Here is a 72,089-nt window from a genome sequence, read left to right as displayed (position 1 = left end):
GAAAACCTTACCTATGAGGGAAGATTGAAAAAATTGGGTTTGTTTAGTCTGGAAAAGAGAAGACTAAGGGGGACATGATAACAGTTGTCAACTATGTAAAAGGCTGTTACAAGGAGGAGGGAGAAAAATTGTTTTTCTTAACTGAGGATAGGACAAGAAGCAATGGGCTTAAATTGCAGCAAGGGAGGTTTAGGCTGGACATTAGGAAAAACTTCCTAACTGTCAGGGTAGTTAAGCACTGGAATAAATTGCCTGGGGAGGTTGTGGAATCTCCATCATTAGAGATTTTTAAGAGCAGGTTAGATAAGCACCTGTCAGGAATGGTCTAGATAATACTTAGTCCTTCCATGAGTGCAGGGGACTGGACTAGATGACCTCTCAAGGTCCCTTCCAGTCCTATGATTCTATAATTAGGACTGCTGACATCATCACAATGCCAATTTCTCCCCCCCCACCCCGTTTCTGCTTATTAGACAGAAACGCCATTATACCGTTTGGGCGGATATAGAGAGGCTTAGAGATGGTTTAGTGATTAGCATTACCTCTTCTAACATGGCAGCTGAAGTAGCAGTACATTTAGCATCAATGGGCATGTCTCATTTCCACACTGATAACAGTTTATTAGTGAACAGTGAATCAGTGAATAATCATTTATCAGTGGTTTATTAATTTTCAATGGCAAAAAATGTAATATATGATAGGTCTGGTCTACACTACAGAGTTAGGTCAACACAAGGCAGCTTACATCAACCTAACTATGAATGTATGTGTCTATACTAAAATTTTGCTCCCGCCGACATAACTCACCCCCTATGCCAACTTAATAACTCCACCTCTATGAGAGGTGTAGCATTCAGGTCACTGTAGGTAGGTTGATGCATTGTCAGTGTAGATACTGCTTTACTTACATGGACTGTTAGTGGCCTCCAGAAGATGTCCCACAATGCCTCACTTTGACCGCTCTGGTCACCATTCTAAACTCTGCTGCCATTGGCCAGGTACACAGAAGCTGCTCCCCTTTAAAGCCCTGTGAATTTTTGAAATTGTATTTCCTGTTTTCCCGGCTCGGAGAGCTCACATAACAACTCTTGAGCACACCAACAACTGCCCAGCTGACCACGCTGGCTCCATGCTGCAGTTGCCCTCCTGCCTGGAGTACGTGGGAGGTGTTGGACCTCCTGTGTCTGTGGGGAGAAGAGGCTGTGCAGGCACATTACTGTCCTCCAGCAGCTCTCCCACAATGCCACACACTGACCACTCTGGTCACCATTGTGAACTGTGCTACCCATGAATCACAGGGACCAGAAGTCCCCCCTCTCCTCTAAAGTCCTGTAATTGTTGGAAATTCCTTTTCCTGATTGCCTGACATGGTGAGCACACCTAGCAGGTCTCCAGTGTAGCTTTAAATGTATTTGGTTTTGAATTGCCTGTTCTATTTTTTGTCACAGAATTCTGTTATTTGGAACATAATTCATCTTTATTAGTTCACAACATACGCACGTGGTGCTCAGCAGTTCTGAAAGTGATGAATTACCTGTTACTGCAGAGTATCACACAACTCATAAGATCATTCCCAAACAAAATTAATAGGTCTGTGTTCCTAAAGATGTAAGAGTCATGCACCTTCCTTCACCAACCCACACTGATGTCAGTGAAGCATTCCTGGTGATCCACCAGTGCTGGCATAAGCATAGAAAAGTAGCCCTTTTTGTTGGTGTGCTCAGGGCAAGGTGGGATATGCATGCTGGCTATTGCTTCACCGCTGTTCAGGAACCCAATAGCTGCAAAGCGATCCACTATGTCCTGCACATTCCTGAGAATCACACTCCTACATAGCAGGAGGTGATTAATGGCCATGCACACTTGCATCAAAATGGCCCCCCATGGTGGATTTCCCGACTGCTGATTGATTCACGACTGACTGGTAGCAATCTAGGGTTCCAAGTTTCCACCATGTGATTGCTATTCACTTCTCCACTGTCAGTGCAGCTCTCATTTTGGTGTCCCTGCACAGGAGGGCCTGATTGAATTCAGCACACAGATCCAGGAATGTGGCTTTACGCATCTGAAAATTCTGCAGCCACTGCTCGTCATCCCAAACCTGCATTACGATGCGATTCATCCAGTCACTGCTTGTTTCTTGGGCCCAGAACCGGCACTCCACCATCTGCAGCTGCTCTGTGAACTCTGCCAACAACCAGGAATTGGTTCTTGCTATGTCCCACAGCAATCTGCCCTCCAAGGAATTGTCATGTTCCCTGTATCTCTTCTTGCAGCTCTGCAAATACTGCAGGATTGTGCACCCTGTGCTTGCAATGCCCATGACAAAAGTGCAGAGCTGTGCAGAGTCCATGCTTCCACCAGAGATGGTGGAGAGTCAGATTTGTCAGTTTGACAGAAAGACACAAAAATTATGGGATACGGATGACATTATGGAATGGAGACTGTTGCAAACTGGGAAGTTGACCCCAAGCTCCCAGTCATCCCTGCATGAATTGTTTTGGCCCCATCAAGCTCTGCCAAAACTTCCCAAAAGACAATGCGCTGAACAGTGGCGAATTGCAAAGTGGGATAGCAACCCATGCTGAATTGCACTCTGCATTGAGACAAGTACCTGTGGTGAGTACGTGTTCCACTGACAGAAGGAGCCAAGTATGCACGTGCAGAGGCAATGTGTTAACTGTGATGGCTGTTTGCTGACGTAACTTGAGTTGACATAAGTTTCTAGTGTAGACATGGCCTGAGATAGACAGACGTTTAAACAGCACATGGCAGAGGTGAAGGGGGCTTAGCTTTCAAATGCTTGGGAAATGCTGCCCTAAAGCCAGGTCTACACTAGAAACTTTTGCCAGCATAGCTATGTTGGTTAGGGGTGTGATGAGGAGTGATCCCTGACTGACCTAGCTGTGCCGGCAATAGTGTGCTTCTGCCAATATAGTTTATTTCGTTCAGCAGGAGGCTGAAATAATCTATACCAGTTTTGCCAATATAAGCTGCGTCTATACTAGGAATCAAGTATCAGAGGGGTAGCCGTGTTAGTCTGGATCTGTAAAAAGCAACAAAGAGTCCTGTGGCACCTTATAGACTAACAGATGTATTGGAGCATAAGCTTTCATGGGTGAATACCCACTTGGTCAGATTCATGTATTCACCCACGAAAGCTTATGCTCCAATACATCTGTTAGTCTATAAGGTGCCACAGGACTCTTTGTTGTTTTATACTAGGAATGCTTTGCTGTTATAGTATACCAATACAGCTATACCGGGAAAGCTCTCTTAGTATAGAGCTGGCCCACATGATCATTTTTGGGAACCATTTGGCTACTTCACCAATGATCCTGTCACACATCCCATACATAGAACTGAGAAGGGAACCCATTGGGCAGGACTTTCTGTCGCCATCAGCACCACTGTCTGAAACATGAGTCTCTTGTAAGTGTCATCACAAAGAACAATGTTAATGTGGAAGAATAATACAACTGGCAATTATGAGCAAAGTAATATTCAATACTCACAGGTACTAACTGTAGGAATTTCATTGTGCATTAAACATTTAACATTTTTGTCTTTACAAATTATAACTTTGGGTGACAGATCAGCTAATCTGACCATGATTCAGATTTGATATAAAGTAGAATTAAGGTTAACAGTTACAGAATTGCATAAACTCAGTGATTTCAGGATGACATCTTCAAACAAGATAATTACCATCCCAAAGCATGATTATTCAGGCCAGCACAAGAGGTAGGCAGCCTTGATGTGGGATATGCGTATGTGTGTGCGCACAACCCCCCTCCCCATTTAGGGTCATACAATGCAAAGGTAGAACAGGAAAACAGGAACTGTAACTGTTGTGCTACAGCACTGACTACAGTCCAGGATGAATTAGGGGACAGACTCATTTTGGGACTGGGAGGTCTGGGATGATGACAAACCGTGCACAACAAAGCAATCTGAAATATATAATAGGCCTGTGAAGTAAAGAGTACGTGTGATTTTAAATAGATTCAGTATTCAACTTTGTGTATACACACTGTTAAATTGATGTAAAATGGGTTATATTGATTTAGTTTGTGCCTGTAATTTAGGCCTAATTTACAGAGTTTTTGTACTCATATAATTATTGTGGTTGGGGGTGTGATTTGTTACCCAAAACCAGTGCAACAGCTGGTATGGACACAGTCATAGTAGTATAAAAGGTGCCTTATAACCACCTTTATACTAGTATAACTGCACCCGCACAAGGGGGCTTTAACTATAATGGTACAGTTAAAGTAGTACTACTTGTGTGTATGGACAAGCATTTACATGCACAAGCTAAACTGATATAGACCAGATTTAAACTGATGTAAGAGTGTTCACACAGCACACAGGATTTTTGCACTAAATCAGTTGTTAAAGAAATTTAAGTTAAGCAGGGTAACTTATACTGTATGTGTAAACAAGACCTGAGAAGGAGGTGTCTCTGACAAGCTCAGTGGCCAACAGTGTCAGTGGGAAGGTGGTAGAGGGTAGAAAGTACTATCTAGACAAGTAAGACAATTATACACCACTACCTCGATATAATGTGACCCGACATAACACAAATTTGGATATAACGTGGTAAAGCAGTGCTCCGAGGGGTGAGGCTGCGCACTCCAGTGGATCAAAGCAAGTTCAATATAACCCGGTTTCACCTATAACGCGGTAAGATTTTTTGGCTCCTGAGGACAGCGTTATATCAAGGTAGAGGTGTATATAACTAATACTGTTCCTACCTACCTTAACTATGACTGTGAACATAAGATTAGTTATGTTAAACAGATGGTGCATCTGATTCTCAAGCCTTTGATTTTTATGAAAAACTGGTGTAACATATTGGAAAATCAGGCCCAGTTTCTTTTATTTTAATCTGATTTCCTCTTTCTATTCATGCATAGTTAGCTAGTGCATCACAATGTGGAATTGGGCCTTAGAGCAAAATAGGTATATTTTGACCATAGCATGGCTAAGGTGGGACAAAATAAACAAAAATTTATTTAAGGATGTTGACACCAAGGATGGGGATTGGTTTCTGTAGGATGGTACAATGGGCAATACCTATAAGTAATGGGATACAACTAAGAAAAGAAATACTTAGGGGGAAAGTTTCAAAAGTGCTCAGTGTTGGCCTAATGCTATTCCATTTCAGTCAATGGGAACAGAGTTAGGCCAATGCTGGTGGATTTCATCCCAAGCTAAGGAACTGATCTTACACTCATTTCTCTTGTTCTTGGTGTTCTCTATCTAGCGATTTCTGGAGTTATTTTTCATAAGAAAGGAAGTTTTATTACTATAATAATTCAAAAAGAAATGTTTATTGACTAGGAATATTTCTGAATAAAAACAGTTTCATTTTTATTAACATCATAACATCACACTTCTGGCATTGGTTCATCTTCAAATAAGATTGATCATGGTATTTATTTTCCATTAAATCTGACTGGTACTTTTTGATTCACATTTTCTTCTTATTTAAATTTTTTTTAGTCAGAAAGATTGGCATTGAAAAGCTCAGACACAGAATTTGCGAGCATTATCCCTGAGGTAACTGCACTTCTCACCCTACTGTGGCCTCCTTGAGGGCACCCTACTTAGATATCTGGCCTCTAGCCATCACCTTTCTTGGGACGGAGTCCCATGCCTCTCTGCCTCTAGGCTGGGAATGTAGACTCCAATTCCTCCTGCAATTTCCACTGTGATCACCATAGCAGGTCTGACGTTAGTTTAGTACCTTCCATCCTGGTCTCTCAGGGGAATGACATGTTTAACCAGTGACCAGCCAGTCTTCATAAAGCAAAGTGTTATTTATTCTGAACAAAAGCATCACAGAGAAACATATCTTAAAAACAATAAACAGCTTATTTGCAGGTCTAGCTTTCCAGGCAGTCATCCATCTTCCACATGGAGATCCTGATAGGATTACAGTACTTCAGGCCTATTCCACAGGGTCTGCCATTCTTGGCCACAGTCTCATGTCAGTTATTTAACTGAATGAGGGTGACCTGCATTCCTATGTCAGGCTTGTCACTTTATACGTTTTCAGTTCTTTGTTTGCTAGGCTTCTTCACCCAGGTCAAACGAGGCTATGCAATTTGCCTCAGCAGGCGAGACTTCTCCAGACTTGCTACTTGCCTAGGGATTTGCATTAATTACTCCCCAGGGGGTTTAGTTTCTGTAAGAAACCTTGTAACTCCCTCATTCAGTCAGGAATATAATCTCTAGCCCATAAAGATGGATACAGCATTTATAAAGTTGATACAACAATAGTCTTTGAATATTCCATATGCCCATAGCATCTGTCACATCTTACTCTTTAAGAAATAAATGGGATTACTTGTGGAATAAGGAACTACTCAATATGAGTACATCTGGTCCTTAATACACAGGGATCTGAAAGTGAATATTCTTTTTTTTAAACTTTTTATTAATGCAAAGTTACAATAAAATGTTGATATACTACATTGTACATTAACTACTCGGGATCAGGTTAATATTCAAAGAACCTGACAAAGGATTCTAGCCTGCTGGTTGGTGGGCCCTCCTTTGAGTACACCAAAAAGGGTTACTAAATTTCTAAATACTATCCTCTATTCGGCACTTCTGTTGTGTACGTACATGTTTTGAAAGCTTTTCTAGTGCAATGACAGTTCATATTTTAGTATACCACAATTCCATAGGAGGAGGGAGTCACATTTTTCCAATAATGTGCAATAGAAAATCTATCTGCTAACAGTTAAAAATTTGTCATTCTGTTTAAAATGTAAATCCTGTACTGGTGCATTAAGTAAGCAGGTCAGGAGAGCTCTAGGAAGCCGGCTTTTCTCTCAAAATTAATTCCTGGACAAAACCACCCCTCCAACAGAGTGCCTCCCTTGTAACAAAAATATGATGGACCTTAACTGGAATCAAATGCCAGCTGTACATTAATTTATATATATTTTTAAATGAGCTACACAATTTGAAGTAGTATATTCGCTTACCCATATAGACATTCACTCATCCAGCAAATTTCTTCGTTTAAAACCCTCTGCCATCTTTTCATCTGGGTTGTTTTAACATATTTTTCAATCAAAATTATATGTATCTTAGAAATTAATCCTTTCAGCTTGCTCCTGGGTCAACTCCTCAAATGTGGTTACAGTTCTAAATAGAGTTGCCTCAATTCCAGATTTCATAATAAAATATTTGACTTGTAAAAACTGAAATTACAGGATCTTTATATTATTTACATTATTACATATCTCTTGGAATGATTTCAATTCAGGACCCAGCAGAAGCTGCCCGAATTGAATAATTTTAGCTTTTACCTACAACAAATAGTCACTTTGATATTTCCTGATTGTTAACAAAAGTAGCTAAGGGAGAGGGCTTTGGCGACAGGAATTTAGAAAATTTGTCCATAGCTGTTAAGGTGGTCTGAATGATTTTTTTTTGATGATCTAAATTTCTTTTTAACCCAACAATTACTATAAATAGCTATATTTGGGTTCCAGTCTTGTTCAAGTTTACCCAGTGTTTGGATGGTCTATTGTTAACCCAACTGATCACAATATTTAAATTGTGATTCATAATAATAAGTCAAATTAAGTAAAGCTAGACCATCCTATTTTGTAGGTTCATACAGGACTTTAGAACTCTCCCTTGGTCTTTTATGTTTCCATATGAATTTTAATAGCACATCCTGCCATATTTTTAATGTCAGGTCAGGGATAGCAACAGGGATGCACTGAAACACAAATAACTTTGGGAGGACAGTCATCTCTACTGAGACTACTCTGCCTAGCAAAGAAATTTCATACTTGTTTCATTCCTCCAAGTCTTTTATTATTTTGTTCCACATTGGAGGGTAATTTGCCTTAAGGAGATTTTTGTTTATTCACAATATTTATTCCTAAATATTTTAAAGACTCCTTTACCCATTTAAACGTGTAATTGACAACAGTTTGTTTTGACCCTTTGGGGAATATTCATTCCTAAAATTTCAGCTTTATCAAATCATTTTGCAGCCTGCCCAAATTCCATTTTAACAAGGTTTCTGGCTCCTGCAAATAGAACAAGACATAGCATACAAAGCTATAGTGTGTTCCAATTCAGATGGCATTTTGATGCCCATTACCAAAGTACTGTTTCTCACATTTGTTGCAAATGGCTCCATTGGCAAAGCAAACAGCATGGGGAATAGGGGACTCCTAGACAAATTAAAGCAGTGCACAGGAAGAACTGCTAGAATTAACATTATAGCTCAAATTCAGAGTTCTTCTGGTACTATCAGATAGATACCTGCTAGTGCTGAACCCAGTTTAGTCAGGGTGAACATGTTTGTGAACGATAACAATCTGTTTGCTAGCACCTTGGTATACATTTCAGCATCTACATTAATTAAAGCAATAGGTCTGTATGATGCAGACTCTGTAAGATCTTTTCCTTGTTTAGGAATGACCACGATTTTTTCCTCTTTCCATGAATCTGAAATCTCATTTCCCTGCAATACACCATTAAACAATTCAATTAAAATATGGACCAATGATTGCTTTAGAGTTTTAGAATACTCCCCAGGACACCCACTGGGACCTGGAGCGTCACTGGATTTTAAATTCTTAATTACTGCTGCCTCTTTAGCAATTCACTTATCAGTAGCTGCCACATCATCCTCTGAACGCTGTGGCAGTTTCACATGTCTCAAATATCTATTTATAAGTTCAGGATTTAGATGTTCTGAAGCGTACAAAGTATGGAAAAAGTTAGGAACAGAGATCTGTTTGATGCCGGTTACTAAGTCTGCCTTTTTATTTCTAATCAGGGGGATGTCTGATTTATCCTTTCTTTTTTAACTTTCCGGCTAAAAATCTATCAGCTTTATTGCCCTTTTCATAATATTGTTTAACATATCTAAGTATTTGCTCAGCCTTATTGTTTTGTAATAAGTTACTCTTCCTTCTTATCTCAATTGTTTTCTTATATACTCTTTTAGATCCAGTAGGTTTAGATCAACATTTCAAAATAGAAATTTCTTTAACCAAACTTTCTTCGTCAGGAGCTCTCATCTTTTTGAGATATGATGTTTTATTTATAAGGCTCTCCCTCATTACCACCTTTCCTGCTCCCCAGAGAACACTTTTATTGATCCTTTCCCTATCATTTTATTCTAATATATTTCTGAAATTTGTTTCCAGCTCTTGAATTCTAAGAGGATCATATAACAAAGCGCTAATCAACCACCAGGCCCCTTTCTCCTCTCTCCCCGACTGAGTTCCAATATTTTAATCTAATATATGCATGGGCAAGATCAGACCAAGTTTTAACTCCCAGAGTAGCTTTTTTGAACAATTTAGCCAAGGTTCTAGAAAAAAATCATATCAATCCTGGAATAAGATCCAGGAGTAGCAGAATAATACGTATAATCCCTGACATCTGGATTCATCTCCCACCAGACATCCATCATCATTTTCTAAGTGATCCAACAAATTTCCCTTTGCTCCCCTCAAATGCCCTTTGTGTACTTTCAATAGATCAAAAGTGGATTTAAGCACTTCTTTAAAATTCCTCCCCAAATAATAGCCCTTTCCCTAAGGCTTCCTAAAGCCCTGAAAAACTGATAAAAAAAAAAAAGAACCTTGCCCTTGATTCGGAGCATATACGTTGGCTAAGGTGAGACATTTACCTTTCAAAGACCCCTTAATTAAAATATACCTGCACTCTCTATTAGTTGTGCTGAAGTAATAAAAGGAAAATGTTTGTCAAAGAGTATTGCTACCCCTCTTCTATTGGATTGCCCTGGAAAGACATACGGTCTAGGAAGTATTCAGGTATTTATCATCATTTTTCTTCAAGTGTGTTTCCTGTAACTAGATTACATTAGGACAATCCCTTTTCAGTGATTACCCTTTTCCTGTTTGTTGAATTGTTCATGCCCTTAACATTTACCGTCATCACACTAATAAACTCCCCCATGTGTACCAAGTCTGCTCCTACCCAGCATATTACCCTTTGCTAAAAGCTGCTAGATGCCCTAGCCACACACCAGGTCTCCATACATCTGCACTTGTTCTTTAAATAAGACATTATAGATGGAGTTCGTATCATACACACAAAAGACGCTTACACACATTTTGCTTTTTCCTTTTTTAAACAGCATATTGTTGTATCCTGATTTACTATAATTTTTTAAACTTCTGAGCCCTAACGTGGTCACCTGGCAGAGTTCTCTTCACCTGCTAAGGGCTGAGGTTGCCAGATCTGGGGAAATTTCTATGGGCTTGTGTGTGTCAAAGCCACAGCACCCACTCTGGCCAGGCCTTGCACCAGAGTTTACTCAGTCTGGCAGAGTGGTCAGTTGGGACCTCTCTCTCTCATCCTGCTGGGGTGTGCAGGTTCCCTTTTTATTCCCAGCAGAGTCAGCTGGTCCTGTGGCCCAGGGGGTCTGGAAACCCCCTCAGTTCTTAAGTCTCTCAGGGGGCCGGTAGGGGAACCTAGGCCTGCCCACTCCACTGGGTTCCAGCTCAGGGCTCCTAAGTAGGATTACCAACCCTCCAGGATTGGCCTGGAGTCTCCAGGAATTAAAGATTAATCTTCAATTAAAGATTATGTCATGTGATAAAATCTCCAGGAATAATCCAACCAAAATTGGCAACTCTAGCCCTAAGTCAGACAGCAGAATCAGAACTCAACAACTGCAGCTGTTTCCTGAGCTCCTTCTGACCTCCCCTGGTTTCTGTAGGCTTTTTGGCCTGCTGGTCTGGTCCTCCCTTCTCAAGGTGCTGTCTTTGAGCAGCTTCTCAGCAGCCTTGTTTGCTCTTCTGGCAGTCACTCTGCCCCTGAGCTTCCCAGCTCTTTTATCCTCCCAGCTGCTGTGAGGCTGCCAACCAGCAGTGGCCGACAGCACCTGTATTATGCCCTGGGTTGCTGGGCCAGCCTGGGGTATATACTTCACATGACAGCTGGTTAAGAATCATCAGTGGTTCAGCTCTCCCCCTCATTGTCCTCAGTATTTTACCCTTATTGTGACAGTAGTGTAGCTGGACAATCACATCTCTCGGTCTGGAGCCTGCTGTGGCCTGGGAAAAAGGAATTCTTTTATCTAGATTCATAATGCTGTCCCACTGCTCATTTAATCCTCCTTCTGCAGCTGGTTTTTTCCCATTAATCTCATTCATTTCATTTTTTTTATATCTTTAAGCCTGGAACTCTTCCCTCATCTCCTTATACATCTTATTGATTTCTAACAGCAGGCCCTTCATGTCAGCCTTAGTGACTGGTGCTTCTCCACCTGCCTCTATAGTTTGTTTGCTAAAGGGGGAGTAACTCTTTTTTCATGGCCATGTCTTTGTTTTGAAGGGGACAGATCTTTATATTTCTTTCCGTTCCCAGACATTTTGATCTTCTTGTCTTTCCTCCTTGCTTGTTGTGGGCAGGGCCGGCTCTGGCTTTTTTGCTGCCCCAGGCAAAAAAGCCTCCGGCCGCCCCCCCCCAGCGTGGCGGAGGGGGGGGGCCGGAGCCCCGGGGGGAGGGCAGCGAGCCCCGGCTGGGGCTCCGCTGTCCCCGGCGGCCAGAGCGCCGGGGGGAGGGCGGCGAGCCCCGGCCGGGGCTCTGCTGTCCCCAGCGACGAGCCCCAGCCGGAGCTCCGCTGTCTCCGGCGGCCAGAGCGCCGGGGGGAGGGCGGCGAGCCCCGGCCGGGGCTCTGCTGTCCCCGGCGGCCAGAGCGCCGGGGGGAGGGCGGCAAGCCCACCCGGGGCTCTGCTCTCCCCAGCGGCCAGAGCGCGGCGGGGAGGGCGGCGAGCCCCGGCCGTGGCCCCGCTCTCCCCAGCGGCCGGAGCCAGAGCACCGCGCTGCCCCCCTCCAGGTGCCACCCCAAGCACAAGCTTGGTGGGCTGGTGCCTGGAGCCGGCCCTGGTTGTGGGCCTCTCTCATGGTGGCTGCTGCCACACTTACATAAGAACGGCCATATTAGGTCAGACCAAAGATCCAGCTAGCCCAGTATCCTGTTTTCCAACATTGGCCAATGCCAGGTGCCCCAGAGGGAATGAACAGAACAGGTAATCTTCAAGTGATCCGTCCCCTGTTGCCCATTTCCAGCTTCTGTTTGTCGACCTTTCCAAAATGGCTGCTGCCGCACTTCATCCCCCAGCCACAATAGTACAATTTTAAACAATCTTGTTGCACTTACCCACTGTCTCTCTACAGGATAATGACATCTCCAAGCTTGCAGAGTAATCTTCTCCCTAGAGGCTGCTCTCTGGAAGAGGGATGTCAGCTCTTTTCTGGCTTCCTTTTTTTCTTTTCAAAGCTGGCTCCATGGGTGCTTACTCATATTTAGGAGACAGATCTGTGGGTTCAGGCTGGGTTGGTTCTTTTTATCTTCTATTGCTTTCATTTATTCCCCCTTTATTGCAGAAAGCTATATTAAGCCACCATCTTATTTGTTGGGTTAGCCCAGGTCCCCGAATATTATTTTTATAATGCACTGTTCAATGTGGGGACACTGTTTTCCTCTTCAAGCCACGTAATTACAGACTTTTCTGTATTAGCATTAAGACAAGTATACGTGCCAAACAGTGCCATCAGCAACACAGAAATCTAGTTTCAGGGTCTTCCAGAACAATGCCTAAATCATCTCTATATAAAGATGTTTTGTGATTTGTTTTCCCAAACTGCATCCCATTAATACTCACTGCATGTTCTTTGCAAACCTGCATCTGTAGCTAAATATATTTTGGACACCAAAGTGGGAGCAAGGTACATTCCATCTTTGTTCCCCTTATAAAAGGCTGGCAACCAAATTCCATTAGTAGTTAAGTTTTGCTTTGAGTGAAGTGTAAATCAGCTTTACCCAAGGGATGAATTACTGGTTAAATTGAACTCATAGGAAATTCTATTCATCTTGTCTAAATACTTTTTTGAGTACTTTTCAAATATGCTGCTAGTGATGCCTTAAGACACTCATCATATAATAATAGGGGAGAACAAAGCAAACTCCTTCCAGCTAGTTTGAATTGAAAAGATGTTAAAAATGTTGCTTGTGAAATAGTATTTTACAAGGCCTCTAAATGTTTTATGAAGCTGCATTGTTCTCCACTGTTCTTACATAAGTCCATCATTGGCGTCAGCAGCACAAACACCAGTAGAACTGGTGATATGAGTGGACGGGCCAGGCTAAAAAGGGTGAATTCATAGTAAAATGTTCAAATCTGCAGGCTACCATTTAATTAAGACATTGTGTACTGTGACTCACTATCAGCTCAATCAAAAATAACAAATATTTCCCTAAAGTATCCGGGCCTAAGGGTTTTGGAATTTTGAAAGAGCTGATCTGTTTTTGAAAAGTGTCTGCATAAAATTGGCACATTCTTATTCAACACATCTTCTCCCTGCATGTATTCAGAGTTACACAAAGCTGGGTCCCATTGCCCTAACCCAACTGCACAGTGGAGTAACTCCCTTTCTCCCCCTCCCCCTGCTCAGATTGTGATTTTGGCTGCGGGGTGGAGAGCAGGGAATGCTTGCCAGATTGTTCCCTAGTCAGTAAGTGGGCAGAGAAAGAGGTGCAACAGTGAGCTGCCTCTAATTCAAAGCAGATCATGAAGTAACATCCCAGAGGTCTGCTCTGTTCCTGACTAAAATAAGTCTTTACAGGATTTTACTTTTGATAAGCCTGAAGAACCAACCCAACTCTGAAAGAGTTCGCCGGATTATTGTTAATTATTATAATGATTATTTGTATGGCATTACCATATTACCTAGCAGCCCCGGTTGCAGACCAGGATTCCGTTGTGCTGTACAAACACAGAACAAAAAAAGACAGTCCCGGCCCCCAGGAGCTTACAATCTAAGCGAAACATATGATACAACAGATAGATATGGACTGATGGTTTGAAATGTTTTGCGGCACTTTTAAAAAATGCCTGAAGATATTACTGTTCAGTAACTTTGATTTTTGTAAAAGAACAGCAGGACAAATTATTATCCAATCATTCCTTAGTTTCAAAGTGAAAGGCTGGAAGTAATACTATATTAATGTTTTAAACAGTTTTTAACCGGGAATAAACTACAAGTTACATGATGAAAAGTGCCAAAAACCAAACCTGCAGTTAATATTTAATTTAACCTCTGAAAAATTGGTTATTGAGAAACTTGTTAACCCTGAGAGCTTACTCCCAATCCCCTTTCCTTTAATATTCCTTTTCCATTATATTTTTACAGCATGCTGAGTATCATACTAGCAAATAATAAAATAGAGTAGGAAAATCCATCCTTGTTATGCAGGCTACATATAAACTGTGGACCCCATTTGGTCCAAGAGACTTCTAGGAACATCCAGCTTTCTTTTATGCATAAGACAAGTAGATTTACCCCATGGGAACACTTCTATTAAAGGAAGCCACTCAACCATGCCACACACCCTCTATTCATCTTCTCATCTCACTAAATGGAATTCACATCCGTCAGTGTCACATCAATATCTATGGTACATAAGACCAAGCTGTAACTGGCCCTTATGAGGGAGGGCAAAGAAGGACACAAGGAAATTCCTTCTTCTTGCGACTACCATGCAGGAGCCTTCCCTCTTAAATTTAATTCTTGGACATATTCTTGATACCTGGAAATTATCTGGTAACAAGGAGGCATAGTTCCAACATGCAACTTTGATTGTTAAAAAATTAATCCTGCAAAAATGGAAAAGTCTCCCCACCAAATACTGATGCCTGGCTCAGTGATATGGCTGACCTCTCAGCTGACGCATGACTGCCCTTCTGCAGAAAGCGAATGCCTGAAAAATTCAAAGCAATTTGGGACGACCTTTTAGAGGTCTATGATTAACATAGGGCCTGAAGATAGCTATGTTGCTTCCCCTCCCTTCCCTTGATTCATACTGTCTTTATTTACTTTATGTATTATGATAAATCTGGTATTTGGTATTTTTGTTTGGAAAAAAGTTAAATTATAAATAATAATAAAAAGCATGTTGTTAAGCGTTGCACCATTTCAGGGCCTATGTTAGTAAGGTTTGCATGATCAGACTTGGCACTTGGACTCTGATTACAATTCTGACCCTTGGCCCTGGTTTCTAGTTCTGACTCTGTCTTGACTCTTGGCTCTGGCATTCGGACTCTAACTTCAGTCCTGACCTTTGACTCCAATCCATATCTCTGACTCTGCTTTGACTTGAGCACTGGCATTCAGACTCCAACCATGAGACCTGACTCGTGCTCCAACCACTAGGCATGAGTGTCTACCATCCGGTCTCCTGACACACAGAGAGTCTGGCTTCAAACAGATCTATTTAATCTATTTTAGTGATTTCTCTCTCTCTCTTTATGCTTTTATGCCATGTTTGTCAGCACAGCATCAGAGTCCTAAGACCAGAGCCCCAAGGATTTAATTTCACATAGATAGAATTAAACTGCTGACTATGCTGCTTGTGAAATTAGTTACAGGTACTGACAATCAGGATCACAGTTTGTTTTGGGTTGAGTGTTTAGTGAATTAAATAAAAACAGGAGTGCAAGCACAATGAGATTTTTTTTTAAACGAGTATGGTGAAAATTAAAGGATATTTTCAAGAAAGATGATTTCACTGGGGACGTTACTTCACCAACACTTAAAGGTACTTACTGAAAAACTTGATCCAGTTAATGGAAGTGATTTAGTTTAGTGGTTTCCTTCAAATAGTAGATTGTTATTTTAATTGTACAATTCAATTTGAATTAGAGCATGGCTGATTTTACTAACTGCTGTGTTCTACTTAGCACATAGTTTGAAATTACGCTCAGGTATAACAGGGAACATGATATTTTCGGTTAAATGAGACATTTTTCTACATAGGGTATGTGTAGTGGCCAGCAAACCTACTTAACAGAACTAAAACAGGTTTTGAACATCTGAGCATTTTTACAATTATGCTAAAGCAAAGATTAAAGATAGCCCTAGAGGTATCCAGCTTTCCTTCCTATTTTATTCATTTTCTTTCTTCCTTGGTGCACTGTTTATAGAGTATACATTCCATGATCCATGCTGGTCTTTTAGAGTACTGAGAATAGCAGCCAGGTAACATTTGTCCATCCCAGGTTTTGGATTTGACTAGAAATTCTGAATTAGATATAAATGGAGAAGCTGCATGTTGTGTTCTGCAAGCTATCGGATTAAAGCAGTGGTCTGTGGAATCTTACATTCTAAACCAAGCTGGCCCCCTGCCCCATCCCTGCTGTTCCCCCTCCCCCACAGCCTCAGCTTGCTTGCTCCGCCGCTGGCGCAATGCTCTGGGTGGCGGGGCTGTGAGCTCCTGGGGCAGTGCAGCTGCAGAGCCCGGCCTGACCTGGTGCTCTGTGCTGCGTGGTGGCAGTGGCGGTGGCAGCTCCAGCTGGGCAGCGCGGCTGTAGCGCCGCCAGCCACTGGTGCTCCAGGCAGCGCAGATAAGGGGGCAGAGAGCAGTGGGGGGTTGGATAGAGGGCCGGGGAGTTCGAGGTGGTGGTCGGGGGGGGGGGACAAGGGGTTGAATGGGGGCAGGGGTCCCGAGGGGCAGTCAGGAAGGAGGGGGGGTTAGATGGGGCGGCAGGGGGCAGTCAGGGGCAGGGGTCTGGGGGCAGTCAGGGGACAGGGAGAAGGGGTGGTTGGATGGGGGAGGGGTCCCAGGGGGGGCTGTCAGGAATGAGAGGAGGGGTTGGATGGGGTGGCAGGAGTCCGGGGGCAGTCAGGGGACGGAGTGCGGGTGTGTGGATGGGACAGGGGTCCCAGAGGAGCCATCAGGGAACTGGGGGGGTTGGATGGGGCAGGAGTCCTGGGGAGGGCAGACAGGAGGTGGGGGCCAGGCCATGGCCCCCTCCCCTAACCGGTCCTCCATACAATTTATGAAACCCGATGCGGCCCTCAGGCCAAAAAGTTTGCCCACCCCTGGTCTACACCATGTCTGTGGGATTCATTCCAGAAGCTCCTAATCAGTTAGGACTCACCACTTTGTATTCTCATTCCCACAGACTTATCCAACTGGCTGCTGTTACAACAGAGGTTAGAGACCTGCACAGACAGGTGACTCTAAATGAGTGGATGCTCCTTCCCAAAGTGCCCACTGCTTCAGCACTCTGTTTACCTCTGAAGTTTTTCTGACACACTTTCCACCCTGTGTTTGCTTCAGGCTCATTTCACAAGCACTTTCTTTCTGACTGATGGTGATAAAAAACATTTTCATGCACATAACAGGATTTGGGGGCTCCACAGTGAGACTGTATCATGGTAACTTGCCTGTAGTACCTGTTGATCATGGAGCATAGTTAGCATTGCAGATGATCTTGAGATCAAGCCTGTTTAACTCCTTTCCTGAAGCGAATGCTATATGGTATTCCTGATTATCATCTGCTTCTTTAACTTTGTTCCAGCACCCCTGTGTATTTCTGTCTTCCAACTCACATAAACAATGCTGAGAAGCATTGAACAAAACTGTAAACCCTTTATATGATGGAAAACACTTCAAGCCAAGGGGTACAGCAGCATCCCCTGCACTCCTAGTTCCATCACCTGTGGAAACATGATGTAAATGAAAGGACTAAATAGCAATTGAAGATAAGATGCACAAGATTGTTGTTGTTTAAGCCAATAAGTATAACACTCTGACAGTGGAATTTTCAAAAGTACTCAGTGTCAACCTAACACTTTACTCCTGGGGGAATTCTGCGCCAACAAACTAAAAATTCTGCACACAATATTTTAAAATTCTGCATATTTAGTTGTCAAAACAATGTAATCACACCAGTTTCAATTATTTTGGTAATTTATTTCAAAATACCCATCAGCCACTATGTCTGTAACAATACAGACAACAAAAAAGATACAGGAAATGTTTTTTGACAAATAGATTCCTTATTAGACGTATTAATATAGAACTCTGAGTAATAATTTATTTAAACTACAATACAGAAAATTATTTCCTGCACCCCTCAGAAGAAGTGCAAAGGCTTGGGGGAGTCAGGGTAATGGAGGAGCTGAAGGAGAGGGAAGTAATTGCTGGGAAGGAGCCTGGGTGTCAACTTGGAGTGTTGTTGGGTGGGCGAAGTATGGAACAGGATTTTTTGGGATGGGGAGGGATTGTTAGGGAGCCTCTACCATGCAGACCCTGGCTGACCCCTAGCCACTCTCATTCAGTCAGGCACATCTGTCCCTGTCCCCATGTGTCCTTGCACCCCCACTCTGACACCTTTCCTCCCCCCATCCCCATATATCCCTACACCCCCTCCCCCATGTGGCCCTGAACCCTGACTCAGCCACCCCGTTCCCCCATCTCCATGTGGCCTGTGCCCTCACTCAGCCACCTCCTCCCTCGTGTTCTTGCACTCCCTCCCCCATCCCCATGTAGCACTGCACCCCCCCATTCAGTCACCCCCTCCCTTCATGTGGTCCTGTGCTCCCACTCAGCCACCTCTATCCCCATGTGTCCCTCCACTTCCCTCCCCCACTAGCCTTTCTGACCCCCAGTCTGTGACCCCCCCCAAGCAGCCCCAGGCGCTTCATGCTGTCTGTCCCCTCATATCTTGTGCCCCCTGACCTGGCCCCATAGGCAGGGTGCTGTGAGGAAGGCAGCTTCTTTCTCTTCCCTGTCAGCAGCTAGGCCTGCTCTTGCCAGGGAGGAGCTGTTCTCTGTTCTGGCACCACAGCAGCCCCTGGTGGATGAAAGAAGTAACGGCAGCACCTTTCTGGCAGAATGTATTTTCTGCGGAAAAAAAATTCTGCACAGCACATGAATTCTGCACATGATGCAGAATTCTCCCAGGAGTAGACTCTGCTTCCATTGAAGTCAATGGCATCAGAACTAGATCAACACTGAGGGTTTTTGAAAAAAATCCCAACCTTTGTCTTACAGGTTGTAATTTTTTTCAGAAGTCTTTTATCTGATGGCTGTTCCATATTGTATATGAACTAAATTGTTTGACTCAGCACATGAGGTGTTCATGTCATAAAATGGCGCCACATGTTCAGAAATCTGGCCAGCAGTTAATACGGACCAGAACTAGGTGCCTCCTGAAGATGCTACTGTGAAGTTGCATGGGGCTCCATGTAATGGCACCATGAGAGCTAAGGTGCTATAGAGGATGGGGAAACCAGTGTCAGAGCTCAGAGGCAGCACTTGCCTCCAAAGATCTGAGATGTCCCTTCATTGTGGATACCAGGACTGGTAGGGTAAAGAGGATCATCTTTATGTCTTGCTGAAGTGGAAAGCGGCTTTGTAACGTTTCCACTATTTCCACAGTTGCTAAAATGTTGTATCTCCCTCCAACCAACCTGCCAAATTCAAATGGCCCCAAATGCCTCCCCCTTAAGGGGATGATTCACAGGAACCTCTGTGGAGGGAACCTTATGGAATTTTGCTGCTCCTCTGATCTCCCATGGGATTCTTCATTGGAGCTCGTGACCTTACCCAGTGTGACTGAGCAAATGTTTCCAGAGCACACACATTTAAACACATTGTCCAGAAACATCTATGGGAACAACACTGATGTCGTAGCTTAGCATCACATTGCCATGAGTGGTTTCCACCATGACCCTAGGATCATTACACCCATTGTGAGACGCTTTAGGCACACGACAAGTTTATTTCTGTATAAATAGGTTCCTAACAGCCTTTCATGCCTAAGCCACTGTGGAGAAATTCACAACAGTGTGACAGTGATGGCAGCTTTAGGGGAGGCTACAGAGGCCTCACTTTCCTGGTCAGGTAGTGTAAAATGTACAAAACACTAGAAAAGAAAAAAAATAAATGAATTCTGAGTCCAATCTGTGAGTGCAGCTAAAATCTGTTTGGCTCAGGACTTGATAGGTCAGATGGGGGCAAAAGGGCTATGCACCATCATTATACTCTTAACAATTCTTGGGACTGACGGGAGGCTGGTTCAGTCCTTAGTAGAATTTAGAATGGCCATAGGGCTGCCATAGCCTGTGCAGGCTAATAATGCCTCTTTGTCCCCCAGAGCAATTCTACTTGCTGGAGATAACTGGAATCCTGAGGTGTTTTGGCTATGTTTCCTCATCAGCCACATCTCAACACACTGCAGGAATTCTTCGCTGCCTGGATAAGGCAGCTTTATTGACCCTTTGCATTGATACTAAGTTCTGTATTGTGTTAAGTAGCAAATGGGGGGCATGGATCAACATTCACGGCGCACTCCTTGTCAGTACCCAGCCTGGGTTGGGGAAGGTAATGATCCAACCAGCAGACCAAATTCGGTGATGAATCCTGGTCACGCGTCACCTGAGGCATGTTGCGCATACACTAAGAAGCGGCAAATATGTGCAAAACTGAGTATTTTCTGTAAGTCTTTATATTTAATATTACATGAAACTATAAAATGTTTATCTATGCAGCACTCTTTATCGTACTGGACTGGATAAGTAAAAGGATGTTAGTAAGTTCCAGAAGAAGTTAGAGTATTGATTTTTAATATTAATAAAAGATGCAAACACAACGCATGATAAATTTAGGTGTGTGTGTGTATGTGTGACATTCATAAGCATTTTTTATAGCTAATAAAGCCTGTGCTAGGATTTGCCTTATGCCTTTCATTATGTTCATTTTCTGATGAATTTTCAGTAGGATAGTTATAATTCATTGTTTGCTTCTCTAATTGAATAGGTCCAAAGAGAAGACACTGATTAATAATTAGATTTCAGCTAGCATTCAACACTCTGAACACAGTCAGGCATACTTTTCTCAAATCTTCTCTTTTTAAACTATAATTAGCAGTATGTGGTATGAAGGTGATGCAACATTCTAGCAACTGTGTGGAACTAGTGGAAATATTGAAAAGCTACTTGCCACTGCAGCAAGACATAAAGATGATCCTTTTTACTTTCAAATTTTAGTTCTTCAGGTGAAGCAGGTCCACCCATATTTATGCCAGAAAATAAGATACTGTATCCGTGCCCCACTAAAGATCTGAATTAAAGCACAGGAAGATAATTGGAAAGTTTCCCATTGTCTTCAGTGAGCTTTGGATTATGCTATAAGTACCCTGGATCCATGCATGTCCATGATCTCATATTCCCCTGTTAGTAAATAACATGTAAAATCTTGTGAAGTGTAGACTGTTTGTAGTATGGATGATCTAATGCTTCAAAGCAGGTCAGCTGGTGTGGGGTGATCACACGCTAAAAACACCACCAGGTATAATTTTTGGGGCTGCAGTTCCCATTTGTGCTGGGTGGAGCCATTGACTATTCTATGCCAGGAGCATTTTCAGGCCAACTCCCTCTTGGCAGGAGCATTATTTGGCTAGTGCACTTGAATTCACTTCCTTTAAAATTTATGCCTGTTGCAAACTCAGGTGCCCAGTTTGGTGGCACAAAACCTTGGTATAGTCAGCCCAGTACTTCTCTCTCATGTCCTCATTCTCAAAATGTTTATATAGTACTTTAAGGGACATTGTTCATATTGATGTAATTAGTTGGTATGTGTTTGGTCTATGAATGAAGAGGCTGGTATCTTAAGGTTAGCAGCAGTTAGCTCAGTCATTTTCAGTAGCTATTACTCTTGGAGTTATTTTCTTGATTCATCATCTCCATTTGAATTCCACGTCATGCACATGCTTTTCTACAGTATCCCACTTCAATGGCTGAGGGTCCCAGGACTGCGAAACCAAGATGGGACAATGGGGACATTATTGGAGGGGGCTCTGAAGAGTATCCCTTCCTCCTTGCCCCTCTTCTCAGTATGCAGCCCAGTTACATAGGCTAAACACTTAGCTGACGATTTGTCCCTGTGTGTGAGAGAGATTTGTCTGTATCTAGAAATTTGTACAGATTCCTAATGACTAATCTCTTAATGCCATTTCTATTGAGAAGATGGATGTAGAATCATAACAGTTGCATACTCATTCACTTGAGTAATTAAGATTTAAAAACTAACTATACCCTTTCAGGATATAACAAAGTATCAGAGAAATTAATTTTGGAGCATGACACCTGATTACAGTGTTTACCTTTCTGCACCCACAGCTGTCTTAGGGCATGTCTATAATGCCTCACAGTTTGGGCTCCAGGGCAGCAAATTGCAGTGTGCACCAAAGTGCAGTGGTGTAATTTCCAGTCTGAATGTTGTGGGTGCGAACTTAAAGGTCCCTAGTTTGCACTAATGTTCAGGACTACATGAATAGTTTGGGACTACTGCCACTAATCTACTAGCCAAGATTGTGAAGAAAAAAAAACAAGAACAGTTTTCTTAACTGCTCAATTAAAAAAAAAAAACGACAGCACTTTCATCTCAGGATATTGGGTAATATCCCTTTTGAGCAGTATCTGACAGTATCTTTATGGTTTCCACCTTTGCCCTCCAATTCCTCATTTGCTTATTGCATCCACCAGTTTTCTGACAGAAACTAGAACATAAATTCTTAGGTGCGGAAGCTGACATTTAAATGAGTGTGTGTATGACGTGTATGTGTTTACTGGGACCCCAAACCTTGATTGTGTCTTTTAGACGCCACCCCAGTACAAATAACAATTTTACGCAATGATAAAGGCAATGGCCAAAATAAAAGTGTTATGAAGGATAAACTGGGTTTTAAAAGCATTTTACGTAACCGTACAATATAGTTAGTCAAGTACTATTAATCATCTCTGTAGTGCCTTGTGTGTGCACAGTGCTTTACAATTTAAAACAATGAGAGCTCCCTGTACCAAGAAGCTGAAGGTATATCTACACTGCATTGTAAGCCCAAGGTTTGAACTCAGTCCTGTACCCAGTAAAGTCCATGGGAGTTTTCCACTGATTATGGCAGGAAGCCAGGCCACAAAACTGCAGCCAGGCAAAAAACTGACAAAAGATCCATTTATTGAATGGAGATAGTGAAACAGACAGACAGTTCTAGAAATTACTTTGAAAAAGATGGGTTTAGAATATATTCTTATCTAGTAAATATTTCTTTAACAATCTGGGGCAGATTTTCAGAGGCACAAATGGCTTGCAATGGGATTTAGGCACCTAATTGCCATTTGTTCCTATGAAAATCTCTCCCATACAGAATAGCTAACGGTGAGTAGTATCAGAGGGGTAGCCGTGTTAGTCTGAATCTGTAAAAAGCAACAGAGGGTCCTGTGGCACCTTTGAGACTAACAGAAGTATTGGGAGCATAAGCTTTCGTGGGTAAGAACCTCACTTCTTCAGATGCAAGTAATGGAAATCTCCAGAGGCAGGTATAAATCAGTGTGGAGATAACGAGGTTAGTTCAATCAGGGAGGGTGAGGTGCTCTGCTAGCAGTTGAGGTGTGAACACCAAGGGAGGAGATCAGTGCGCTGTTCAGTGTTATCTTGCTGGGTTGAGTGTGTAGCTGGATAAATTGACGATATTGCTGGGTGAGATAGGGGTACCCCTGTTGTGGCCCCATGTGGCAGGTAGGATTTTAGACAGCTTACGGTCCTTTTTCCTTTGTAGAGAGATGAAGTGTGTAATGTAGATCTCCTGTCTTATTTTAGTAAAGTCCATTTGTGTGGAGGGTTGGTTATTTATGAAAGTCTCCAGGTTGGAGAGCTCTTTCTTGATGCTTTTCTGTTTGCTGTATAGGATGCTGATCAGGTGGTTCCTCAGTTTCTTTGATAATGTATGGCATAATCTCTCACTGTGGTCTGTGCAGTATGTAGATAGCAATGGATTTTTCACCTTCAGTCCATTTGGTATGATGTCCATCCGTTTGCATTTGGAAAGGAAGATGATATCTGTCTGTATTTGTGCAAGTTTCTTCATGAGGTTGATAGATTTCCATTCCATACGGCTAAATGCAGTGCCTTGCATGGTGTCAAGTATCAGAGGGGTAGCCGTGTTAGTCTGAATCTGTAACGGTGAGTAAAGTCTTTAATTTTGCAAAGTGTTTTGAGAGCGAGAGAGAGAGACTTTGTACTGTACAAAAGACTTGAGATTAAATGAAGTTGCATTGTCTTGTTGCTGTACACAAGGAAATGAGTATTATTTGTGTCATTTATATCCCTCTAAATACAATGAATATAATATCTTCGTGTTCCATCTGATAATGCTACATAGTGGGAAAAGCAGAAGACAGCAGAATAACGGAAGAAGATAGATCCTAGTAGACTACTTTCTTTTTCTGCGTAACACTTTAGATCAGTGATGGGCAATATGTGGCCGGTCAGGGTAATCTGCTGGCAGGCCGTGAGATAGTGTTTACATTGACCGTCTGCAGGCACAGCCGCCTGCAGCTCCCAGTGGCAGTGGTTCGCCCTTCCCGGCCAGTCAGAGCTGCAGGAAGCAGCGGCCAGCCCGTGCCGCTTCCCACAGCTCCCAGTGGCCGGGAATGGTGAACCGTGGCCATTGGGAGCTGCGGGTGGCTGTGCCTGCGGACGGTCAATGTAAACACTATCTCGCGGCCCGCGGGCTGCAGATTCCCCACCACTGCTCTAGATGTTGGCTAGCTGACATATGCAGAGTGTAGGGTGACCACATGTCCCGATTTTATAGGAACAGTCCCGATATTCAGGGCTTTGTCTTATATAGGCGTGTATTATCTCCACCCCCGTCCCATTTTTCACACTTGCTATCTGGTCATCCTAGCAGAGTGAGACCAGCTGTGTGCCAGCTATAGACCGTGGTATATATGTAAAAGTCTGTCTATGCGTCTGCAGGTTAAATGTCAGTTGCATGGTGGGGCATGAGTAGACAAAAAAACAGAAAAAAAAAGTGAGACAACACAGTCCAGTGCAGTGGCTGCAAAATGTTTTTTTTTTTTTGGTATTCTTTTATTTCCCCTCCTTTTGCTTTTACAATACTCCCTTAAGCTTATGTTAGTGGTGCGCAATGGTGATTACTTGCAGTCATAGACAGTTGTTTTTACCTGGTATGGGTAATGTTCTTATGGCTCTATGGAAGACCCTCTGTAGGCATATGAATCTGTGGGCTGGAAGGACTGCCATTTTCTGTGCATCATCTCTTTCGCAATCCCATAAGTAATCTACTCAAACATTAGTACTAGTGGAGACACTATTAATTTTTATGTGTAGACATTGAACCTCCTTTCTGCAATGGGCTGATGGCTCTGGAAGAGGGCCCAGGTGCACAGGCCTACTAGAGCAATCCTGCCAGGGCTGAAGGGGTTTGGAAACTGCTGGAAGAGAATGTGGATAGCTCCGGCAGTTCCTTCAAGATCCATCTCAGATAATCCACAGATGGGGGGGGGGGGGGGGGGGCTGAACCAACTCTGCTTATTCCTTGGGAGAAGAACTCTGACCACCAAAGGAATGATTCAGAGGAAGCTCTATGAGAATAATTTTGTGGAGTCTCCAGCATTCTTTGTGGATTGCTGCCATGATTGAGATGATAACATAGACCAGTGTTTCCCAAACTTGGGACACCGCTTGTTTAGGGAAAGCTCCAGGGGGGCCGGGCTGGTTTGTTTACCTGGAAACGGCGGCCAGTACGTCCCTTGGCCCGCGCCGCTTCCAGCAGCTCCCATTGGCCTGGAGCAGCGAACCGCGGCCAATGGGAGCCACGATTGGCCGGACCTGTGGACACGGCAGGTAAACAAATCAACCCGGCCCACCAGGGGCTTTCCCTAAACAAGCGGCATCCCAAGTCTGGGAAACACTGACATAGACTATTTATTTTAATTTTATTTCATACTTGTATGCTAATAATTCCTGTAATGGTAGCCTGTTTCTTGCCTGTTTCTATTAAAAATCCATGTCTTGTCGTTTGATATTCAAAACTAATATAAAAAATAGATCAAGATGTGTCAACATTTCCTTTACAAAGTGCTATTTTTAAGGGGGTTCTATATTACATAGTCAAGATACCCCTAGGGTCTTATGTTCCTTTCAGTTGCACTAGTACAAGTCCACTGACATCATGAGTAAAAGCTGGATGAAGTATTTATAAAAATAATTTATTCTAGGAATTTCACTTTTTTATAGTTCACAGACAGATCATAGAGTCTCAAGTGTACTTATTAGAAACTATTTGCAACTTTCTTCAGCAAATAGTTCCTGAAGTTTTCCATGAATTTGAACATTTGCATGATGTAAATCACTAAACTAAGGCATATAGTGTACTTTCTAGTGCCTGATTAGATGACTTAGGCAAATAATGGACTGCAAACTGTGAAAAGATTTCTGGTTTGATCTTCTCCAGAACTCCTGGAGGGCTCTGGCATGCTCTGAATGAGTGAAACATACAATCCTCTGTCAATATTTTTACTCTTGCTTTACTAGTTTATTATGAACTTATTTTATTCTTCTTTGTTTTTAAATGCACAAATTATTCTGTCTGGAGAATCCAAATCCAATCTGATTGTCCTTGTGACTGTCAATTTAAATATTCTCAGCACTGTCAAGATGGGACCATAATAAAAATGGGATACAACTGTGTGGTTTACCTTGGTTCCCGAGACTCTGTGCTTGTAACTCAGGTAGAGGTATGCTGTCCCTAGGAGGAAGGGGAGCAAGGGCAACCTCAGATTCTGTTGGGAAACCCAGAGAGAAAGAGGAGAAACACTATTTCGAGCAACAGGGGCGCCTGTTGGCTCAGGGGGGGATAGCAGGTATGCCTGGCTGGCTACTGGCATGCCTGCTCAGAGGAGGAGCAGTGTCTGAGAGAAAGGAGTGGGGCAGAGTCAAATGACTAAGAAGTAAAAGCCCAGGAAAAGGAGATAGCCAGGCCAATAGGAAATGACACACCCACCTCTGGGAGCACTGTCAGAGGGTGGAGAAGCTATTCTGGAGCCAGCCGCTGAAAGGTAAGGACTTGGTATGTAGTGAGCTCTTGAGTCCCAGGCCTGCATGTAGGGTTCCCCCTGAGAACCGGCCTCTGGGTACCTGGAAGCAATATCCCTAAGCTTGGCCCTTTCTCTTTTCAAGGTAACTCCGAGAGTATAGAACTTTTTTGGGAGCGCTCCCTCCCCAGCCAGACTGAGTTAGCCCTTCAGTTCCTAGGTAAACTCACTTACCACGTGGTAAGTGCTGCTCTTGCTGTTAGTTCAGGGCTACCTGCCTCTGTGAGTGTATCTGAGCACTAAGGTAGAAAATCAGAGTTAGGGTTTTTAGTAAAGTTATTATAATTTTCACTTTGAGTCCTGCATCTCTTTGTGGTGAAGGGAAATCTTGGGAACGGAAGCAGCCTGTTTCCTGTATGAAGAAGACGCCTGCCAGCTGAGATCGTCAGCATCTCTGCAGAAGTCCAGATTTGTTTCTGAACCTGAGAATCATTTGCAGAATTCAGAGTGCACTATCTTTTAGTTTGGGAAATTGTTTGGGAGACCCCCCTACTCCATAAACTGTCTCCTGAAGCCAGGGGGTAAGAGTTTGGGGATTTAATTACCAGCTCCCTATTAAACTTGTGGAGGGACTTACCATCTGATCCCACATGTAAGTCTTCTGGGCTGTATTGAACCTAGTCAGTCAAATTGGCAATTGCTGCACAAAATATATCATCACAGGCCATCCAGGCTACGCTTGTGTGTACCAATGGGACATTAAATTTTATTCTTGCTCTATTGGGTCACATGACTGGGGAAATTCATGGATATTAGCTTGGTCACCAGTGACCCTGAGAATAATGTTTTACCCTGTTATATTTACTTTCTGTTTAATATAATGACTATGTTGAATATATTGTTTGTATTTGTGTTATTTCTTGGAAGTCTCCAACTATTTGGTAAGTAAGTGTGGGTTACCATGTGATTAGAATTTTCCTTCCAAGCTGGCTTGGTGAGTCTGTGAGGAAGGAGCGAGAATGGTGGCGACACCACCAAATAAATTCATGTGGGAAGAAAATAAGGAAGTTACACCCTAATGAGCTGGAGCCAGGATCCAGAAGAACCCAGGATTGTCCATCAAAACCAATAAGGAGATTGGCACTTAAGGAGTTAACTGGGTGAAAAAAGATGCTACAACTGCAGTTACCGCTTTCAGTAAGATTGAAATATTCTCTTTGGAATACAGGCCATTAAATATAGTAGGACCCTTATCTGTCTTATTCCATCATCAAGTGACATGAGGATTGCCTAGTGTCTCTAGAGACCCATTCTCCAAGAAGGATTGTGGTTGACCATCATCATTCTTCTCTTTATTTGGGCAAGATTCACAAGGGGGACTTAGGCAGCTAAGTCCAACATTTAGGCACCACAAAACTATCATGCAGCTGCTGCCTAATACCATGCTGATGTTTCTCTGGGGGGCATGCACAAAGCTGCCTTAGTCCTGACATTGCTGAGCTGCTTGGTGCCTAATTCCTGCCTCAGATCTGGCAGGATTCACCAACTAGGCATTTCCCTGCTTATCTTGACTGCAGACTGCTCAGAGCATGCCTAACTCTCAGAGAAGACAACCAGGAGGAGAAAGTGGCAGTAGTTAGAACACTCATGTGGGAGACATCGGTTCAAATCCCTGCTCCAAACCAGCCAGAGTGAGGATTTGAACCTGGGTCTGTCACATCCCATGTGAGTGCTCTAACCTCCTTCTCCTCATTTTTTTTTTAAACAAGAAAGGATTGACCTGACTTAGATGCCTAACTCCAGGAGAGGGGGGAAGGCTGTGAATCCTGAGCTGAGATAGATGTCTCCCACCAGCCTGCAATTAGGGACCTAATTCCCTTTGAAGGGTGGGGCTTAGGCCTCATCCCTCTCCTCACATTCCTACTGGCTAATTTAGATGGCTCCCTGCTCAGTGTGCTGGCTTTTGTGAACCCCTTTTTTAGGTGCTTACCTCTTCCAAAGCATTGTATGGGGAGCCCAAATACCTAACTCGGGTTGTGAATTCCTCTAAGTGACAGGGTGCCTAAGATTTAGGTGTTGCAAAAGTCCCCTTTATGGTTACCTTCTCCAAATGCCACCTCTTTGCTACCAGAGAGGTCTTTTGATAGTGTGATCAGATGATGAGCTGGGAACTAACTTTTAATTAAAACATTTTTGAGTTGGAAACTTTGCTTCCTTACTTATTTTTCTAGAATATGGCAATTACTGTTTGTGTTTCAGAAGTGAAAAGCAAAGATGAGACGTGTTCTATCGCCAGTTACTAAGGGTGGCATTGTTGATGATGTAAAATAATTGTTACAAAAGCTCTTATTCATCCGTTCAGAATTGTCACCACAAATGCACACTATTAACAGTGACTTACTGTTCACAAGATGTGTGCTCAAATTAACTGACAGACACATTTGAATGGCTGTGGCTTATTACAGTTATTAACTCAGATAAATTAAGATTGATTCAAAATGTGAAACCTAATTAAAAGCAACAATGCAAAACCCTTTTTCACTTGGTTTAATATAGTGCTACATTGCACCTTGCTTCTCTGCTCTTTCCATTCACTGAGAGGCACAGTTTTTATTTGAGGCTGCTGAAACAACAGCGGTGCCTGAAAGCAACTTTGGTGAAAGAAGAAGATAGTCATGTGAATAGATGATAATGCACTGTGCATTGGGTAGGGAAGAATTTTGGTCACAGAAATTGGTTGCTATCGGAGCAGGTTGAATAATTTGCCAATTATTTGTTGGATGAATTTTACTTCCTTTTTCTGTTCACAAACTGTCCATGAGCAGATCAAGATTTTCTCTAAATTATTCACTGTTTGAAACCGAATTGACTTTTCCTCCAAAACACTTTCACTCCTCACATTCCCTGTCACTCTGACTCTCTGAAGGTCAATTCCGTATCCTTCCTGCCTTCTCCTGCACATCCACATCATGCCCATTTTTGCCACTTATTCCTCTATAGCATTTCTAAAATCTATCACTTTTTTTTTCTGTCTAGCCAGCCAAAAGTCCATGTCCTCATGATCTCCTGTCTTTATGATTATAACCTCCTCCTCTCTGGACTCTCTCACCTCACATTGCCTCCTTACAGTGCATACCAAATGCAGCTGCTAAGGTCATCTTCCTTGCCCATTGCTCTGACCATGCTGTTCCCTCTATGACTCCTTCTGTTGGAGTTTCTGTTTCATCACACTAAATTCATGCTTCTTGTGGACCTGAAGGCCCTTCGTAACTTGGCCTCTCCCTGCTTGTCAGTTTTTATCTATCATGTTGTACACTGCCTCTTCCATTCTGCCAATAACGGCCATCCAATCGTCAGCCTCTCACACAAACATCTCTGCATCATCTTCTGCACTGGCCTTTATGCATGGTGTTCTTTCCCTGAACTAATCCATAAGGAAGGCCAATACTGTTTCCTCCTTTAAGCATTTCCTGTAGACTCACCTCTGCCATGATGCCTACAAGAAATCAGCCACTATTATGGCTTGAGGAGTAGATGAAAATAGTTGGCACTTATTTTAAGGTATTTGAAGGTGGATAATGAGGCTGCTTTTCAGATAATTTTGGGGAGCAAGCCTGAAGATATTTGAAAATTTAATTAGTGGGCAGTGAAGATTGGCTTCACTCGCCAATCATAAGCGAGATTTCACAGCTCAAGAGCAAATGAGAGATGCTAGGTAGGGTGGGGATTGACTGTGATGGGCCTTGAAAGTGAATACAAGCAGCTTACGAGTGAGGTGATAGAAAAGGAGAATGCCAATGGAGGGATGATGTGACCTCATTCAAAGTGAGGGATGATGTAACCAAAGCAACGGGCTAGGAAAATGATCTTAGCAGCCGCATTCTCAATGGATATGATCAGGGAATGACTGCATTTGTCAAGGCCAGAGAGAAAGATGTTGCACTAATCAAGATGAGAGATTATGAGAGCCTGGCTGAAAGTTTTAGCTGTGTGGATGGATAGGAAAGGCATTATGTAGGCATTATCTGTGCAACACACAATAAGGGACAGTTTCTTACCTGAGAAGCTAAATATGCATAGGAAAAATGGGAGGAGAAAAAGAGACACAGAGAAATGAAGAGCAAAGTCATTCAGTATGTCAATGGCAGAACAGGGAATAGAACCCAAGCTGCCTGACTCCCAGATGAAGGTCAAAGTAACTCTTAGAGTCAGGTTTCTGGTGTGAATAGCGATGTCTATGAATTTTTAAGTTGCTTTCTGGGAATACTATCCAATAGTTTCTTAAAATGTTCTGTTTCAGTGAATTTGTTTTCTAGCAAACCCATTAACTGGAATATTAGTGGAAAATAAATATAAAAGGAGTGCTGGTCACAGTAAGAAAATTCATTTAAATTTAAATATTGTAGTGGGCTGGATAAGGGAGTGGTAAGTTTTTACTAGCGTCAAGGAGCTGTGAGGAAGATTTTGTAGTCTGATACAATATGTATTATAATCCTGTATAGGCTTTTAGGACAAATCCTGGGATAGGTGCATTTTAATAAATAAAATCTATTATATGAATGTCCAGTTGGCTTTTCAACCCAAGCATTCGATAATGTCAGTCTTTTAGAAATAACTTCTACTATACATTACTTTTCCTTCAATGGTGGCTGAATGGTATCAAATCTCTTATGGACAAGATCAAACCTTTAAAGGCTGATTTCACTTTAGAAGTCCCACTTAAAGTCTGAAAGGACGTAGGAAGAAGTGTAGTAGGATATAAAGAGGATTTAGTTGTAACCCCCTTTGGAGTTTGCTAACTCCTAGAATACTGAACTGAGCCTCTAGGGGTCCTACCCTCTGGACTAGAGCAACAATGACTCCAGACCTTCCAGACACCATTTCCCAGCCTGGTTAGGGTCTAGGGTGTCAGATTGTCAGTTCACAACCATGGATGTCAACCTCAGGACAGACTGTCAAAACACAGGGCACAAACCCCAAACTGGTTGTGCGCTCTATACTTAGGTTTCACCAACCAAGTATCAAGTGTGAACTCCTCAAACATAAGAATGGCACTACTGGGTCAGACCAAAGGTACATCTAGCCCAGTATCCTATCTTCTGACAGTGGCTAGTGCCAGGTGCCCCAGAGGGAATGAACAGAACAGGTAATCATCAAGTCATCCATCCCCTGTTGCTCATTCCCAGCTTCTGGCAAACAGAGGCTAGGGACACCATCCCTGCCCATCCTGACTAATAGCCATTGATGGACCTATCCTCCATGAATTTATCTAGTTCTTGTTTTGAACCCTGTTATGGTCTTGGCCTTCACAACCTCCTCCAACATCATCCACAACATTATAACAGCCTTAGCATGGATTCCCAGACAGTCCCCTTGTGTACTCTGATCTATTTTGTCACCCAGGCAAGCCTGCCTTTGTGACAGATGGTCCCTTACACCAAAAATCACAATAATATTCAAGTTACTCCCAGTCCTGATGGACCAATCACTTACCCCAGGACAATTGTACCTTAGATCTTTCACCAAGATAATGCTTGTAGCCAATCCTATAATAAACTAACTAAAGATTTATTAATTAGGAAAAAGAAATAAGCAAGTTAGTTACAAGGTTAAAGCAGATAAACATACACACACAAATGAGATACAGGTAATAGTAATGCTATGATATGCAAACTCTATATTTCTGTTAGGGCTAACCAAAACCAAGCGCTTGGGGATCCCTTGCTTGTGGGTAGAAATATTGCCCTTGCCAAACTACAAGCAGCATTGTGATAACAATTTCTCCTGAACAGGAATTTTTATTCTCTTCCTTTAGAGTTAAAACTGTAATTGGATGAGTGTTTTTGCATGTCCCCTCTGATGTCTATAGACCTTCTTTTGTTGGGCAGGAGATACACTTCTTGTGCTGAACTATTATTTCACATTTGGTAATGCTTTTTTCCTGACTGTGGGCATTTCCAGTTTCATAGCAAACACTTTTGTAGTTACAAAGCAAATATTCAAATATTACCATTCAGCATAGGATACAGATATTATAAGTGACGTTAATGGATGCAGCAACTCCTAAGCATTTCATAAAGTCTAAACACTAAAGACATTCTTATAAACTTAACATTTATTTTAACAATGCTAACACACAGGCGAGCTAGACTGGTTTCCAGCTATGCATCTGTCAGTGTTGAGTGAGGCTCAGGGGCCTTGGCATAAGCTGGCACCTGGTGTGCCAGCATCACATAAGGCAGGGACAGAATAAACTGAAAACTCCTACAAAAGCCAGTGGGGAGCTTCAGATGGAGTGATTTACATAGACAGTTTGCTGGGCCAGTGAGGAGCCAGGACTGCTCAGTTCCTCAGTAAGAGGGGAGAGGCTACATCAGAGACAGAGGAATTAGGTTCGGTTTCACTTTTGGGCTGCTTGAGATAGAGCTGGGAGAGGAGCTGTGCAGCTTGGGGAGTCGCTAATCAGCTTCCACTCCCCACACACATGGGGACTTTGAGCTATTACAGGATTTAGCATGTGATCGGGGAGTGCCAGCCCTGCGGAGACCAGCGATCGGGGAGGCAGAGAACCAACCTCATGCTGGCTGCTGACAGCTAGCCAAAACCTCCACAGGACTCCAGCCCATCGAGCCAGAAGAGGACCTTGCCCAACTTGGGTGAAGATACCATAAAGGAACCCCAACATTCACAGCACTGCAGCACTCGCCGCAGGACTTATCCTCAATGTCCCATCTGCCTGGAATGGTGCTAGGGAGGCAGTGGTGTCTAGGGTGCTAGGGTGTCTTCTAATTGCTTCATAAAATATAGTTTGAAGCTTTTCCTTTCCCTTATGCATCCTGATCTGAGACTCCAGATCCAGCCATGCAGCGCTGAAATCAATGGGAGTTTTGTTGACTTTAACAGGAGCAGTACCTCTGTGAGTTTACTGGGAAAGGAATTTCTTATATTTTATTTCTTTGGGGGCAGTGACCTTTATGGATGTACAGTGCCTAGCACAATGAGACCTCTGGCATACTTTTACACAGAATAATAAATAAATACATAAATAAATAATAAGGAATAGTATTTTGGTGGTTGCATTTTTAAGCAGTACTCCATAAGTAGTAGTCCTGTAATCTTTTGTGAAATAAGTAGGCTTGGAAGGATTCGATTTTTATTCAGCAAATGTTGGTAAACATCAATTTCACTGTACATATATAAACCGACGAACAAACATCTTCATAGATAATAATCAAAATTTACAGACAGACAAAGAAAAACTTTGAATGAGAACTTCTTAGAGTTTGATTTAAGTATATTTACTTTGTATATTTTTGTCATGTGATGTTAACAATTTGTGTTTTAATGGTTACAAAGCTTGAATTTTTTGAATCTCAATGTCTACTATCATTTGGGGGTTGGACTAGATGACCTCCTGAGGTCCCTTCCAACCCTGGTAGTCTATGATTCTATGATTAAGTGATATTGTCTGACCTCCCATTGTCTGTCCCTTCTATAAGCTCCTGAAACTTTGAAAATTAAAGAGATTAAAAATAAAATGTTTAAAAACAAACATTGATATTAGTTAAAATTATAAAAAAATAAAAATCAAATTCTTCCAAGCCTAGCCTCACAATAGGTGAGTGTCCCCTCTCACAACTTGTATAATCTGGTCTTGTCTACTGAGTATTTGCCTACATATTATATTCATATATTAGCTTTTGGTCTGGTGATGTGTGAGATTTCTATTTCAGTGTGTTAACTAGACAACTGTGATATAAAATGAAGTTAAAAGAGACCATATCCCACTGCATAAGTCTCAAGTAATTTTTTATGATGTAAAATATGTCATCCTTTGTGCGTCTATGAAAATACACCCTCTCTTAGGAACACAGAAATTGCCTCTTGGCTCAAACAGGTTTACCCCGGTATATTGTCTCTACAATGGCCAGTACCAAATATTTCAGGGTAAGGTAGAAGAATCCCCATAATCAGGAGCGGCGCCAGGGTTCTTGGCGCCCTTGGTGGGGGTCCTTCCGCGCTCCTGGTCGTTGGCGGCAGTTCTGCGGCGGGGGGTCCTTCCGTGCTCCCGGTCTTCGGGGCACTTCGGCGGTGGGTCCCGGAGCAAGTGAAGGACCCGCTGCAGAATTGCCACTGAAGACCTGGAGCGCGGAAGGACCCCCTGCCGCTGAATTGCCACCGAGGGCGGCAAAATGCCACCCCCCCCCAAATCCTGGTGCCCTAGGCAACCGCCTAGGTTGCCTAAATGGAAGCGCTGGCCCTGCCCATAATGGACAATTATGAGAGAACTTGCTCCAAGGAGAGGGTTTTTTTTTACTAGTCCTCATCAGTTAGTGTTTGCCTTATGTCCTGAAGCATGAGAGGAAGGGGGAAAAATGGATTTCTGACTTGATCAGTTGTTACTGAAATCACTGGGAATTTTTCCAATGACTTCAGTGGGAATTAAGAGTTTATGGGCCTGGTCCATCTTAATGTTCTCATTAGGCATACAAATATCTATTTTTTTTTTAATCTTGCTAGCTCTTGGTTTTGATGGATTAACTATGCATTGCAAAAAAGTATTTCCTTTTCAATTTAACATTGTTTTGTATTATTGGAAAGGTGCACTGATCAAACTTCACTGTACTTTTCCTTATTTTGTATATAGTCTTGGATCATGTGTAATTATGGGAACAAGTTAATGGTAGAAAGGTAAGGAGAGTGTTATTTGATTTGTAAAAATACAGAAACCTAATTTGAATGGTGTCACTTTCTGTGGCATGGCGGGGAGACTTACTGCCCTTCCCCTAGTTCCCAGCTTTGGTTTGTGGAATTTTTGATTTGACATTATCAGTGTTGTCGGAAAAGGGTCAAGTTGGCAAGATACATTGAGTATCAGGAAAAAGTTGAAGATGCAGGGACAAGTGCCAGCTGTCAGTGAGACTCGCCGTATACTAGGTCCCATGGCGTGCATCTCGAGAAGAACACTTGCTTTTTCTGCAGTAAGCCGGAAGCCTGAAAGGACCCATTAAGCACAATTTTAACAAACAAGACAGGTGAGAAATTTTGTAAAGTAGTTACTCTTAGCAAGAATGTTGCATGGAAAGTAAAGTGAGTGCATTGACCCTAAAAATGCCCACGCATACGGCATTGCATATCACAGGGAGTGCTACTTCAAGAATGTAAGTAACAAGTTGGGTCAAAAGGTAAAAGCAATAGAAACAAATACTGAATTTACTACTGCAAACTGTGTGACTCAGCTGAAGTTCACAAATTGCCTCTCAGCGGCGCTAATGGATGGGAAAGTGGTGGCACTAGCTGATGCAAAACCTAAGTACAGAGAAATATGAGCTTTGAATGGGACTGACAAGGAACAAATGCTTAGCAGAAAGGCTCTTAAAGCACTTACTGAAAATGAACTGTGGGATATGGATGTAATTTATATGTCTTACCCAGAAATACCAAAGTACCATCTAGACTCAGTAGGTGGTGTTAAATGCCAAGAAGGGGCAATTCTAAAGCTACAGAATGAGCTTACTCACACTGGCAACCCATTTGCATATGGTAGACTGGAAATCATTAATATAATGACAAAAGCAGTCTTTAGTGATGAGATAGGTGGTGCAGGGTGTGTGTGGGAAGAGGCGGGGTGGGGCCTTGGGGGAAGAGGTGGAGTGGGGGAGGGGCCTGGGACAGAGCTGGGGGTTGAGCACCCCCCCCCCGGCACATTGGAAAGTCGGTGCCTGTGATGACTTGCATGAAGGACCCAAAGAATTATCCAAGGCTTCATCAGTCTATTGACTCTAATAAAAAAGAACAGACTAAAGCTGTGCTTGAATGCAAAGAAGGAAGTCAGAGTGAAGGTGGCAGGGATTATTACAGAGCTACTGTAGACAGGTCATTGTTCGCTCATCTCCTGGTCATGTCCAGATCTCAGCGTGATGATGATCTAGGTGAGGCTCTGGGAGAGTGTGACTTCTCTGTAGTACCATGACCAGTGTTTGAATGCAACAGAACAATGCATATGTGCCAGGTGAAAAGCTAACTAATGAACACCTTGCATAGTCTTCCTAAGCCAGCATCTACTGACAATGTGACTTGTACCTTATGCCAGCAAAGGCCTTTCAGCGTAGCAACCATAAATGGTATGGCTGAGGTACAAGCTCTGGACAAATTGTTAACACCTGTCATGATTTGGCTGAACACTTCATTAGGGGGCTACAGGAAAAAATACTGGACCTGTGATGAAGCCTACCTTGTGTTTGACATGTATGCAGAGGAATCAATTTAAAATATTACCAGAAAGAAGAGACTCCATGGTATTGCCCCTGTCCAATACAAAATCATTGACTCCATGATCATCTTCAATGTCACAGTGAAGAAGCTACTTGTCTCATACTTGTCTTGTCTCATACAGAGGATGAGTTAACTGTATGTTTTGCAGGAAAAACACTCTTGCATGTAAAGAATTGCTCAAATAATTTTATTGTCACATGGTATCATGAGATTGCTGCCTCATACTGTTCAGTGTAGTTTCTTTGTAGATCCCATGAAGAGTCTGACACTATCAAACTGGCAAATTGTCAAGAAACGGAATGGCTCCGGGATGATTGAGTGCATCCAAAACTCCCCTCCACTATTGAGCGTGGATTGGTCTGGGAGGATGGACTGATCACACCAATTGTGTGTGAAATACTATGAGCTACCAGATCAGTCCTTCAGCTAATCAAATGTGCAAAAACCAAATGCTCACCACACAGCAAATGTTTGGCCAGCAGCCTGCCTGTTACTGAGATGTGAGAGTGAAACAGGTGAGGATCAGTGTGACAACGTTTCTAGCAGTGGTGCCCTAGATGGAGATGACACTGATGATGACTTTGATGAATAAATGTTTTCAGTCCTATATATCAAGGCTAACTTCCCTAGGATTACCAAACATCCATGTCTTTTTTTAATGTAAATAACATAGCCCTCTTAAAGCATAATTAAAAATGTTGACTTTTAAACACTGTTGCATGCACATCTACATAATCTAGTTTTGTCATGTTTGGTGCCATTATGTTCATGGGAGTAAGGGCTTTTGAATGATACTTAAATTGACCCATTTCTGACAACACTGGATTATGAAAATTTCCACAATCAGAGGACATGGAGCTTATAGCTGGGGGGAGGGAGGGTAGTGAGCCCCTCCTCCCCCCGCCACAGAGGATAATACCATTGAAGTTATGATTCTGTAATTTTTTTTTACAAATCGAATGATACCTCCCTTAACATTCTATCACTAAGTTGCCCATGGAATGAGATTTTACTACATTATGCTCCCAGACTAATGGTTTTATCACTGACTCCTATTTGTCTCCTCTCTAAATCAAACAATGCTAATGTTTCAGTTTCCTCCCCCGTGAAAAGGTTCAGATAAACCCTCCCAGTCACATTTATCCTGATAGCAATTAACTGAATTTTAATAGTGTTTGTTTGTTTTTACAGTGTGTGTGATTTTAAACTTCATAATAAAATCAGCCATGTTGCTGACAGTCTGGAAAATGCCAATACTGTAAATAATTAAGGATAAAGATAATACAGTAGGTCCTTTTAGATAATAAATGTACTCTGAAGCATCCTGAAGTTACACCAGCCTACCTATTGATTTAAGAACTAAACTTTCACTGGTCTTAGAGTGAAATAAAATGAGAAGATGATGGAAGAAAAAAAGAAAATAATGCTGTATATCTATCTCTCAGGTGTTGATTAGAGAGCTGTAGGGAAGCCTCCTTTCAGCAATAAATATAAATGCACTTGTACACCCACTTCCAGTAACTGTTTATAGAAATATTCCAAATATCTATATCATGGTTAGTGTTTTTTAGATTTTTGCTTCCAGATAAACACAATGGGGCCACTCCTCCAGTTTAGCTAAACTGCACTCAGTGCAGGACCTGAAAGGGGGTGAGGGTGGAATAAAGGTGATCTTATGCCACCATTATGTTCCTGATTCTGTGGGCAACTGGGTGCTGGTTCAGCCCCGTGCAAATTCAGACAGCATCAGGGCAGCTGTAATTTGGTTGACAATGCGCGCCCCCTCTCCCCCCCCCCCCCCCCCCGGGAGGTATTATGCAGCTGGGGAATCACCAGAACACAAGATGCAGTGGCCATGTCCCTTTCCTCCCCCAATATGTATCCCATGCTTGAGGGAATGGGGGAGGGAGGGTTAAAGGCATAGAGCTGGCTACGTCCAGCCCGCTTGTGCTACCAGAGTGGCACAAAGGAACAGAGTAAGGACTGGGATCTAATCCAAAAATTGTATGAGAAATTAAGACATAGTCTCCTACTTGCATTTCCAGCATAGTTCAGGAAGTGGGCAGCATACTGATGTGTCTGTTTTCTTAGCTCACCGAAACAGAATTCTGTGACATTTATTAGACTATTCTAGGCGGGGCTGATAGCACCGTCTATTATTAAGATTGTCTGGCACATCCCATTATAAGACCTATTTTCAGTTGCTTATAACTTTGCCAAACTTTACTATTTGGGTGGAAGTTTTCCTTGCTTGATGTCTGCCTCAGGCTGAATTTGTTTGGAGAAGGTCAGCCAAAACAGTTTAGCTATTTACAAGCATGAGGGAAAAATACATTCATTTTTAGCAATGTTAATTCTTGAAACCTTTTCTTTGAAATGCTCTAGCTTTCAAATGCTATGGAGAAGGGATAGGAAATTTGGCAGGAAATTTGCCTTTGAGTCCAGTGTGCTGTTCCTATGAAGATTTGGCCAAGTTATAAGCCTCTGGAAAAGTTACAGTTTGCACCTTCAGTAGAGACTTCTTTGATTTTTAGCTAAATTCCCTGATGATTCCATTTGAATTGGGCATGCTGAAGCTCAGGGCTAAGCAGAACTTTCCCTGCAATTGCAGCTCTGAGCTGCTACAGGTCAGAGTCCAGGCATTTGAACTGAAAGCAGGAAGCCTATCCCTTCTGTGTTCTCAGTGATCCCCTGCTGGGCCTAGGTAGCAGGGAGGAGGAGGAAGCTGCCCAGTTCAATGCAGAGGGGACAAGAGGCAGGGGGGTCCTGCTTTTGAGAGCAGAGGGGAGTAGTATATTGGGACAAGGAGCAGGGTGTGCTTGGCAAAAAATATGTAATTAATGACTATCATAATGCATAGGCACAAGGGGTAACCTTAATTCTGGCACTTTCATGTGCTTGACTTTGCATCCTTAATAATAATCTTTTAACGTAGCTTTTTGTGTGTCTGTAATTGTAGTTATGGTTGAGGAAGCACTTTAAAACTTTAGATGATATAATTATGCTTGATTATCATACAGGTCACTATTTCAATCATTTTCCTTCTAGAGTACATCTTCGTTCCATTTCCAATGATCTATATCTGTAATAACGTTGATAATACCACTTTTTATGATATTCACAATTATTTTTGAGAAGCACCTTTCTTTATTTGTTCCTATTCTTCCTTCCCCTGCATTTTTTTCACAGCTTTGAGGTTCTGTCTTCCCATGACGAGTGGAATTGTCCTCTAGTGATGTGTGACTTATAGCTGTATTTTCCCCCCGACTCTGCCTATTCAGAATGTGCTTGCAAAAACACCAGGGGTATGTAAGATTAATTCTCAGACTGATAATAATCTCATCCTGTTTTTCAGCACATGCAAGGTGTCATATTTCCGGTTACTTGACTGAGATCTTAATGAAGCAGCATAATATTTTCTTTTGATAATATATATTAAAACATACAAGTGATTTCAGGAATGTCAGCTTAATTATCCCAACTTGTTCCAACACATCTGATAAGAGTGAGAGGCTTTTTAATAGTGCCTTCAGTGGCATGAACTGCTGGATGCTGAGGCTGTTCTAACTTGTGCTGGTGGCTAATTTGTCCCCTGGTCAACTCCAGAATAGGAGAAGTACAGAGGGAGAATAAAATCATCTTTGTCTTCCCCCAAACCCAAGAGTACTGTACCAAGCTGAGTTTGAAAACCCTGAGAACTGGGTCCTGATTCTCCAGTTACTCTTAATTTACACTCTGAATTAAGTTGAAGCCCACAGAGTTACTAGTGTGAAACGAGAATCAGACCCAAAGGGTATGATCTTTTTGGACAAAAATGACCTTATATGTCAGTTAGTTTTTGCGAACAGGGGCTGCTAACAGGGAGTTTTCCAGGTGAAGGAGGAGCAAATACGGGACCCTTGGGGTAAGTGGCTGTCTGTAGTATGTGTTTGTGTTTGGGGGTTACTTGCTGTGTGCTGAGCTTGTGTTTGTCTGTTTGTCTGTTTGTTTGAAGGACAGTGTGCTGTGGCCGGCAGTTGGAAGCTGTGAGATTCTAAACAAGGTTTGAAATCTAGAAGCCTCTGTTAATTGGCTGAGCCTTCGTCGGGGGCGGGGCTATCAGGAAGGCCAGGGCTTTATAAAGCAGTGAGCAAGCGACCAGGGAGCTTTGTGGACAGGGGCCACTAACGGGGAGTTTCGAGAGGGAGTTTGGGAAGGGGGCGAGGTACACTTGCCATTCTTTAAAACCTTTAAACTAACCTATAATCAAAACTTCTTGATTTAAACAAAAACCCTATCATTAACCTAGGTAGCTGTAGGAGAGAATGCAGGCAGAAGCCCAGCAGCAGAGAGGGGGCTATCCTGTTTATTGCACTCAGTGTAGAATGTATGATTACCTGCTCTGTGGGTGGGTGGTGTATATGTGCTTTCGGTGCAAGGAGCTCCTGGCCCTCAGAGACCGCGTACTGGCTTTGGAGGCCAGGGTGGTGGAACTGGAGGAGCTAAGGGAGGCAGAGAGGTATGTTGATGAGGCTTTCCGGGACATTGTAGATTTGTCCCACTTCCGGTCAGACTGCCCCTGTGCTGTTAAGGAGGATGAAAGGCTCAGGGAAGGAGAGCAGAAGGACATCTTCCCATAGTTGAGACCCTCCTTCCAGATGATGTTGGGGTATCCTCTAGCACTGAGGTTATCTCTCCGGGGAAGGGAACTCCAGTCATTAGGGAAAGGCAGGTGTTAGTAATGGGAAATTCGATCATTAGAAACATAGCTGGATTTGTGATGACGCGGGAGAACCGTATGGTGACTTGCCTGCCTGTGCAAAGGTTGCAGATCTCTCAAGGCATCTAGATAGACTTATGTGTAGTGCTGGGGAGGAGCCGGTGGTCGTGGTACATGTAGGTACCAATGACATAGGGAAGGGTAGGAGAGACGTCCTGAAGGCCAAATTGAGGCTGCCAGGAAAGAGACTGAAATCCAGGACCTCTATGGTGGCATTCTCAGAAATGCTTCTAGTTCCATGCACTGGGCCAGGTAGGCAGGCAGAGCTCCAGAGTCTCAATGCGTGGATGAGACGACAGTGTAGAGGAGAGGGGTTTAGATTTATTAGGAACTGGGGAAACTTTTGGGATGGGGGAGCCTATACAGGAAGGATGGGCTCCACCTAAACCAAAGTGGATCCAGACTGCTGGCACTTAACATTAAAAAGGTTGCAGAGCAGTTTTTAAACTAAGAGATGAGGGAAAGCCGATTGCTGCAGAGGAGCATGTGTGGATTGGACAGACTTCTCTTAGAGGAGAGTCTATTGAAGGTTTTAGTCAGGAGGAGCGGATGGAAGAGGATAAAGTATGGGGCAGATCAGACGAGAAACATTCTAGAATGCTAGAAGTCTAAATAATAAGATGGGCGAACTAGAGTGCCTCGTGTTAAAGGAGGATATTGATATAATGGGCATCACAGAAGCCTGGTGGAGTGGGGACAATCAATGGGACACAATCATTCCGGGGTACAAAATATATCAGAAGGACAGAACAGGTCGTGTGTGTGTGTGTGTGTGTGGGGTGGCATTATGTGTGAAAGAAAATGTAGAATCAAATGAAGTAAAAATCTTAAATTAATCCACATGTTCCATAGAATCTCTATGAATAGTAATTGTGACAGTGTACCCCATAAGGCTTTATGGGGGGAGTGCTTATAAATGTATGTATGACCTAACTGGAATATATTTTCTGCTGCCTGTGCCATATAATATATCGCCGTAAAGGTTATGGTCTACTATATCTATTCATCCTATCTGTACACATGTATCATTTTCTACTTGAGGTTAAGAATATGGGCTGTATACTTGCTTGGTTTCTAAGTAAGCTTTGTGAGGCATTTGATCAGTTTCTTTAGGAAGAAATTTGCAAGGTTAAGTACCTGATCAGGAAGCACTTGGGGAACAATGCATCTTGAAATGCTCCAATCCACATAAGAAGCCTTCCTGGAGACATACAAGATACCATGTGGACAATAGCTTCAGCCTGTAAAGACTGAGTCATGCAGGGACATGTGACTTGCCCAGGTGACTCCAGAACTCCATCTTGGAGCTGGACTTTGCTTAGGAGGGGGGTCTCCACCCACAAGAGAGAGTCTATTTAAACCTGTGGAAGACCCCTCCATTTTGTCTTCAGCTGGCTAAAGACGGAGCCTCTCCACCCCCCAAGGATACTTGAAGGAAACTGGATCAAAGAACAGTAACAACAGGGGGTGTGAGTGATTGCTGGACCCAGGCTAAAGGGAGATTAGCCTGTAAAAGGGAGCATTCTGGAACTGGTGAGGATCTTATCTGTATTTAGTTTGATTAGACATAGATTTGCGCATTTTATTTTATTTTGCTTGGTAACTTACTTTGTTCTGTCTGTTACTACTTGGAACCACTTAAATCCTACTGTCTGTATTTAATAAAATCACCTTTTATTCATTAACTCAGAGTATGTATTAATACCTGGGGGGAGCAAACAACTGTGCATATCTCTCTATCAGTGTTATAGAGGGCGAACAATTTATGAGCATAAGCTTTATGCAGGGTAAAATGGATTTATTTGGGTTTAGACCCCATTGGGAGTTGGGCATCTGAGTGCTAAAGACAAGCACACTTCTGTGAGCTGTTTTTAGGTAAACTTGCAGCATTGGGGCAAGTTATTCAGACCCTAGGTCTGTGTTGGAGCAGATGGGAGTTTCTGGCTCAGCAAGACAGGATGCTGGAGCCCTGAGCTGGCAGGGAAAACAGAAATAGAAGTAGTCTTGGTACATCAGGTGGCAGCTCCCAAGGGGGTTTCTGTGATCCAACCCGTCACAATAATACCATGCTCTAATAAGAATATAACTGTAGGGATCTATTATCGACCACCTGACCAGGACAGTGATAGTGACGATGAAATATTAAGGGAGGTTAGAGAGGCTATCCAAATAAAGAACTCAATAATAGTGGGGGGTTTCAATTATCCCCATATTGACTGGGTACATGTCACCTCAGGACGAAATGCAGAAACAAAACTTCTCGATACTTTAAATGGAGCAGCTGGTACAGGAACCCACAAGGGGACAGGCAATTCTCGATTTAGTCCTGAGTACAGCGCAGGATCTGGTCCAAGAGGTAACTATAACAGGACTGCTTGGAAATAGTGATCATAATATAATAACATTTACCATTCCTGTGATGGGAAGAACACCTCAGCAGCCCAACACTGTGGCATTTAATTTCAGAAAGAGGAACTATGCAAAAATGAGGAGGTTAGTTAAACAGAAATTAAAAGGTATAGTGATTAGAGTGAAATCCCTGTAAGCCTCATGGACACTTTTCAAAGATACCATAATAGAGGCCCAACTTAAATGTATACCCAAATTAAAAAACACAGTAAAAGAACTAAAAAAGAGCCACAGTGGCTTGGCTTAACCATATAAAAGAAGCACTGGGAGATAAAAAGGCATCTTTTAAAAAGTGGAAGTCAAATCCCTTGAGGTAAATAGAAAGGAGCATAAACACTGTCAAATTAAGTGTAAAAATGTAATAAGAAAAGCCAAAAAAGGAGTTTGAAGAACAGCTAGCCAAAAACTCAAATGGTAATAACAAAATGTTTAAGTACATCAGAAGCAGGAAGCCTGCTAAACAACCAGTGCAGCCCCTGGACGATTGAGATACAAAAGGAGCACTTAAAGACAATAAAGTCATTGTGGAGAAACTAAATGAATTCTTTGCTTCAGTCTTCACGGCTGAGGATGTTAGGAAGATTCCCAAACCTGAGCCGTCCTTTGTAGGTGACAAATCTGAGGAATTGTCACAGATTGAAGTGTCATTAGAGGAGGTTTTGGAATTAATTGATAAACTTAACAGTAAGAAGTCACCGGGACCAGATGGCATTCACCCAAGAGTTCTGAAAGAACTCAAATGTGAAATTGTGGAACTATTAACTATGGTTTGTAACCTGTTCTTTAAATCAGCTTCTGTACCAATGACTGGAAGATAGCTAATGTAACGCCAATATTTAAAATGGGCTCTAGAGGTGATCCCGGCAATTACAGACCAGTAAGTCTAATGTCAGTACAGGGCAAATTAGCTGAAACAATAGTAAAGAATAAAATTGTCAGACACATAGAAGAACATAAATTGTTGGGCAAAAGTCAGCGTGGTTTCTGTAAAGGGAAATCATGTCTTACTAATCTATTAGAGTTCTTCAAAGGGGTGAACAAACATGTGAACAAGGGTGATCCAGTGGACATAGTGTATGTAGATTTCCAGAAAGCCTTTGACAAGATCCCTCACCAAATGTATGTAAATTATTATGTAAATTAAGTTGTCATGGGATAAGAGTAAAGATCCTTTCATGGACTGAGAACTGGTTAAAAGACAGGGAACAAAGGGTAGGAATAAATGGTGAATTTTCAGAATGGAGAGGAGTAACTAGTGGTGTTCCCCAAGGGTCAGTCCTGGACCAATCTTATTCAACTGATTCATAAATGATCTGGAGAAAGGGGTAAACAGTGAGGTGGCAAAGTTTGCAGATGATATTAAACTGCTCAAGATAGTTAAGACCAAAGCAGACTGTGAAGAACTTCAAAAATCTCACAAAACTAAGTGATTGGGCAACAAAATGGCTAATGAAATGTAACGTGGATAAATGTGAAGTAATGCACAAGGGAAAAAATAACCCCAACTATACATACAATGTGATGGGTGCTAATTTAGCTACGACTAATCAGGAAAGAGATCTTGGCGTCATCGTGCATAGTTCTCAGAAGATGTCCACACAGTGTCCACACGGTAGTCAAAAAAGCAGACAGGATGTTAGGAATCATTAAAAAAGGGATAGAGAATAAGATGGAGACTATCTTATTGCCCTTATATAAATCCATGGTATGCCCACATCTTGAATACTGTGTACAGATGTGATCTCCTCATCTCATGGAACTCATGTGGAACTCCTTGCCTGAGGAAGTTGTGAACGCTAGGACTATAACAGGGTTTAAAAGAGAACTAGATAAATTCATGGAGGTTAAGTCCATTAATGGCTATTAGCCAGGATGGGTAAGGAATGGTGTCCCTAACCTCTGTTTGTCAGAGGGTGGAGATGGATGGCAGGAGAGAAATCACTTGATCATTTCCTGTTAGGTTCACTCCCTCTGGGGCACCTGGCATTGGCTACTGTCGGTAGACAGGATACTGGGCTGGATGGACCTTTGGTTTGACCCAGCATGGCCATTCTTATGTAATTAGTCCTTATCTCTCAATTCTAAATTGCTTATCTGTTACTTATGTTCCTTTTCATGGTATACGGTCTTCAATTTGATAATCCTATCCTAAATTCTAATTTAACACTGAATATGCTGAGTTGGTTCTTGTATAAAACATTTGCTTTTGGGCATCTTGTTATGTGTAGCTATGCAACAAGGGACAGTCAGTAATGCAGTTTACTCAGCAGAAGAAAGTCAAGGTACATGTTTTAATTAGGGAACCAATGGGGATAAATATTAATAGAAAATTACAGTTAGTGGAGCCTCTGTTGCAAAGCAGAACTAAACCAAAATGAACTGTCAAATGGGCAGCTAAACTCGATGAATAATGTAAATTTTCTTGAAAAAGTCAAATCTCTTTTCTTCAGCTTCAGCGATTTTTGGGCATGAAGAGCTACATCTGCTAAGATTTTATGCCACAAAATCTTGCCTTTGCGATAGCAGACCAAGTGGTTTTTTCTCACCAAGGGCATTTTCAGAGAAGGGCACAAAGTGGTTCCCCGTTAGTTGTGCATGCTAGATAGGGTGTTGTTTGGAAGTTACATCCACCAAGGATTTTCTAAGGGGTGAACATGAGCAAGAGTGATGTCTGCAGAGCCAGAGTTTTGCACCAGAAATTGTACTAGATAATGCTTGCACTAGAAGATCGCCACACCCCAGCTTCTCTGCATTGACTCATTAGATCAGCCACACTACCACTGGTAGCTGCAACAGACAAACAGGCAGTCACTTAGCAGCCATTTACATTTACCTGGCACTCCAGTGGGAACATGCTCACCTCTCACACAGGGACCAATCTCAGACTCAAGGAGGTTGTGAAAAGAGACAAGAGATGACAACCAATAGGTGTCATGACCTCGGGGTTATTTTGCCTGGCTCTGCAGCGTATGGGTATGGGTCATTTGCCACAATTATCTGGGTATATCTCACTTAATACATTCCCTGCCATTGCAGGGGCTTCAAGCACTGGTGCATGTGGGTCCCTCCTATTCTCTGTGGCATATAATAGTCAAGTGTCCTGTGGGCTGTAATACTTTGGTCTAATTTTGGTTGTCAGGTTTAGTGTGCAGGTGCTGGATGGTGTGGGTGGCTTGTGATATACACGAGTTCAGACAAAAAATCTGGTGGTTGCGTGTGGCCATAAACTCTATGACTCTGAGGACCGGTGGGTGGAGCAGAGTCTGATCAGGACTCTCCACAGGATTCTCACTACGCAGGTTTCCTGACTCCAGTTGGCTGAAGAGCAAGTCTGGCAGAGATACAGATGAGACACAACTGTTCTGTACCTGTTTAAGGAGGCATGCTGTACCTGCTGGTGAAGGAGGTGAGTTGAGGGCAGCTGGGAGATGCACAGATATAGCACATACCCAGGAAGCATCCACCAAAAGAAGTCCAGTGGAGCCCTGCTGGAGGGGAGAGAAGCTTTCCACTTGTGAGTTCCCCCTGGAACAGCTGTGGTGTAAGCATCCTATACCAGTAGGGATGAATCAAGTCCAATTGGAATTAAGAGTTCTAAGCAATTTAGGATTTTGCCCATTAGTATAATAAGATAATTATTAATAGTAATTAGGTTAAATCATGAAGTCTGTACTCAAGGGCTCCAGGGTTGGGTTTGACCCTATTTGCTAACTTGAGTAAGCACCTAAAGATTTGGCCCTCTGTTTTTACTTACTCCATAGGCAAATGTTAGTGACTTCAATAGGAATTTTTCTACAGTAAAAAAAATCAGGCTAAATGTAATGATTTGCCCATTATTAACTTTAGTTTCTTGTTTCTGCATTATATATCCATTCATGTCCCACCAAGCCAATGCTATTCGTATTTCACTTCATGAGCATTCACTCAGTCACATAACTTAAGGAAAAAGAACAGTAAATGGCTGAATGAAATTTCATATACATGGTATTTCCAGTACTATTAGAAATTACTTCAAGAGGTTTCTGTGTTGCAGGATGCCTTCTCCTTGGGAAACTCTTGGTGCTACCTGTCTTATTTAGCATTATTATTATTCTGAAACTTTCAAACAAATTGCCACATAGGTGTAGAAAAAGGTGGGGTGGGGTGGAGGTTGGAACCTCAAGTGAATCCTGGTGGTAAAACTAAAAAGGGCATTGAAAAAATTAAATTTAATAAGATTTGGAACCTTAGAAAAAGATCAAAAACATGACCATCCTTCAGAGAGGGTTGGGTGTTTTGTGCCACGCAGATCAGTTGAGTGAATTACTCTGATAGAGACCAGCATGGATAGTTCATGGAGGATCAAATAGTTGTTGTAGGTACAAAGGTATGCAGAATGTCACAAAACAGCATACAAAACACTGCAAATGTAGTCCTACTTCCCTACTAGATATTTATCATCTCCAATTACAAAAGAAAGTGGTAGAGTTGCTGTAAGAATCCTTAATTCTGAATGTCTTGTTTTTGTTGTGGAAGGAAGAAGACCTCTGTTAACATAGCTCTTTACAATTAATTATAATGACTTGCCCTGCACGGACTCCTAGTTTTGCTTTTTGGTAACAGTATTTCATTCCCAGCATAAAATAAAGGGAACTTGATCTTAATAATTGATTCTAATTGTTGAGAGCTTGAGTTGTTAAATTGTCATTGTTCGTATTAAATATTCCTATTATGAGTTACCAAAAAGGTCAGGTCAGGGCCGTGATTTGTTCCTATGCCAAGGAAGAATTCAACGCCAGAGGAAGGTAGGTGGTGTTTCCCCTTCCCTGTGGGGTTCTGCTAAGGAAGGAGAACTTTTATTCATAGTCAGGACCCTACAGGAGCCGTGCAGGTGAAAGCAGCGGGATATGTTGAATTAGTGCATTCCCTAGGTGCCAGGAGTCCCACTCTGGCCAGTGCTGTCCACTTTAGGGATTGTGCTGACAGGTGGTAATTCTTTGGTGAAGCATGGGTTGTAGGTGACTCATGCTACTGGAAGGCCCCAGTGATTAGACGTTTCACTGCCAGCAACCCTCATGTTTTGTTTATGTGCCTGAAGACAATGGATCTATAACAAGAATGTTGTCCTATTGACTGTGAACCTGACAGCCTTAATGTTTTACTGTATTATTGACTAGAGTTGAAATACCTATCTCATGAAACTGGAAGGGGACCCTGAAAGATCATCAAGTCCAGCCCCCTGCCTTCTCTAGCAGGACCAAGTACTGATTTTTGCCCCAGATCCCTAAGTGGCCTTCTCAAGGATTGAACTCACAACCCTGGGTTTAGCAGACCAATGCTCAAACCACTGAGCTAGGTTTAAGTTTGACTCACTAAAGTGTACCGTTATTAAATAATTATTATCTGACTTCCTTCAGGCTCCAACCCCCTCATAATTTCCTACAACGGTGATCAATAATTATTTTAAGAACATTTTAAAGAAAACAAATATTATCTGTCAAAATGATCAAAAAATAAAAATCAAATTCTGCCAAGCATACACATGTTAGAAAAAGGAGTAATGTGTTTTATATAAGTGTAAAGTCTTTATTCACACCAAGAAACTGGGTAGTGTCCTTAAAGAGATTATTATCACCTGACAGAACAAGTTTCTAACTTGAACTTGCAAAACTTTCATGGTCTCCCAGACCATTAGAGGAAAAACTGCTGAATTAATTCCTCACAAATATTCAGAACATACAGTGTACACAACAAGTGGGAAAAAGTGTAATTAGACTAACACAGATTTAACTCAACATTTTACCTTATACATATTAATTACGACTTCTTCAGTCACTGTCTGTAAAAATGTTTGTATTAGACTTTTATATTCAATATTAATAACCAGCAATATATATATCACTCTTGTACGTAATGAAAAATACAGACTTTTGGGAGTTGATGTTCAAGTGTGTACAAAAATGTGCAGATTAGATCCATTTTTTTTTTGAGATCCATTTAGACATGAATTAAATGTACACTAAATTCCAAGATTGTGAAGGCAAACTGAATACAGTAGAAAAGTATTTTATAAACCAATCTGGGATTGAGGTATTAATAAAAGTGACAAGTTCATAAAATTGAACTTCTTAAAATTACAATTTGTACAATGCATAAGTTGCATTATGGTGCACTGCATCTGTCATATTGTCCTTCAAATCACTGCAAAGTAATTTCCAATGCACTGAAAGCACTGGAACATGAAAGGATGTTGATTTCTTCAGTGACATAACTTTTATTACATAATTTTTTTTCATGTTGGGAAAAATGGTTTGTATAACTGGTTATTTGTAGGATTGGTGTTTGTGAAACTGAGGTTCTACTCTATTTCCATTTGTAATGCACAAATATCTGGTTTTCATATGCAATGGTGGCAACACTATGTATGTAGTGATGAACATAATTTTGAACAATTAGACCTTTAGCAGTTTCTGTAGTGGCTGATGATACTGTAATGAACAGATCATGATAGCTAGTTCAGCAGTTGAAATTTCACATACTGTATTTAACAAAGCCAGCTGTACTTTAACCACAGTATAATAGACATTTGAGATGGGGGAGGGGGGAAGAAAGTAAATTAGTTCAACTCTAGACCTCTTCAGGATTGTTCCCTTCAGTGGATCTGCCCAGCTTAGTTGTTTAAATGTCTCCACCGATGAAACTTCCCCCATGTGTCTTAGGAAGCTATTCCATAGCCTAAATTTAAAAGAGAGATTTCCTTTATTCAAGCCCCTTTTTTTTTTCTTATCTTAATATCACTCCATTACTCAGACCACCTTAATTAATTCCTCTCCACTATTTGATTCAGATTCTCTCCCAGATATAGATGCTTTTGCTGTTCTGGTGGCACAAAGAGGCCATAAATGGGATATATCTCCCCAAAATAGCACAGTTCCCTGGTGGAGGGAGAGGCTTCAGATGCTAGTGCAACAGAATTCAAGTGCTACAGAGCTCAAATAATTGGCTCATATGCTAACTTTCTCCTGACTCTGGTATATTAGTAGGTGGAACATGTTGCCTGCAACATTATTGTGCCCCGATGATTCTCAGCTTCAGGATGACCCCTTTAGGGTTACCATATCTAACAAATAAAAAAAGAGGACCCTCCACGGGCCCTGGCCCCGCCCATTTCCCCACCCCAGCCCTGCCCCAACTCCGCCCCTTCTCTGCCCTAACTCCGCCCCCTCCTCCCTCCCACTCCCAGCCACACGGAAAGAGCTGCCCGAGCGCTACCGGCTTCACAGTTTGCCAGGCAGCCCCCAGACCCTGTGCCCCCGGCCGGCGCTTCCCCAGTGCAGCTGGAGCCCGGGAGGGGAAGCGGCCGGCCGGGGGCGCAGGGTCTGGAGGCTGCCCGGCAAACCGTGAAGCCAGTAGCACTTGGGCTTCGGGCAGCCCCCTTGCCTCCGGACCCTGCACCCCCAGCCGGGCACTTCCCCTCCCGGGCTCCGGCGGCGCAGGGTCTGGAGGAATGGGGGCTGCCCAAAGCCCGTAGCGTTCGGCTCTTAAACAGAGCCGAAGAGTCGGGGAGGAACAGAGCCGCCACGGCCGGAGGCTCTGCTCCTCCCCTGACTCTTCGGCTCTGTTTAAGAGCCGGGCTGCCCAAGCGCTACCGGCTTTGGGCAGCCCCCATGCCTCCGGACCCTGCGCCCCCGGCCGGGCACTTCCCCTCCCAGGCTCCGGCGGCGCAGGGTCCGGAGGTATGGGGGCTGCCCAAAGCCCATAGTGCTCGGCTCTTAAACAGAGCCGAAGAGTCAGGGGAGGAGCAGAGCCTCCGTGGGAGGGGAAGTGCCTGGCCGGCATTTTCTTGGACATGTTCGGCTTTTTGGCAATTCCCCCCGGACGGGGGTTTGAGTGCCGAAAAGCCGGACATGTCCGGGAAAAAGAGGACGTATGGTAACCCTAGACCCCTTCGTGGCCACAGCCAGCCAGTACAGATCAGACCTGCCCCATAACTGCTCTAATCTACATCAGGGCCCTGGGATTAGAGAGAAATAGCTGGGTCCTTTGTAGCTATCCTTGCCCAGCTACACTTACTGAACACAAAGGATTTAGCCTGTAGCATTTCCTGTGGCTCTCACTAATGCTGTTTAATCACACCTCCAGATCATTAGTGTAAATGTTAATTAAGATTGGACTTGTCACTGAACCTTGCATCAAGATATCACCTCCCTGCAACTTCTACACTGCTTTTTACCATTAATCTTTTTCTGTCCTTCAAACTGTTTTCAGTCCAGAGGACAATTCTGACATCTATGTGCATTTGAACTAATGTTGTGAGATGAATTTCATGAGATGCTGTGAAAATGTTAGTGAAATTACAATATATTGCATCTATTGCATTCTTTCACCCACTAGTTCTGTAACTATCAAACCATTGTGACACCTTGGGCAAGTCACTGAACCAAGCAACAAAAATGTTTCCTCCACTGTAAATGGGCATATTAATAATGTTCACATTCTACATGGGGTGTTAGGAGACATCCGATCTGAGATCTTCAGAAGGAAAGCGAAAAGCCAATGAGATCATGTAAGATGAAACGAAGAGGCAAAGTTAAATGATATAAGATTCGGCAAGGACAAATGCAAAATAAGTAACAGAAGTTCCCTACTTTGTATTTTAGTGAAACTGTAAACTGAAATGAATTTTGAAGCTGAAATATTGTGGTCTCAATCTACTTCTCAGCAAAGATTTAACTGCAGTGTCATAGTGAAGTCTCTTATTACTAAAACTTCATTACTTTTATAAGTTATTCTCCATATATCTGTTGGCATACTTTGACGCTATAGCCTAAAGAATATTAAAATAGAAGTCTCAGTTAAATGAATAAAGTGTATTTAGTGATCTAAATAGTGATAATAATGCAACTGATTTCACTCATTTGGGCTTCTATCCTGTTATGAGCACCACAGAGGCAGACCCTTGAGTCTGTGTAAAGTCCCACTGAAGTATTCACATACAGTAACTCCTCACTTAACGTTGTAGTTATGTTCCTGAAAAAATTGACTTTATGCAAAATGATGTTAAGTGATTCCAATTTCCCAATAAGAATTAATGTAAATGGGGGGTGGGGGTTAGGTTCCAGGGAATTATTTTTTTTTGCCAGACAAAAGATGTTATATACATATACAGGATAAGTTTTAAACAACAGTTTAATACTGTGCACAGCGATGATGATTGTGAAGCTTAGTTGAGGTGGTGGAGTAAGAGGGTGGAATATTTCCAGAAATGCCTTGCTGCTAAATGATGAACTAGCTCTCGGCTGACCCCTCAAGGGTTAATACGCTGTTGTTAATGTCGCTTCACACTCTGCAAGGCAGCATGGACTGAGGCAGGAGGGAGGAAACACAATAGATGCAGGGCAGTAACTGCAAACATTTCCCTGAAAAAATTGAACATGATGATGAGCCCACGCTATCCAGCTGGAGTGCACCGCTCCCTCCTCCTGACAGCACATTCATGGCTGCACAGGTGCTGACTTTCCAAAGTTTTGAGGGGTGTGTGCATGAGAGAGAGAGAGATGTGCATTGCCCCGTTAAGTACGCTGACCCCACTTCAAGTACGTTGCCCTTTTAAGCAGATCAGCCAGTTCAGAGAGGAAGCAGCAGCTTCCAGCGAGCTCTCTCCTTTCTGTCGCTCTCCTCCACGTTGTGGAGAGGGGATACAGAGCAGTGGGGGGGGGGGGGAGAAGGGAGCAGGGGGCATCCTGATATCAGCACCCCTCTTCCCCACTCCCCAGCAAGCAGGAAGCTCCAGGGAGCAGCTCCAAGGCAGAGGGCGGGGCAGGAGCATCATGGTAGTGGGGGGAGGGATAGTTAAACTGCTGCTGGGCAGCTACCTTGCAGGGAATTTAGGGGAGCTGATGGGGGGCTGCTTCCCCCCCTGGTTCTAATCCCCACCAGGAGGGGCTGCTCTTCCAGAGAATCCTGCAAGCAATGGTCAAAGCAGGCAGCTGCCAAATGACGTTATAAGGGAGCATTGCGCAACTTTCAATGAACTTGTTCCCTAATAGCTCAGCAACAGAACAACGAAACAACGTTAACCGGGACAATGTTAAGTGAGGAGTATGATAAAAGCATCATAGAAATACCTGTGACGTTATCTGATTAAACTATGACCATATAGATCATTGTAGCTACCACTGTTATATAATTGCAACAAATCTTGTACAAAATGTGGCATGTAAGATGTCTATGGAAAGGTTACGATTCGCTGAATACGATTATGCTGTTTGCATGCATGTATCATTTTTGTATCTGAAGTTATGAGTATTGGTTCTATACATGTATTTCTAATGTGTTTGCTTCTGGGAAACATCAACAGGATGTTTAGCCAGCAAACTGTAAAGGAACTATTCAAGTTAAGTGGCTCATCAAAAGGACATTTAACTCACAACAGAAGACACGCATCTACACCGAATGGAGTGTTCTGTGAATGTTCTGTCTGGGGTATAATGGCTTCTTCTGTGACTAAGCGGAATCATGCAGGCACATGTGACTTGCCCATGTGACTCCAAACTCCATCTTTTACCTGTAATTTTCCACTAGCTGTGCTAAGGGCTTTGTTTGAAACAATGGATTTCCCTCCACATGGCAGAAGCTATAAAAGGCCCTGGAAACATCTCCATTTTGCCTCTTTCCTGCTCAAGCCTCTGGACTAGGGGTGGGCAAACTATGACCCCTGGGCTATATCCGGCTCACCAGCCATTTTAATCCATCTCTTGAGATCTTGCTGGGGAGTGGGGTCTGGGGTTTGCCCTGCTCTGGAACTCCAGCCAGGGAGCAGGGTCAGGCGCTGCTCCACGTGGCTCCTGGAAGCAGCGGCATGTCCCCCCTCTGGCTCCTACGTGTAGGAGCAGCCAAGGGGCTCCACTCCACACGCTGCCCCCAGCCCAAGCACCAGGAACCACGGCCAATGGGAGCTGCAAGGCTGGCACCTGTGGACGGGGCAGCATGCAGCAGAGCCACCTGGCCGCACCTCCACGTAGGAGCCAGAGGGGGGACATGCCGCTGCTTCCAGTAGTGGCTTGAGGTAAACACTGCCTGGAGCCTGCACCCCTGAGCCACTCTCCAAACCCCTGCTCCAGCCCTGATCCTCCTTCTGCCCTCTGAATCCCTCAGTCCCAACCCAGAACATCCTCCTGCCCCACCCCGGAGCCCGCACCTGCAGACAGAGCTCTCGCTCCCTCCACACCTCAACCCCAATTCCGTGAGTGTCATAGCTATAAAGGGAAGGGTAACAGCTGTCCTGTGTACAGTACTATAAAATCCCTCCTGGCCAGAGACTCCAAAATCCTTTTCCCTGTATAGAGTTAAGAAGCTCAGGTAACCTGGCTGGCATCTGACCCAAAGGACCAATAAGGGGACAAGATACTTTCAAAACTTGGGGCGGGGGGGGGGGAAGGTTTTTGTTTGTGCTCTTTGTTTGGGAGTCGTTCGCTCTTGGGACTGAGAGGGACCAGACATCAATCCAGGTTCTCCCCATCTTTCTAAACAAGTCTCTCATATTTCAAACTTGTAAGAAAAAGCCAGGCAAGGCGTCTTAGTTTTACTTTGTTTTTCTCAACTTGTAAATGTACCTTTTACTAGAGTGTTTATCTTTGTTTGCTATACTTTGAACCTGAGGCTAGAGGGAGGTCCTCTGAGCTCTTTAAGTTTGATTACCCTGTAACGTTATTTTCCATACTGATTTTACAGAGATGATTTTTACCTTTTTCTTTAATTAAAAGCCTTCTTTTTAAGAACCTGATTGATTTTTTTCTTGTTTTAGATCCAAGGGGGTTGGATCTGTATTCACCAGGAGTTGGTGGGAGAAAGAAGGGGGGGATGGTTAATTTCTCCTTGTTTTAGATCCAAGGGGGTTGGATCTGTATTCACCAGGAGCTGGTGGGAGAAAGAAGGGGGGGATGGTTAATTTCTCCTTGTTTTAAGATCCAAGGGGTTTGGATCTGTATTCACCAGGGAATTGGTGAAAGGTTTCTCAAGGCTTCCCAGGGAAGGGAATCCATTTGGGAATGGTGGCAGCGGACCAGAACTAAGCTGGTAGTTAAGCTTAGAAGTTTTCATGCAGGCCCCCACATTTGTACCCTAAAGTTCAAAGTGGGGATGCAGCCTTGACAGTGAGCATTCATGGTCCACCATACAATTTCCATACCCAGATGTGGCCCTTGAGCCAAAATGTTTGCCCACCCTGCCTCTGGACTATGAGCATTCTAACCAAGGGATTGAGGACCTTCCAAAAATTTGGAAGCAACCAGAGCCTTGACTTAAGCCAGCAATATATTCCATCACTGCTATAAGCCTGAATCAAGAACTTCGCAATTATTGTATGTATTTGATTCATTTAACCAACTTGAACTCTCATCTTTCATTCTTTTTTATAAATAAACCTTTAGATTTTAAGATACTAAAGGACTGACAACAGCGTGATTTTTTGGGTAAGATCTGAGTTATATATTGAGCTGGGTAGGTGGCTGGTCCTCTGGGATCAGAAGAACCCTTTGTTTGATGAAACTGGTTTTAAAGAGCCACTCATTTTTAAGTCTAGTGTTTTTGGTGGTGAATAAGGACTGGAATGCCTAAGGAAACTGCTTTTCTGACTTCTTGTTAGCCAGTGTGGTGAAACAGAAGTTTATTTTTATTGCTGGTTTGGTATATTTCATGGGAGAATAACCACCAGTCTTGGGGTGTGTCTGCCCTGTTTCTTAGCAGCGCCCCCTGAACTTGGTATTTTCAGTTGTGATCCACTGAAGCATGGTTATAATACCCATGATGAAATTAAGGATTTTGTATTCAGTTCCAGGTTAGGATAGTGTGTGTTAAATAACCTCTGGGGCCACACATTGAAGGAGGAGGATAAAAGAAATATTGAATAACTACCCATTCAGTGAATGAGGCTGGGGTCTTAGGGTGCGGGGGGAGGGGGTGCGGGTGCGGGGAGGACATGATACTTAGAGCTGGTTGAAACTCCGAATTTTCAGTTTGTGAGAAATGTTGACATTTAGAAATTTCTTTTTATTTTGATTTGGAACAAAGACAGATATTTTCTGAATTTCCAGTTTGTGGGAAATGTTGTAAAGTTTCAGATTTTGGAATTTCAAATTTTTGTTTTGAATTTTTCATGTGCATATTTTTTGTTTGCCGAAAACAAAAGCAAAAACTAATCAGGATCACTGGGACAGCAAACGATAATGGGGAAAAATTAAAAACTTGCTGTAAGATGCACAATCTGATGATTGCAGTACTTTATCTCCTCATACAGATATGCACAAAGGTTACCTGGAACTCACCATGTGGTCAAACTAAAAATCAGATTAACTTCATTATCATCAGTAAAAGGCATACAAGGTCACTGTTGGATGTTAGAGTCTATAGAAGTGCTGAATGTGGCAGTGATCATGAACTATTAATGAGAAAGACTGAGATTAAAGTCCAAGAAAAAGATGGGTGCATATGGAGCCATATTTGATCTTGAAAGTGCAGTAGAATTGGTGAAAAATTAAGCAGCTGGTTCAAGTCAAAGTTTGCTGTAAGACAAGAAGGTATGGAATCGCCATCACTTGTCAGCATATTCTTAAATTGGACATTAAGAATGGTAGATAAGTTGGAGAGCATGACATTGGGTGATCTAGAGTTAAGCTCTTTAGTTTATGCAGATGACATTGTACAACTGGCAGACACGTTTGAATTGATTATGGTATTCATCGCTACCTTGCAAAATTGGGGTGTAGTTGGTCTGGACTTAAAATAAATGCCAAGATGTTGAAGCGGTAGTATCTTGGAAAAGGGACAGTGTTAAAATTCAGCAGTGGTGAAATTGTAGAACATGTAAAATTGTATGTGGAACTAAGAAGCTTGATCTGTGCTGCTGGTTCCATCAAGAATGAGGTTAAAAAGAGACGTGCTTTAGCTACAAGTGCAGCACAGATGTTGATGAATAATGGACTGATAAAAACCATTACACTTGGTACCAAAGTGAAAATATATCAAACCAGTGTATTAACAGCATTACTCTGTCTGGAAGCAGCTGCATTAAATGAAACAGACATCAGAAGGCTGGAGGGAGTAGAGATGACAAATCTTCAGAAGACAGCAAATGTGAAGTGGAATATTGTAAGACAAATGAAGAAGTTAGAGTCTGATGTGAAATCAGGGTACAGCATTAGTGCAATTGAAAAGATTATAATGATGGGAACACTGTAGAAGACAAACAGATGATTGCATTATTTTGTTTGGCATCCTAATGCAATCAATGTCAGTCAGACCTAGAGGCCAGTCCCTGACTAGATGGTGGGACATTCTAGCAGAGATGTGACCAGGCTGGGCTTAGTGGAGCAGCAAGCCATAGACAGAAATGAATAGTGATGCTATACTGATCCCCATGTCTGTAAAGATGCTTTGGGATAAAAAGCAAGAAAGATTATGATTTTTACATGGTTTGTAATAGTAGTAATATTATGTACTTCTCTAATATGCACTACTGACTACGTTATGCACTACTACTCCTGATATGTCTTGAAATAATGTAAAAATAACAAAACTATAAGAGTGAAAAAAAAATCCATAAAATAACATTTGAAATGAAATTTTAAAGTTTGGAAACAAAATACACTGAAATCCAAAACAAAACTTTCCAAAACATTTTTAAATTAAAAATAACTTTTCTTCATGGACATTTTCATCAAAATACATGTTTTGAACATGTGCTAATATTTTGATGAGAAAATTTTGAACAGCTCTAATCATAATACATAATACCAGCAAGAGGGCTGAAAGAAAGTTGTATAGGTAAGCATAATTCTGACATTTCCTAACTTTGAGTTATTGACTTTGTAACCTTAACATTCCATTAATGTAGTATTTTGGATGTAATATTGCAATACATTGTACATAGTAAATTTGGTAGGGGTTGTTATGGTGCCATTAAAAGCAACTAAATATCAAGGCCCTAAAGTTGAGACACCCCTCAAAATGTATTCACAGGAAAATTTCTAATGAGGTTTCTTTGTAATGATATACCAACAAAACTGGACTTTAAATGAAAAAAAAAAGAGAAGAAGAAATGTTGACATTAAAGATTCATTAGGTTTTCCATAACTCACCCTCCCCTTTCTAATAGGGGTAGCACAGAACAACATATATGGACTTAACAATTCTTCATTTTATATGAAAATGTTATGGTAAGATTAAATAGCTTTGAATTACAAATAATTAAAAATATAGCTATGTATAGCACATGAAGACAGATGAGGTAACGCTTAGGCCAAGTCCATTCTGGCATAAGTGTGCTTTTGCCGATTTTTTTCTTTTACACAAAATTGCTAATTTGCTGAAAATGTTATTGCTGACAAAACAAGGGTAACATCTTGTGTTAGAAGATGTAAGTAAAAGATACACAAACGTGTCATGATAAATAAAACCCCTCTTTTTCTGGGAAGACACAGGGCTGGGTAACAAAAACATGACCCAGAAACTAAAGCCAGCAGGAAAAATACATAAATTGGGTAATTGAAGCTTGCGCATGTGTAATATATGAGCTACCAAAAATTGAAAGGGTTGATGTGCTAAAGGCAAATTAGATAAAGATTAAATAATTTGTAATGTAGAAATATATTAAAAAACCCTAAGTGAACATGAGTCCAAACTGGAGAAACATCAACTAAAAACTGAAGGACCAGGCCGAGGGATCAAAGAAGGCGATGAGTATTATAGAAGGTGGAAGAACTTCCTGGTGTCACAGAATGTGGTAACTTGGGCACATTTACCAATTCTGTCTTCTCCGTTATCTGTCTGGCATAAATGTATGTCCACACACTATATGTGACAATTCTGTCTGAAATTGTTTGACGGCGAAAACTGATTAAGCCTAAATTGGGTGGACTTGTGACTCCGTTTCCCAACTTTTTACCCAGAACTGATTTACATGCTTGTCAAATCTCAGAGGTACAATGAGATCATTAAAACCTGCAGTATTGGGCGAACCACAGAAATGGCCAACAGATCCCAAAGAGAGCTCTATTTAACACTATACTTTCAGAAATGACATCTTAGTGCCACAGTTTAAGATGCCTGTGGAGGTATAGGTTGTTAAGTTTATCCAAGGATACCTGCAGGTAATGAATATTTTCTGATGGGTTTATTTCTAAAATGTATTCTTACAAGGAACAATACACATGAGTAAAAGTGAATCAACTCATTTTTTTCTTGTAGAAATGAAAACATTATGTAATATCTATCAAGGACACAGATCATTGCTTTTCTACATAAGGAATGGGTTCACAGGAAAATAATCCCATTCAGTAAAGTACACAGCTTGATTATGAAATAATTAAAATGTGAGGCTCATTCAGCAAAGAACAACAACATTTAATAACAGGTAGCTTGATTAGGCAAATGCAGAATCTGCCAACAACAGTGAGTTCTTGGCAAGCTTAAAGCCCTCACTTTGTATAAGGATTGAAGACAGGGTCCTGAAATTTTCAGATATTCTGACATTTGGCCCAAGTTTCAACAGTGCCCAGCACTCACAAATTGCATTGATTGCAATGGGAGCTGGCATGTCTCAACTTTGAAAAGCCTGGCCATACTACTAATAATCAGCATTATAATAGTGCCAGGAGACTCCGATCAGGGCTCCAATGTACTTTGGACTGTAAGTAAGTAAATCCTCTGATAATCAGGGTTCTGACACCCCAAAGGGATAACAGAAGGTTTAACCCTCCCACCCCCAAATAGACTGCTAAATCAACTGATTGTATACAATGTTACTTTACTGTAAAAATATATTAGTAAAGTCTTCTATGAAAGCTTGTAATGTTCTAAACTTCATCATCATTATAAGATATGTATACAGGCTATGGTTACGAATTTATACATATAGAGAACTGTGCTCATAAACTTTGGCTCCATCTCACAGCAGGGTGGTGGGTGATCAGGCAGGAGAGGCACCTCCCAAGCCAGCTATTTACACAAAAACAGACTCAAGTAATGATCCAGTGTACAACCCAGGGGAAAAAAAATATGATGGGCCATTAGAGTTAATGGCAAGACATTGAGACTAGTGTGGATTTACTGACTTTGAATATCTGTAGTGATTGAATGGGGGGGGTGGGGGAATGCAAACCCTTTTGAAATTGAAGGGATTTGGAGTGAAATCCATCTAGAAACCAAGGGAGAGCCCCTGACAGGAAGCTGCCGCTATAGGTAGGGGGTATGCTAGAAACTGTTCAAAGGCAATAGGTAATTTGTACTGGAAAATAGATTGTATCTAATATGGAAGTGTAAAGCCTGAGGTTGCATCTTAATGTTTATTTTCTGGGTAACATATATATACATATATACACACACACACACACACACACACTTTCCATTCATAGAATCATAGAATATCAGAGTTGGAAGGGACCTCAAGAGGTCATCTAGTCCAACCCCCTGCTCAAAGCAGGACCAATTCCCAGCTAAATCATCCCAGCCAGGGCTTTGTCAAGCCGGGCCTTAAAAACCTCCAAGGAAGGAGACTCCACCACCTCCCTAGGTAACGCATTCCAGTGTTTCACCACCCTCCTAGTGAAATAGTTTTTCCTGATATCCAACCTGGACCTCCCCCACTGCAACTTGAGACCATTGCTCCTTGTTCTGTCAAATGCCACCACTGAGAACAGCCGAGCTCCATCCTCTTTGGAACCCCCCTTCAGGTAGTTGAAGGCTGCTATCAAATCCCCCCTCATTCTTCTCTTCTGGAGACTAAACAATCCCAGTTCCCTCAGCCTCTCCTCATAAGTCATGTGCTCCAGACCCCTAATCATTTTTGTTGCCCTCCGCTGGACTCTTTCCAATTTTTCCACATCCTTCTTGTAGTGTGGGGCCCAAAACTGAACACAGTATTCCAGATGAGGCCTCACCAATGTCGAATAAAGGGGAACGATCACGTCCCTCGATCTGCTGGCAATGCCCCTACTTATACAGCCCAAAATGCCGTTAGCCTTCTTGGCAACAAGAGCACACTGTTGACTCATATCCAGCTTCTCGTCCACTGTGACCCCTAGGTCCTTTTCTGCAGAACTGCTACCTAGCCATTCGGTCCCTAGTCTGTAGCAGTGCATGGGATTCTTCCGTCCTAAGTGCAGGACTCTGCACTTGTCCTTGTTGAACCTCATCAGGTTTTTTTCGGCCCAATCTTCTAATTTGTCTAGGTCCCTCTGTATCCGATCCCTACCCTCTAGTGTATCTACCACGCCTCCTATTACTATTTCATCTTTGGATCCATGGTTTTTCTATTAAATAAACTGTTTATTTTTATATCCCAAGCAGGTCTCTGTTGTGCAAACTGTGTGAAGTGTGTGTGCCAAAGTGAACTGATAACTGAGGGGCTGGTTTCACACCTTTGGGGGGAGATGAACACGAGGAAATGGTCTGAGTGTCTGGTAATTAAGAACTTGAGGGGTATGGATTTGAGGAGACTCAGAACTGGAAGGGATGTTGGTGTTACCAGCCTAGTTACTCCCTGCAGGGTGAGAACCAGGGTGAGGCCTTATCCTTGTGGGCTGGTTACTGGTCTCAGGGATCTGGACCATAGCAGCACAGCACCAAGGCACCCTGCTGATACAGAGCAGGTAGTGACAGAACCCCTTACCAGTCTGGGTGATTCCCAAAACATCATAAATCTGTTTATTTATGTCTGAAAATTTGTGACATCATAGCAGAATTTTCAGAAGCAATCCATTGCTAACTTTGAACACTCAGCAGCTGACCTTCCAGTGATCTGCTGCACATCATCCATCCTTCTCGCTGGTCATTTCCTACTAAGATGACCCTCCACCATTCCTTCCATAATAACTTTCTCAAGGTTATTTCCATCTCTATGCCTAATGTAACTAAAGTACAGAAGTCTGTGTTTTGATTTCCAACATCAGGGTCTGCTTCTTTTCAATAATATTCCTAACAGACATTTATATTTCCTATCCAGGAGATATGCAGAAGTCTTGCCCAGCACCACATTTCAAAAGCTTCAATATTTTTTTCTTGTCAGCAGCATTAACTTAGGACAATACTCACATGAAACAGACGGACAGTCCCTGCCCAAAATGGAGAAATGTTGATAGACACAGAGGCACACAAAATCTGTCAGATGAAAGATGGGACAAGATCAGACCAGCAGTTACTCTCCTGAGAAGGTGTCCCAGGACGTCAGTAGGCACCCTTTTGGCGTTCTAGGGATGATCACATCCTGCACAAGAACAGTGCCCTGGGCAGGGCCGGCTCTAGGTTTTTTGCTGCCCCAAGCAAAAAAAAATTTGGCTGCCCCCCGTCCCAGCCCTGGGCTCCTCACTGCACCCCCCTGCTGCCCCAGCCCTGGGCTCTCCCCACCCAGCCACCCACACCCCCTGCCACCCCAGCTCTGGGCTCCCTCATTCCCCCCAACCATTGCCCCACACTCACACCTCCTGCCGCCCCAGCCCTGGGCTCTCTCCCCCCCACACCTGCACCCTCCTTCCGCCGCAGCCCTGGGTCACTGGTAACTTGCTCCCACGGCAGGTCATTCAGCAGGAATTTTAGATGTGCACAGAACACAGACAGGATTGGTTCCCACATGGTTACAGAACTGCAGTAAAGTAGAACAATTTTCAGCTTGTGTGATTGGAGGATATCTGGATGCATATTATAAGACTGTCCTACATAAATGAGGAAAAATTGAGGTGCCTTTATTATTCTTTTCTTCCACTCTTTCTTTCTATGGGGAATTTGCCATTGCAATATCACTGTCTTCCTTTTAAACAAACAAACAAAAAGGCAATGGCTGTTGAAAATAGCAATTCCAGTCCTAATAACCACTGGGAAGCATTTCTTGCTCAATTTTATCCTACTTTTTCTACAGCAAGTTACAGTGGATATTTGATTTGGGAGAAATGAAGTAACAGCTGCCCAAACTGAGCTTGAGCACTCCTGAATTTTGAGGCATTCAAATTTGGAAGGCAGGTGCTGGGGGGAGGGGGGGGGGGAAGGGGGCTGTGGCTCTGCGGGGGAGCATGGCAGCATGTATGCAGCAGTGTGTCTGGTGCTGCGCGGAGCCAGACATGCTGGTCTGAGTGGTACGGTAAGGGGGATGGGGGTTGGATGGGGCGGAGGTTCGGGGGGGGGCAGTCAGGGGCAGGGAGAAGGGGGGTTAGATGGGTCAGGGGGGGCAGTCAGAAGACAGACAGCAGTTGGATAGGCATGGGAGTCCCGGGGATTTGTCAGGGGACAGATAGGGGGTGGGGTCCTAGGGGGAAAGTTGGGGCGGTCTCCTAGGGGGAAAGTTGGGGCGGTCTCAGGAGGGGGCAGTTGGGGACAAGGAGAAGGGAGGCTTAGCTAGGGGGTGGGGTCCTCGGGGGCAGTTGGGGCAGGGGTCCTGGGAGGGGGTGATCAGGGGACAGGGGGGGTTGGATGGGTTGGGGTTTCTGTGGGGGGCAGTCGGAGGGGGTGGATGGTGGCAGGGTGGGGCTACCCTCCCTCCCCGTGGAGTGTCCTATTTTTTGAATGTTAAAATATGGTATCCCTACCCTTCCCAGTGCAGCTCTCCATTCATAGCAAGCTGCAGCATGAGATCTCAGCTACCTCACTCCCTCCCCCTCTTTCCTGTTGGTAGTGGCCAAGGGAATGCTGGGAAATGTAGTTCTTTCCCTGCTCCAGGGCTGGCTCTATAGGCAGGGAGCTAACCAAGGAACTACAGCTCCCAGGCCCCCCCGTTGGTTCTCAGCTCCCATGCTGGATCCCTGCCGCCCCTGCAAATGGGCTGCCCCAAGCACGTGCTTGCTTTGCTGGTGCCTAGAGCCGCCCCTGGCCCTGGGCAAGCATGTATATGAGGATTCTCCAGTTTTCTGTTGTTCCCAGATGGAAAAATGAGAAAATGGCAGGGAAGGAGCATTCTGTCACTTGTGTTGAAATCCCTGGATTGATGGATGAGTCCAGAGAGATCTCAGGGAGGGATGGCCAGGGCAGAGCAAGAGAGGCATATCATAACTGACGCCAGTCTAGAAGGATGGGCAGCATTCTCCGAGAAGTCGGTGGCTCAGGGAATAGTCCTTCTCAGAAAGAAAAAACATGCATTTTCTACAGCTGAGGGCAATAAATTATGCTCTTCAACAACTGGCCCTAGTGTTGCCAAACGGTCATATGTTGTAATGACAGACATGTCAGTCATGGTGTATGTAAACTATTAGGAGAATATGGGGTCAAGGGATCTACAAAACGCATCATCATTGATTCATTAGGCAGAGGCCCATCTATGGCACCAGCAAAGCAGAGGCTGACTGACCAGGCAGAAGAGGGGGGGGGGGGGAATCAGTCAGGTGGAACCGAGTCTTCATAATTAATTCTTCCAATTGATCATCAAAAATTTTGGAGTTCTCATTCTGGATGTGTTTGCATCTAAGGCAAACCGGAAAGTTCACTCATACTTGGCAGGAAAAAGAGAGCCAGGAGCCCGAGGCATAGATGCCCTATTGGTCAAGTGGCCAAAGGACCTACTTTGTGCTTTTCCCTCAGGGCCCATCATCACCAGGATAATACATGAAATTAGAAAGGAGGAAGCAGAAGGGATATTAGTGTCCCCCACTGGCCCAAGGAGCTTTGGTTTACCAACCTCATGAACATGTCAGTGGAATCACCATTGCTCCTGAATCTGAGGCCAGATTTGTTATCCCAGGGTCCAGTTCTTCACCAGGATCCAAGCCAGTTAAAATCTAGTAGCTTGGAATTTGAATTTCTAGAATGCCAGGGTTATGCTGCTGTTCTCATTGACACTCAGTTAACATCTAGGGGGAAAAAGTCAGACAGGGCTTACTTAAGGATCTGGTCTAAATTCAAAGCTTTGTTTAGAAAGAGACATATTCAATGTCATGTAGCCAAAGTATTTCATGTTCTGGAGATTTTAGAAAATGGGATTGACATTTCTGCACTGTCTGCAATTTTGTGTGTATCCAGAAAATCTGTATTTCCCATATACATTGCTTCGTTAGAGAAGTTCGGCTATTGCATTCTCCTAAACAGCATAGAGCTCAGTCTTGGGATTTGAACATTGTTCTCAGTGCCTTAACGCAAGCACCCTCTGAACCAATGAAGTCATTTTATTTTACTATCAAAATGACTTGTTTGAGCGCTCTCTCTTCAGGAAGAAGAGAGAGCTGGGCAATTTGTTGGGAGATTTGTCAGGTGACCCATCCTGATGTGTCCTTCACAAAGCTAAGGTGGTTTTGAGAACAGATCCCACCTTATTCCAAAAGTGAATTCAATGTTTTCATTGAGCACAACCGATCGCATTGCCTTCTTTTTGTTCAAATCCTTCTCACCCAAAGGAGAAGCTATGGCATTTGCTGGATATAAGGTGAGCCTTAAAATCATGCCTGTACAGAACTGAAAGCATAAGAAAAACAGCAGCCTTCCTGGTCTTATTTCAGCCAAGAAAAAAGGAGGTGCTAAAGCATCTAAATCAGGAATTGGCAACTTTTGGCATGTGGCTCGCCAGGGTAAGCACCCTGGCAGGCCGGGCCGGTTTGTTTACCTGCCGCATCCACAGGTTCAGCCGATCGCGGCTCCCACTGGCAGTGGTTCGCCGCTCCAGGCCAATGGGGGCGGCAGCCAGCACATCCCTTGGCCCGCACCGCTTCCCGCAGCCCCCATTGGCCTGGAGTGGTGAACCGCGGCCAGTGGGAGCTGCGATCGGCCGAACCTGCGGACGCAGCAGGTAAACAAACCGGCCCAGCCCGGCCTACCAGGATGCTTACTCTGGTGAGCCACATACCAAAGGTTGCCAATCCCTGATCTAAATCATCAGTGTCACAATGGGTATGCTGGTGCATTGCTGAGGTGTAGAGAGCAAAAGGACTCCAAACTTTAGTGTGTGTGGTGGCAGCATCATGGTCTGAGAAAGGGCAGGCCCCTTATGAGGAAATCTACAAAACTGCAACTTGATCGTCCCTGCAAACAGTTACCAAGTTTGACAATACAGATGATCTTCAGCCAGTGCAGCCTTTCATAGGCAGGTCCTGCACACTGTAGTGATTCCTTAGAGCAAGGGAATCCTATCTCTCAGTAACATCATTTTATTCCCTCCTTAGGAATTTTGTGACTGTTGAGAAAAATCTCTCACTGAGGATCTGTGGACCTAACCCCGAGACAGAATGAGAGAATTTGTGGTTGCTTACCTGGAAATTTCCCCTTCTTCAAAGGGACAGGCCCATAAATTGGGCCGTCCATTACAAAGGATGGTTTTTATGGTTAAAGTTCTCTGCGGTAGTTAACTTTTTCTTGTTGTTCATAATGTTCGCTTGCTGACTATTATTTTTGCAAGGTGCTGATGCAGGATGAGATTCATTTTCTGTTTCACAATCCGGAAGGGTAAGCTTTGGAAACATCTCAAAACTGAGAGGGTCTCCAGAAGATGGGGGCTCATCCCTCATCAGCCATCCAATTAATTTTGATTCTGCCCCCTACAGCTGCAGACAGGTGAGGACCCAGGGAACAATCTACTCACTGAGGATCTGTGGATGTATCCCTTTGAAGAAGGGAAATTTTTCAGGAAAGCAAGCACAAATTTTCCCTCTAGCCAGCGTTTCTCTGTCCTTGGTTTTAAGTCAGTTGTGGCACACTTTCCCTATTTCTTTTAATTTCTGTTTTAACTTTTCTTCCTAACAACTGTTTCATCACCACTGATCTCTGTTTCTAATCTTGGCATTGTGGTTATATTTTCTATTTTTGTTTCTTAATTTTAAAATGTTTGAAAAAGTTTTCCCTCCGTTTTTTAATCTTTCCCTTTTAATTAGATTTTCATCCTGCCACCCATCCCTCCTGCCCCATTTTCCTTTGTTCAGTCCCTTTCTTTTGTCTCTGTATACCTTTTATAATTTTTTGGCCCCCTGACCGTCGTTATTCTTCTCAAAACTTAAATGCAGAGGAAGAAGAATTCTGTAGTGGTCACAGCACAAATAAGATCTGTTTTTAATAGGTCTTTCACATATACAAAACCTTGCCTAGATCAGGGAAAGCGATTTATTCTTCATTGCATTCAAACCCAGGAAGTTTGAATGGGATCAGTGTTTGAGCTTTGGGATCACCGGTTCTTAAAGGAGTCAGAATTGGCTTCATTGGTATGTGCATCTCATAGATACGAATCAAAATTGCTTTCCTTGGATCCTGTACATTTCTGTTGTGGATTAAACCATTGGTCCATATAATTCAGCATACATTCAGCAATGTTCAGCTTTAGATAAAGGCAACATCCCTTCCCTATAATCCACATGACAGTTATGCAATGTTACACATCATGGTAGTGGGAAAGAATTTCTTCTTGGTCCTCTGATTTATCTTCTCATGCCCTGATGTCAGAAGTTTAATTATTCCTATCAATTTAATTTGCAAAACTACAAATGTTAGGAACAGAGATGAGTCCAAGCAGCAGGTTGAAGATCTAGAATTCCTTCTGGGGTTTTTGGATCCAGGGTTTTGATCAGACTGTTATATAGAAAGAAACCAGCCAGGAAATTCAAATCTTGATCTTGGTTCAAATTCAGAACTCTACTCACAAGTTCAACTAAGGAGTTTGGGCTTTTGGTTCAAGCCCATCTTTCATTATTAGTGCTCACAGTGTTTGGATTAGTAGTTTCCTAACTTTGACTGACTGTCTGCACTATAAAGGCAGTGTAAAATACTTCTAAATTTACCACACTTTAATCTCCAGAAGGTATGTTGCAGTAAAATATTGCTATGAACTTCAGTTGATTAGGTTGTTTTTCATTCTGTTGCTTTGAGAAAAGAAATGAGGGCATAGCCACCTTAGAAAAAAGGTTGTCATTAATCAAAGCAGTCCGTAGGACCAGTACTATTTCTTGGTTTCCAACATACTATCAGGCTATGGAAATAGCAGCATATGGATATGAACACAACCTGGTGAAAAATGAATGTGTTTGGTTAACTATGGGAGGCACATTTTTCCAGCATGCCAATGTTCCTTTTTGGGCTATGGATTATAGCACAATCCCTGCAGCAAAGATCTTAAATATACTGTAGCTAAGAATAAAAGACTACTATTGTTTCACATCTTCAATGAAATGAATCAGAACCATGAAAGCTAATCTCTTCATGGTTTCTGATGCATCAAAATAACACCTTACCACTACAGAATAGTCACATTGGAGATATGAGAGCAAGAGGATCTGTCCCTGTCCAACAAGCTGATAACATTTCCCCTCTAAAATAAGAAGTGAATTCCTTCTAGATTAAGATTGGGGTGGAGTGGGGGGAGGGGAGAGGAAAGGGAGAGAGGAGAAATTTATTCTAGAAGCTTTTTCTCTTAAGAATTGTACTGAATAGTTTCTTCAGTAACGTATTTTTCTTTTGTTAATTAAGTGGAAGTAATAGCTATGTTGCTGAGGGCCCCTTTATTTTATGGGGTGTAATTAATAAATAATGTGCTAGTTTAATAATTTCACATGTAAATCATATTTCTATACCATTCAGAATCCACTCGTTCACCTGTGTGTAAAATGTGAGAGGAGAATGGGCATAATTATCTATCACTAGGAATATTTTAACAGACTTTTCTTCTCACATCAAAAAGTCACCCACCGTTGACTAGAATAGACAATCTTTACCACCAGAAATGTATAGGTTATCCAGTTCAAACTACAAATTGAAAGTGACTCACACAAAAGTGCTATTCAATGAGAAATTAATAAGTGAAAGTTATTAATTTGACAGTCATGAAATGTCACACAGTCATCAGTTCACATGTGTCAGAGTTTCCTTTCTTTTTCTAAGCACCAATACTACTTTACACTAGATGGTAGGAAACCATTCTCTTTAATGCATTTAGTAGAATCCCAACAAAACCTTAAAAAGTGGTGAGAATAATGATGAATTACTTGAGCTAAAATTAGAATTTTTAAAAGGCATCCTCTAGTCCCAAACAGTTCACTCATCTTTCACAGAAAAGACTGGTTCCACTGTGCTGTCATGGTAACATGAACCTTTGATCAAATAAGCATTAACTGCGGAGTTACAAGTCAACATCTTTCTCCTCACAGGAAATAACAAAGGGGAAAGGGGTTGAATCCATTTTAATCATAGAAAAGTTCAAACAACTCCCTTGACCAGTCCATGTCAGTTTCATGACAGATCTGCTTTCAAATCAATACCACCTACATGATTTGGGAGGCATTATGTCCCAAGATTTGAGTTTGGAAGAGAAGCTTGTTTGCTATGCATACTTTCTATTTACTGTGTAAGTAGCATATAAAAAGCTCTCGTTATAGCTGCATATCTATGTGGCATTGTTGTATGTAGGCTAAATGTTCTTCAGAATTTGATGTTTACCTACTTTTTAACAGAGTGAGAAAATATTTGTTTTATCTCACCCACAAATATGCTAGATGTTTCAGAGAAAATAAGTCCCTCCCTAAAAAGTTCACAGTCCAAGGTCCCAGTTTTGCAAGTGGATGCGTTAGCAAAGGGACCTGAATGCACGAGAAGTCCCATTGAAAGTGTAGGGTATAGCTGAGAAGTTCGATTCCCAAAATGGGCTGGCAGGCTCGTGCTAGCTCAGCTTGAGCAAGTGTGCTGAAAATAGCAATGTGGACATTGTGGCCCAAGTGGTGGCATGGGCTAGCTGCCTGTGCTTGGACCCAGGTGGTCAGAGAGGCGGACTTGGGTGGCTAGTCCAAGCCGCTGGCCGTGCTGCAACATCCCCACTGATTGTGTTAGCTTGCTAGTTTGAGGTGAGCCAGCATGAGTCTGTCTGCCTGTGCTGGGAGTCCCATCTCCCAGTTGCAATGTAGACATACCCACAGGAGCTTGTGTTCGGCAATCTACTTGCAGAACTGGGGAGTAAATGATTGACTTAGTAGTCAAATGAAGTTACAGTATGCACTAGGAATGAGGAAAGGGTGTGGAGAAAGGAGGATTATAGATGACGGAAACAAAATTGTCTGCTTACTCATTCCTATAACTCAGCCATTTAAACAAACATAGTCCAGTGCATACAGCAAGTCCAAACACCTGGGGGGAAATCCTGGCCCCACTGAAGTCACTGGCTAAACTTCCATTGATTTTAATTGCACTTCAACTGGATTTCAGTCCTAGGTAGTTTCCTGGTTCTGTGACTGACCTGTTGTAGGACTTTGGGCGTAGCTCTCTGTGTTTCAGTGACCCCATTTATCAATTAGCTTCTGAGTGCCTTGTTTTCAGCACTGGAAGCAGAACACTCCTCATTGTGGATGAGGGAACTGCCACAAAAGCAAACCTATTTTACGGGGTGTATGTAGAGAGATCACAATTAAATTTTATTTTGGCTATTTGTAGGCAGGAGCCGTGTCTTTGTTCAGGAAGTTCATTTTTTATTTTCTCCGTTTTTCTTTTTTTTAAGACAGTGCTACAAAAATACATGAAATTAAAATACCTGTCCATTATTTCTACCACCATCCTTAAACTAGAGGTCAGTATGGGGAAGATGATAATATAAATAATATAACAGATGCTATTATAAAAGCTGTCCCCCTTATTAAAGTAAATAGGGGAAGATTTCTCATTCTCAGTGAAGTGTCATTGAAGGTAGAAATTCTTTCAAAGATACTGCAGGGCACCAATTAAAAAGTCAGAAAAAAATGTAAGCTGGCTGCAGTTTATATATATTTTTCTTTTTCTCAGAGAGAATTTTCTCACATCTCTGCTCATGTAAAATTCTATTTACTTAATATGGGATATTCTGTGTGCCCAGTCACTCAGATAAAACAATTTCTGGCTTCAAAATTAGGCTTAAATCTTGTATAAAAATAAGATCATTCATACACTGCAAACTTTCACAAGCATTGCTATGAACAGCACTGAGTTTACATTCATGCATGGAGTGAGAGAGTCACTTTGCATCAGTAATCGAGGAAGAGAGATTTTG

The sequence above is a fragment of the Chrysemys picta genome, chromosome 2, assembly GCF_011386835.1.
Source record: "Chrysemys picta bellii isolate R12L10 chromosome 2, ASM1138683v2, whole genome shotgun sequence".
NCBI lineage: Eukaryota > Metazoa > Chordata > Testudines > Emydidae > Chrysemys > Chrysemys picta.
Note: the sequence above shows the minus strand (reverse complement) of the source record.